We start from the raw sequence: 72,089 nt of genomic DNA, 5'->3' as shown, positions 1-72,089 counted from the left end.
GAATGGCCTGCTGACGTTTACCCCGTGCTGTGCTGAAGTTGGTGGTGAAGGTGTGTGGCTGACTGGATGAGCAGGTGGAAGAAGAGGAGGAGGAAGCTGAGTAGGAGGAGGAGGAGACAGGAGGCAAAGAATGTTGCCCTGCGATCCTTGGCGGCGGAAGGACGTGCGCCAAACAGCTCTCCGCCTGGGGCCCAGCCGCCACTACATTTACCCAGTGTGCAGTTAGGGAGATATAGCATCCCTGGCCGTGCTTACTGGTCCACGTATCTGTGGTTAGGTGGACCTTGCCACAGATGGCGTTGCGCAGTGCACACTTGATTTTATCGGACACTTGTTTGTGCAGGGAAGGCACGGCTCTCTTAGAGAAGTAGTGGCGGCTGGGAACAACATACTGTGGGACAGCAAGTGACATGAGCTGTTTGAAGCTGTGTGTGTCCACCAGCCTAAATGACAGCATTTCATAGGCCAGTAGTTTAGAAATGCTGGCATTCAGGGCCAGGGATCGAGGGTGGCTAGGTGGGAATTTACGCTTTCTCTCAAATGTTTGTGAGATGGAGAGCTGAACGCTGCCGTGTGACATGGTTGAGATGCTTGGTGACGCAGGTGGTGGTGTTGGTGGTACATCCCATGTTTGCTGGGCGGCAGGTGCCAACGTTCCTCCAGAGGCAGAGGAAGAGGCCGAGGCGGCGGCAGCAGCAGCAGAAGAGGCCGAGGCGGCGGCAGCAGCAGAAGAGGCCGAGGCGGCAGCAGCAGAAGAGGTAGCAGGGGGAGCCTGAGTGACTTCCTTGTTTTTAAGGTGTTTACTCCACTGCAGTTCATGCTTTGCATGCAGGTGCCTGGTCATGCAGGTTGTGCTAAGGTTCAGAACGTTAATGCCTCGCTTCAGGCTCTGATGGCACAGCGTGCAAACCACTCGGGTCTTGTCGTCAGCACATTGTTTGAAGAAGTGCCATGCCAGGGAACTCCTTGAAGCTGCCTTTGGGGTGCTCGGTCCTAGATGGCGGCGGTCAGTAGCAGGCGGAGTCTCTTGGTGGCGGGTGTTCTGATTTTGCCCACTGCTCCCTCTTTTGCTACGCTGTTGGCTCGGTCTCACCACTGCCTCTTCCTCCGAACCCAGAAAGTCAGTGGCACGACCTTCATTCCATGTGGGGTCTAGGACCTCATCGTCCCCTGCATCGTCTTCCACCCAGTCTTGACCCCTGACCTCCTGTTCAGTCTGCACACTGCAGAAAGACGCAGCAGTTGGCACCTGTGTTTCGTCATCATCAGAGACGTGCTGAGGTGGTATTCCCATGTCCTCATCAACAGGAAACATAAGTGGTTGTGCGTTAGTGCATTCTATCTCTTCCCCCCTGGTGAAGGGCTAGGTGGATGCCCTTGGAAAACCCTGGCAGCAGAGTCTTCAAACAGCATAAGAGACTGCTGCATAACTTGAGGCTCAGACAGTTTCCCTGATATGCATGGGGGTGATGTGCCATCTGTGCGCTTTCTGCAGAAGACTGGGTGGGAGATAATGTGAACGTGCTGGATGCACTGTCGGCCACCCAATTGACTAATGCCTGTACCTGCTCAGGCCTTACCATCCTTAGAACGGCATTGGGCCCCACCAAATATCCCTGTAAATTCTGGCGGCTACTGGGACCTGAGGTAGTTGGTTCACTAGGACGTGTGGCTGTGGCAGAACGGCCACGTCCTCTCCCAGCACCAGAGGGTCCACTAACACCACCACGACCATGTCCACATCCGCGTCCGCGTCCCTTATTAGATGTTTTCCTCATTGTTCCCGTTCACCACAATTTTGAGAATGGCAAATTTGGGAATGCTTTTTCAACCCAGAACAAAAAGTCTGCTTTGACGGTCACTACAAATAACTTGACCAGCTAAAACTGTGCAGATTTGGTTGAATAGAGATGTGAGACCTGTTTTTTTTTGCGCTGTGTGACAGTAATAGGTTTAATCACAGAATGACACTTCTATCAGCACGCTAGCGTGTGTCTTAGGTTTTTCTGAATGATACTATCAATAACTTTAATGGAAGATTTTCTTTTTGGGATAGATTTCAAGTAGGCCTGAAATACCACAAACTAGTTATTTTCAGAATGGCAAATTTGGGAATGCTTTTTCAACCCAGAACAAAAAGTCTGCTTTGACGGTCACTACAAATAACTTGACCAGCTAAAACTGTGCAGATTTGGTTGAATAGAGATGTGAGACCTGTTTTTTTTTTGCGCTGTGTGACAGTTATAGCTTTAATCACAGAATGACACTTCTATCAGCACGCTAGCGTGTGTCTTAGGTTTTTCTGAATGATACTATCAATAACTTTAATGGAAGATTTTCTTTTTGGGATAGATTTCAAGTAGGCCTGAAATACCACAAACTAGTTATTTTCAGAATGGCAAATTTGGGAATGCTTTTTCAACCCAGAACAAAAAGTCTGCTTTGACGGTCACTACAAATAACTTGACAAGCTAAAACTGTGCAGATTTGGTTGAATAGAGATGTGAGACCTGTTTTTTTTTGCGCTGTGTGACAGTTATAGGTTTAATCACAGAATGACACTTCTATCAGCACGCTAGCGTGTGTCTTAGGTTTTTCTGAATGATACTATCAATAACTTTAATGGAAGATTTTCTTTTTGGGATAGATTTCAAGTAGGCCTGAAATACCACAAACTAGTTATTTTCAGAATGGCAAATTTGGGAATGCTTTTTCAACCCAGAACAAAAAGTCTGCTTTGACGGTCACTACAAATAACTTGACCAGCTAAAACTGTGCAGATTTGGTTGAATAGAGATGTGAGACCTGTTTTTTTTTGCGCTGTGTGACAGTTATAGCTTTAATCACAGAATGACACTTCTATCAGCACGCTAGCGTGTGTCTTAGGTTTTTCTGAATGATACTATCAATAACTTTAATGGAAGATTTTCTTTTTGGGATAGATTTCAAGTAGGCCTGAAATACCACAAACTAGTTATTTTCAGAATGGCAAATTTGGGAATGCTTTTTCAACCCAGAACAAAAAGTCTGCTTTGACGGTCACTACAAATAACTTGACCAGCTAAAACTGTGCAGATTTGGTTGAATAGAAATGTCAGGTCTATTTTTTAGGCGCTGGGTGACAGGCTCAACTTGCCCCTGATGTAATATATGGCCAAAAAATAACCAGACTGTTGATGGTTAAATGCACTTCGGTGGCACAGGCTCAGCCTGCAGCTGATGTAGTATATGGCCAAAAAATAATCAGACTGTTGATGGTTAAATGCACTTGGGTGAAACAGGCTCAGCCTGCAGCTGATGTAGTATATGGCCAAATAATAACCAGACTGTTGATGGTTAAATGCACTTCGGTGACACAGGCTCAGCCTGCAGCTGATGTAGGATATAGCACAAAATAACCACACTATCGATGGTTAAATACACTTGGTGATAGCTCGTGCTGGCGCACCACAAGTCACAAAATGGCCGCCGATCACCCCAGAAAAAAAGTGATCTAAAAACGCTCTGGGCAGCCTCAAAAAAGTGAGCAAGTCAATAATAGCACTTCAATGATCCACAGCTGCAGATCGATCACAGAATGAAGTCTTTTGGAGGAGTTAATCTGCCTAATCTCGCCCTAACGTCGCAGCTGCAACCTCTCCCTATACTGATCATAGCAGAGTGACGTGCGGCGCTACGTGACTCCAGCTTAAATAGAGGCTGGGTCACATGGTGCACTGGCCAATCACAGCCATGCCAATAGTAGGCAAGGCTGTGATGGCCTCTTGGGGCAAGTAGTATGACGCTTGTTGATTGGCTGCTTTGCAGCCTTTCAAAAAGCGCCAAGAAAGCGCCGAACACCGAACCCGAACCCGGACTTTTACGAAAATGTTCGGGTTCGGGTCCGTGTCACGGACACCCCAAAATTCGGTACGAACCCGAACTATACAGTTCGGGTTCGCTCATCCCTACTCATGTGGTATTTTTATAGAGAATGTTGTTACAGACGTGGCAATACCTAATATGTATACTTTTTTTATTTATTTAAGTTTTATAAACTAATATCATTTTTGAAATTAAAAAAAAATCATGTTTTAGTGTCTCCATCTTTTTTTTTCAGTTTTGGTGCGATTTTCTTAGGTAGGGTATCATTTTTGCGGGATGAGATGACGGTTTGATTGGCACTATTTTGGGGTGCATATCATTATTACAGTAGTTACTGTATATTCTTGCTTATAGCCGGCAATGTTATAGACGTTAGTAAAATAGCTATATTTTGGTTATATAAGTATGGGTAGAATGAATTATTATAGTAGTTACTGTATATTCTTGCAATTAGCGAGAAGTATTATAGACGTTTTTATAATAGTTATATTTTGTTTATATACATGTACATAAGGATAGCATTATATTAGTTATATTTATGTATATAATGGAAAAATATTAAATTAGTTATATTCATGCATGTAGTGTTATAGTAGTTATATTCTTGTAAATAGGTGCAGTATTATAGCAGTTATTCTCTTGTGTACACAGTGGCAGTATTATAGTAGTTATATTCTTGCACATAGGAGGAATATTATAGTGGTTATATTCTTATCTATGAGGCAGTATTACATTAGTTATATTCTTGTACATATGAGCAGTATTATAGTAGGTATATTGTTGTTTATGGGGGTAGTATTATAGTAGTTATATTCTTGTACAAAAAGTGGCAGTATTATAGTGATTATATTCTTGTATATAGGGGGCAGTATTACAGTATATTCTTGCTTGAAGGCAACAGTGAGCACCAGAAACAGTTAGTTTCATTATTTTCAAAACTCTATATTTTGGAGAAGTAGGAATAGGAAGGAATAAATTCCTAAAACTACATGGAGTTATCCGCCCAGCTGTGCAAACCCAGCTGAGAGTTTTTCTATCTTGGCTCTCCTTATCACTAATGACTCTTTCGTCCTCATCTCCTAGCACACTTGACATTTATGAGGCTCACCAATTTGCATCTTTTGTGAAAAAAATGAGTAACTTATATTTCCAGACACGCCGAGAAAATAATTAAGCTGCTCATAACAACCAAACAAGAAGATGTGAATTTACAATCTCCCTAGATGTAATTAGCCGGCATCAGGAACAATGTAAGATAAAATCATAAGATAAAAAACAAGTTTCTGAATTAGCAAAATGATGACTACAGCAATATGGTCAATTGTTGTTCTACTTACAATACAGCTGTTTTAACCCTTTCAAGTCTGGAAGTCATTTGCATTCCATAGAAAATGTCACTGTTAGGCCTCATGCACACGACCGTATTTTTCCATGGTCCGCAAAACGGGGTTCCGTTGGTCCGTGATCCGTGACCGTTTTTTCGTCCGTGGGTCTTCCTTGATTTTTGGAGGATCCACGGACATGAAAAAACAGTCGTTTTGGTGTCCGCCTGGCCGTGCGGAGCCAAACGGATCCGTCCTGAATTACAATGCAAGTCAATGGGGACGGATCCGTTTGACGTTGACACAATATGGTGCAATTTCAAACGGATCCGTCCCCCATTGACTTTCAATGTAAAGTCAGGAGTTAATATACCATAGGATCGGAGTTTTCTCCAATCCGATGGTATATTTTAACTTGAAGCGTCCCCATCACCATGGGAACGCCTCTATGTTAGAATATACCATCGGATTTGAGTTACATCGAAACTCAGATCCGACAGTATATTCTAACACAGAGGCGTTCCCATAGTGATGGGGACGCTTCTAGTTAGAATATACGACGAACTGTGTACATGACTGCTGCCTGGCAGCACCCGATATTTTACAGGGGGCTGTGATCAGCACAATTAACCCTTCAGGTGCCGCACCTGAAGGGGTTAATTGTGCGTATCATAGCCCCCCGTAAGAGATCAGGGGCTGCCAGGCAGCAGGGGGCAGACCCCCCTCCCTCCCCAGTTTGAATATCATTGGTGGCCAGTGTGTGACCCCCCCCGGCCCCCCCTCTATTGTAATATCATTGGTGGCCAGTGTGCGGCCTCCCCCGCCCCCCCTCCCTCTATTGTAATATCATTGGTGGCCAGTGTGCAGCCCCCCCATTGTAATATCATTGGTGGCCAGTGTGCGGCCCCCCCGGCCCCCCCTCTATTGTATTAATATCATTGGTGGCCAGTGTGCGGCCTCCCCTCTCCCCCCCCCCCCGATCATTGGTGGCAGCGGAGAGTTCCGATCGGAGTCCCAGTTTAATCGCTCTGGGGCTCCGATCGGTAACCATGGCAACCAGGACGCTACTACAGGCCTGGTTGCCATGGTTACTTAGCAATATTACAATATTAGAAGCATCATACTTACCTGCTGGCTGCTGCGCTGTCTGTGACCGGCCGGGAGCTCCTCCTACTGGTAAGTGACAGGTCTGTGCGGCGCATTGCTTAATGATCTGTCACTTACCAGTAGGAGGAGCTCCCGGCCGGTCACAGACAGCGCAGCAGCCAGCAGGTAAGTATAATGCTTCTAATATTGTAATATTGCTAAGTAACCATGGCAACCAGGTTGCCATGCAGTAGCATCCTGGTTGCCATGGTTACCGATCGGAGCCCCAGAGCGATTAAACTGGGACTCCGATCAGAACTCTCCGCTGCCACCAATGATCGGGGGGGGAGGAGAGGGGAGGCCGCACACTGGCCACCAATGATATTAATACAATAGAGGGGGGGCCGGGGGGGGCCGCACACTGGCCACCAATGATATTACAATAGAGGGAGGAGGGGGGCGGGGGAGGCCGCACACTGGCCACCAATAATATTACAATAGAGGGGGGGGCGGGGGAGGCCGCACACTGGCCACCAATGATATTACAATAGGGGGGGGGGCAGTTGGGCCGCACACTGGCCACCAATGATATTCAAACTGGGGAGGGAGGGGGGTCTGCCCCCTGCTGCCTGGCAGCCCCTGATCTCTTATAGGGGGCTATGATATGCACAATTAACCCCTCAGGTCATATTTTTTTGACGGACAGGAAACACGGATCACGGATGCGGCTGCAAAACGGTGCATTTTCAGATTTTTCCATGGGTCCGCGAAAAAAAAACCGGAAAACAGCACAACGGCCACGGATGCACACAACGGTCGTGTGCATGAGGCCTTAGAGCTGATGCATTCTAAAGCTTCCTGCACAACAAAACCTTACAGTGGCACATATAGTCTTTAGACTTGCATACTACAGGGGCACATGGCATTGTAACTATTAGGCCCCTTTCACACGGGCGAGATATCCGCGCGGGTGCAATGCGTGAGGTGAACGCATTGCACCCGCACTGAATCCGGACCCATTCATTTCTATGGGGCTGTGCACATGAGCGGTGATTTTCACGCATCACTTTTGCGCTGCGTGAAAATCGCAGCATGCTCCTCTTTGTGCGTTTTTCACGAAATGCAGGCCACATAGAAATGAATAGGGTTGCGTGAAAATCGCAAGCATCCGGAAGCAAGTGCGGATGCGGTGCGATTTTCACGCACGGTTCGGGATGGGGACCCGTTCATTATTATTTTCCCTGGTTATAAGGGAAAATAATAGCATTCTGAATACAGAATGCATAGTAAAATAGGGCTGGAGGGGTTAAAAAAATAAAATAAATTTTTTTAACTCACTTTAATCCACTTGTTCGCACAGCCGGCATCTCTTCTGTCTTCTTTCTTCAGGACCTGGTAAAGGACCTGTGGTGATGTCACTGCGCTCATCACATGGTCCATCACCATGGTGATGGATCATGTGAATGACCATGTGATGAGCGTAGTGACGTCATCAAAGGTCCTTTTCCTCACAGATAAAGACAGAAGAGATGCCAGCTGCGCGAACAAGTGGATTAAATATATATATATTTTTTTAACCCCTCCAGCCCTATTTTACTTAGCATTCTGTATTCAGAATGCTATTATTTTCTCTTATAACCATGTTATAAGGGAAAATAATACAATCTACACAACCTTGAACCCGAACCTGAACTTCTGTGAATAAGTTTGGGTCTGGGTACCACAGTCGGTTTTTTAGCATGCGCGTGCAAAACACATTGCACCCGCGCGATAAAAACTGAACAACGTAACGCAATTGCAGTCAAAACTGACTGCAATTGCGTACCTACTCGCGCAAGTTTGCCTCAATGCACCAGGACGCATCCGGACCTAATCCAGACACGCTCGTGAAAGAGGCCTTAGCCAATGTTGAGTTATTACAGAGAATTACCTTATTCAGGACCTTCATGCATTAACATTTCTCCATATGGAGAATTGTCCTATGCGGCCCTGCAAGGAAATTGAAACCTTCTGGACATTATAGCTGATCACAGTTGATCCAAGCTGCAAGATGATTGTTGATCAACTTGATCGGGAAACCGTTCAAATCTGGATCCATTCAGGACTCTCAGGCTTTGTTCATACTTATTCATGGTTCATGATTATGTTCTGTCAACTTTATTTCCTAAATGGGCATTGCTAATAAAGGGAAAACGCTAATGTGCCAAGCCAATTAATAGTCAATCGGATCTATCACAGATCCAGTAATGGAGCCTACAGTATGAGGTTAGTATTAACCACCTCCGGACCGCTGTACGCAGATTCGCGTTCCGGAGGTGGCAGCGCTGCGCACAATCACGCATATACGCGTCATCTCGCGAGACGCGAGATTTCGCTCAAAGCCGGCCCGCGCATGCGCATCGCGGGCCGGCAAAATTCAAAGAACAAGTTCGGCACCAGCCTGCCAGCAACGATCATTGGCTGGCAGGCTGGCGATTTTCAAAAAATCCAATCAAAAGTCATATAACAGATCATATTAGTAAATATGATCTGTTATATGGCTTGTCTGCTCCTGTGCTGGTCCTTTTCGTCGGTTGGATCCAGCACAGGAGCAGACTGAACTGTGAGTACACCAAACACTACACCTTAGCCCCAGATCACCCCCCTGCACCCCAATTAACCCTTTGATCACCCCTTTGATCGCCCCTGTCAATCACTAGTGAAAGGAAAAAAAGTGATCAGTGTAAACTGTCACTTTTTTTTTTTCACTGGTATTGGCTGTTAGGTTTTAGGGATAGTTTAGGCCCCTTGGTTAGGTAGTTAGCGTCAGTTAGCGCCCACCCCACCGCACCGCAGTCACTTTTATTCGCTGAATAGCGTATCGCTAATCAGCATTTGTACTTTTATAGTATCTGTAAGTGATCAAAACTGATCACGGTCAGATCTATAATAGTATTAGTGTCACTTTAGTTCGCCCTCCACCCAAAACGCAGTGTTTGCCCGATCAGGCCTGATCGGTCGCCCACACGTGCGTTCACCCACGCCCGCCCCACCGCAGTGACAAAAAAAATATATTTTTTGATCACTGCACATTCATTTTACACGCACTGCGGCGATAAAAAAATCAGTTTTGATATTTTTTATCAACCGCAGCGGCCTCCGGTACTTCGCTAGCCTCCCCTTTGTAAGACAGGCTTGCTTTTTTTCTTGGGTAGTCTCAGGGAATACCCCTAAATTTAGTAGTCCAAATGTCAAACAGGGGGTATTCTTCTGAAGAGGCCTACAGGATTCTGACCCAGTCGGATGAGGAGTGGGAACCCTCATCTGACGAATCTAGCGGGTCAGAATATGAACCTGTAGAAAGCAGTGGCTCTCTGACCCAAAGTTCGGACGAGGAGGTTGAGGTCCCTGGCAGCACCAGGCGTACCCGGCCCCGTGTCGCTAGACCACAGGTTATGCAGGATCCGCTTCAAGAGCAGCAGAGTGGGGCTGTCGCTGCCGGATCACGTGGTGAGGCATAAACAAGCAGCGCAGCCCTCCCTGGACCTAGTACCCACACTGCCGTACAACATGGTGACGTGGCGAGCACCAGAAGGGCAGTTGAAGCTGGTACGGTGGCACGTGCACTAGTTACCCCGTCGCAGCCACCGCACAGACAGGCCCGTAGAGCCCCTAGAATCCCTGAGGTGCTGGCAAACCCTGATTGGCAGTCACCAACTTCAGCCGCACCTGTAGTTCCCCCTTTCACCGCCCAGTCTGGAGTTCGGGTTATGACAGCTCAAATCGGTTCGGCCCTGGGATTTTTTGAGCTGTTCTTGACTGCGGAGCTCTTGGACTTAGTCGTGGCAGAGACAAACCGGTATGCCACACAATTTATATCCGCCAACCCGGGAAGCTTTTATGCCCAGCCTTTCCGGTGGAAACCAGTCCAAGTTTCCGAACTTAAATTTTTTTTGGGCCTTCTCCTCAACATGGGCCTGACAAAAAAGCATGAATTGCGGTCATATTGGTCCACGCACCCGATTCATCACATGCCCATGTACTCTGCTGCTATGTCCAGGGCACGATTTGAGGCCATCCTCCGTTTCCTGCATTTTAGCGACAACACCACCTCCCGTCCCAGAGGCCACCCAGCTTTTGACCGGCTCCACAAAATTCGGCCCCTCATAGACCATTTCAACCAGAAATTTGCAGATTTGTATACCCCCGAGCAAAACATCTGCGTAGACGAGTCCCTAATACATTTTACCGGGCGCCTTGGCTTCAAACAGTACATCCCAAGCAAGCGTGCCCGGTATGGGGTCAAATTGTATAAGCTCTGTGAAAGGGCCACAGGCTATACCCACAAATTTCGGATCTATGAGGGAAAAGATCAGACCCTGGAGCCGGTCGGTTGCCCTGACTACCTGGGGAGCAGTGGGAAGACAGTCTGGGACTTGGTGTCACCCTTATTCGGCAAGGGGTACCATCTTTATGTGGACAATTTTTACACAAGTGTGGCCCTAGAACGGATTTGCGCCTGTGGCACCGCGCAAACTAGTCGCGTGGGCTTCCCCCAACGGCTTGTAACCACCCGTCTTGCAAGGGGGGAGAGGGCTGCCTTGTGTAACGAAGAACTGCTCGCGGTGAAATGGAGAGACAAGCGTGACGTTTACATGCTCTCCTCCATTCACGCAGACACGACAATCCAAATTGAGCGAGCAACCCGTGTCATTGAAAAGCCCCTCTGTGTCCACGACTATAATGTATAATGCGCTCATGGGAGGGGTGGACTTCAATGACCAGATGTTGTCTCCGTATTTAGTTTCCCGCAGAACCAGACGCTGGTATAAGAAGGTGTCTGTATATTTAATTCAATTGGCGCTGTACAATAGTTTTGTTCTCTACAGTAAGGCTGGGAGAACACGATCTTTCCTCAAATTCCAGGAAGAGATCATCGAGAACCTCCTTTACCCAGGAGGTTCCGTGGCCCCATCCACCAGTGTAGTTAGCCGTCTACACGAGCGACATTTCCCCAGTGTCGTTCCTGGTACCTCAACCCAACCGTCACCCCGAAAAAGATGTCGTGTCTGTAGCAGGAGTGGAATAAGGCGTGACACCCGCTATTTCTGTCCTGACTGTCCTGACCACCCTGCCCTATGCTTTGGTGAGTGTTTCCGGAAGTACCACACACAGGTACACCTAGCATAGGGATTGCATCTCACAGGACAGGCACACAGGGCTATTAGGGCCCTTTTACTCTCAGCTGCTGCAAACCTCTCCTTTCACCTGGGATAAAGTGCATAACGTACTTCACCACATCTTTGGGCGATTTGCGCTTTGCACATTGTCCCATGGGGAAGGAGAGGTTTGTTCTATAAAGGTAAAAAAAACTAAACAAAAAAAAAATTACCGGTAAGTAAAAAAGTTTAAAAAGTTAAAAAAAAGTTAATATGTTCTGTTCTAAAGTTAATAAAGTTATTGCTTTGCGGCCTGGTTTTTTCTTTTTTGTTTTGTTTTTTTTACCTTCCAGGTAGACCAACCGATCGACCAGCTGCAGCACTGATGTGCATTCGGACAGAAGCATTGCGCTGCTGTCAGATTACACGCAAGTCGGTGTATGCGGCGCTGCAAGACGAGATTTCTCCTCTGCAGTAAAAGATATGTTTGCCGAGGCATATGAGCTGAGGAGGTGGCGGTGTTCATATACTTTGGCAAACACTTTGTATATATAAAAAAAAAAATCCCGGCAATGATTTATTCATCCACATCGATTGATGTGAATGGAGAAATCTGGTTTGCCAGGGCATACGAGCTGAAGTGGGTATGGATGTTGGGCGGAGCTCCTATGTCCTGGCAGACGCCTTTCCCCTCCTTTTTCTTTTTTTGGCAGAGATTTTTTCATCCACATTGATCGATGCGAATGAAGAAATCTGTGCCGTTCATTTTTTTTCTTTCAGCCCAGAGGCTGAACGGAAAAAAAAAATCTCATTACCCGTATGCTCAATTTAAGGAGAATAGCAGAAACTCCTAATGCTGGGCATACATGTAATGATTGCGGAGACCCTCAAATGCCAGGGCAGTACAAACACCCCACAAATAACACCATTTTGGAAAGAAGACACCCCAAGGTATTCGCTGAGGGGCATATTGAGTCCATGAAAGATTGAAATTTTTGTCCCAAGTTAGCGGAAAGGGAGACTTTGTGAGAACAAAATCAAAAAAATCAATTTCCGCTAACTTGTGCCAAAATTTTTTTTTCAATGAACTCGCCATGCCCCTCATTGAATACCTTGGGGTGTCTTCTTTCCAAAATGGGGTCACATGTGGGGTATTTATACTGCCCTGGCATTTTAGGGGCCCCAAAGCGTGAGAAGAAGTCTGGTATCCAAATGTCTAAAAATGCCCTCCTAAAAGGAATTTGGGCCCCTTTGCCCACCTAGGCTGCAAAAAAGTGTCACACATCTGGTATCTCTGTATTCAGGAGAAGTTGAGGAATGTGTTTTGGGGTGTCTTTTTACATATACCCATGCTGGGTGAGATAAATATCTTGGTCAAATGCCAACTTTGTATAAAAAAATGGGAAAAGTTGTCTTTTGCCAAGATATTTCTCTCACCCACCATGGGTATATGTAAAATGACACCCCAAAACACATTCCCCACCTTCTCCTGAGTACGGAGATACCAGATGTGTGACACTTTTTTGCAGCCTAGGTGGGCAAAGGGGCCCACATTCCAAAGAGCACCTTTCGGATTTCACAGGTCATTTACCTACTTACCACACATTAGGGCCCCTGGAAAATGCCAGGGCAGTATAACTACCCCACAAGTGACCCCATTTTGGAAAGAAGACACCCCAAGGTATTCCGTGAGGGGCATGGCAAGTTCCTAGAATTTTTTATTTTTTGTCACAAGTTAGTGGAAAATGATGATTTTTTTTTTTTTTTTTTTCATACAAAGTCTCATATTCCACTAACTTGTGACAAAAAATAAAAACTTCCATGAACTCACTATGCCCATCAGCGAATACCTTGGGGTCTCTTCTTTCCAAAATGGGGTCACTTGTGGGGTAGTTATACTGCCCTGGCATTCTAGGGGCCCAAATGTGTGGTAAGGAGTTTGAAATCAAATTCTGTAAAAAATGACCTGTGAAATCCGAAAGGTGCTCTTTGGAATATGGGCCCCTTTGCCCACCTAGGCTGCAAAAAAGTGTCACACATCTGGTATCTCTGTACTCAGGAGAAGGTGGGGAATGTGTTTTGGGGTGTCATTTTACATATACCCATGCTGGGTGAGAGAAATATCTTGGCAAAAGACAACTTTTCCCATTTTTTTATACAAAGTTGGCATTTGACCAAGATATTTATCTCACCCAGCATGGGTATATGTAAAAAGACACCCCAAAACACATTCCTCAACTTATCCTGAATACAGAGATACCAGATGTGTGACACTTTTTTGCAGCCTAGGTGGGCAAAGGGGCCCACATTCCAAAGAGCACCTTTCGGATTTCACAGGTCATTTTTTACTGAATTTGATTTCAAACTCCTTACCACACATTTGGGCCCCTAGAATGCCAGGGCAGTATAACTACCCCACAAGTGACCCCATTTTGGAAAGAAGAGACCCCAAGGTATTCGCTGATGGGCATAGTGAGTTCATGGAAGTTTTTATTTTTTGTCACAAGTTAGTGGAATATGAGACTTTGTATGAAAAAAAAAAAAAAAACATCATTTTCCACTAACTTGTGACAAAAAAAAAAAAATTCGAGGAACTCGCCATGCCCCTCACGGAATACCTTGGGGTGTCTTCTTTCCAAAATGGGGTCACTTGTGGGGTAGTTATACTGCCCTGGCATTCTAGGGGCCCAAATGTGTGGTAAGGAGTTTGAAATCAAATTCTGTAAAAAATGACCTGTGAAATCCGAAAGGTGCTCTTTGGAATATGGGCCCCTTTGCCCACCTAGGCTGCAAAAAAGTGTCACACATCTGGTATCTCTGTATTCAAGAGAAGTTGAGGAATGTGTTTTGGGGTGTCTTTTTACATATACCCATGCTGGGTGAGATAAATATCTTCGTCAAATGCCAACTTTGTATAAAAAAATGGGAAAAGTTGTCTTTTGCCAAGATATTTCTCTCACCCAGCATGGGTATATGTAAAATGACACCCCAAAACACATTCCGCACCTTCTCCTGAGTACGGAGATACCAGATGTGTGACACTTTTTTGCAGCCTAGGTGGGCAAAGGGGCCCATATTCCAAAGAGCACCTTTCGGATTTCACAGGTCATTTTTTACAGAATTTGATTTCAAACTCCTTACCACACATTTGGGCCCCTAGAATGCCAGGGCAGTATAACTACCCCACAAGTGACCCCATTTTGGAAAGAAGACACCCCAAGGTATTCCGTGAGGGGCATGGCGAGTTCCTAGAATTTTTTATTTTTTGTCACAAGTTAGCGGAAAATGATGATTTTTTTTTTTTTTTTTTCATACAAAGTCTCATATTCCACTAACTTGTGACAAAAAATAAAAACTTCAATGAACTCACTATGCCCATCAGCGAATACCTTGGGGTCTCTTCTTTCCAAAATGGGGTCACTTGTGGGGTAGTTATACTGCCCTGGCATTCTAGGGGCCCAAATGTGTGGTAAGGAGTTTGAAATCAAATTCTGTAAAAAATGACCTGTGAAATCCGAAAGGTGCTCTTTGGAATATGGGCCCCTTTGCCCACCTAGGCTGCAAAAAAGTGTCACACATCTGGTATCTCTGTATTCAGGAGAAGTTGAGGAATGTGTTTTGGGGTGTCATTTTACATATACCCATGCTGGGTGAGATAAATATCTTGGTCAAATGCCAACTTTGTATAAAAAAATGGGAAAAGTTGTCTTTTGCCAAGATATTTCTCTCACCCAGCATGGGTATATATAAAATGACACCCCAAAACACATTCCCCACCTTCTCCTGAGTACGGAGATACCAGATGTGTGACACTTTTTTGCAGCCTAGGTGGGCAAAGGGGCCCATATTCCAAAGAGCACCTTTCGGATTTCACAGGTCATTTTTTACAGAATTTGATTTCAAACTCCTTACCACACATTTGGGCCCCTAGAATGCCAGGGCAGTATAACTACCCCACAAGTGACCCCATTTTGGAAAGAAGAGACCCCAAGGTATTCGCTGATGGGCATAGTGAGTTCATAGAACTTTTTATTTTTTGTCACAAGTTAGTGGAATATGAGACTTTGTAAGAAAAAAAAAAAAAAAACATCATTTTCCGCTAACTTGTGACAAAAAATAAAAAGTTCTATGAACTCACTATGCCCATCAGCGAATACCTTAGGGTGTGTACTTTCCGAAATGGGGTCATTTGTGGGGTGTTTGTACTGTCTGGGCATTGTAGAACCTCAGGAAACATGACAGGTGCTCAGAAAGTCAGAGCTGCTTCAAAAAGCGGAAATTCACATTTTTGTACCATAGTTTGTAAACGCTATAACTTTTACCCAAACCATTTTTTTTTTACCCAAACATTTTTTTTTTATCAAAGACATGTAGAACAATAATTTTAGAGCAAAATTTATATATGGATCTCGTTTTTTTTGCAAAATTTTACAACTGAAAGTGAAAAATGTCATTTTTTTGCAAAAAAATCGTTAAATTTCGATTAATAACAAAAAAAGTAAAAATGTCAGCAGCAAAGAAATACCACCAAATGAAAGCTCTATTAGTGAGAAGAAAAGGAGGTAAAATTCATTTGGGTGGTAAGTTGCATGACCGAGCAATAAACGGTGAAAGTAGTGTAGGTCAGAAGTGTAAAAAGTGGCCTGGTCTTTCAGGGTGTTTAAGCACTGGGGGCTGAGGTAGTTAAACATTGCTTATACAAGTTGTGGCACTCCATCTGCCATGCTGGAACTGTGGTGTCCCATTGCCGAAGATACAATATGGCTCCCTGCTATGCACTGAAAAGGAGTTTTCTTGCATTCCTCCTTATTATGTCCTCCAGATTTTCTGTGTTTTCTCTTGTCAAATATGTACACCCCATGGACTCTTCCTCCTCCAAGAAGGTTCAGATAACACACCGTACAGAAGCCCCAACTCTTAAAGGGTTATCCCATGACTGATGCATCATATAGTACATGAAAATCTCTTTCTAACAAAGCTAGAACCAGCTCTGTACCTCACATGGACCCAGAGATCTCTCCATTCATTTATCTACTAGATTTATATCAACCGGGCAGCTAAGGGGGTGTGTCCATGTTCTCCCTATCACAAGTCAGGAGGCATTTGAAGGATAAACTGAGCATGTGTGTCCATTTCAGTAAGCCGGACAAAGAAATATATAAAAAAAGAAAACAGCAGGTGTCGCTATACAGATATATTTTATTGAATAACTCAGTGACTATGCTAAATGTTTAATTGCATGCATGGTGGCTCAGTGGTTCAAATCCAACCAAGGACAACATCTGCATGGAGTTTGTATGTTCTCCCCGTGTTTGCGTGGGTCTCCTCCGGGTACTCCGGTTTACTCCCACTCTCCAAAGACATACTGATAGGGACCTTAGATTGTGAGCCCCATTGGGGACAGTTGGGTGATAATGTCTGTAAAGCACTGCGGAATATAGTAGCGCTATATAAGTGCATAAAATAAATTATAAACGCATCCAGGTGCTGGTTTGAAAACTTTAGAATATTTTTTGTTGGACAAGCCCTTTAAGTAGTGGGAAAGGCCCTCCTTCTAAGGAGTCGCAGAGAGACTTTCTTCTTCATGCATTTTGGGGGTATTTAGTGGATGCACTGATAGGACATCTTACATATATCTTATTCTAAAGAGGTTTGTTCTGGTGAAAGGTTAATGGCTGCCTCCATGGTTTTATTGAGAAAATTATCTACAGTAATTGACTTTAAAGACATTTTACATGGACACCCCTTTGCTGTGGGTGTATCTTGTTAATGGAGCAATGCCCCAGCTAATTATGGCAAGTGGAGATAACCTTTAAAAAAGCAGCAAAATAATTAATCATGAGGAGCCATATGCCTGCCATAGGTGGTTACCAACGAACTCTGTTTTACAAACATTTAACACCTTGATGAGGTGTTAGGTGCTAACTGGTGGAAAATCATTAACAAGATGATTCTGTCATAGAAAAAAGCTAGTATTAATAGAAGGATTATGTAGCCATTCATAACAGTGTAGATGGTTATAGTTAGCTATAATTTTAGTAAAATATGCTTGCATAGATTACATTTCCCACAATTCTTTGTGCATAATCCATGTAGAAATCTGTGTGAAAACTGTGGCAAATCCACATTTAGTGTTGGGCCCAAGTATTCGAATAGCAAATATTATTTGCGAATATACTTAGAGAATTCGCGAATATTTAGAATATAGTGATATATATTCGTAATTTCGAATATTCTAGATTTTTTTTCATCAGTAACCTCCCTTCTTGCTTGTGGGCCAATGAGAAGGCTGCAATATCTTTCTCTGAGCTAAGCAACATCCCTAGCAACCAATAGGAAAGTTGCCTACCCCTTACTATATAAGAACCTCCCCAGCAGCCCTTGTATGCAGTATTTTGCAGATCTGAAAGAGATAGCAGTGTTATTACTGTGCTCTGTGCTTTCCTGTGTCATTACATTAGATAGATAGTTAGTTAGTTAGTTAGCTAATATATATTATACAGATAGTTAGTGGGAGATAGTCAGTGTAGGTTAGATAGTGATATAGTGTAGCTGATAGTGTCTGCTGTCCATACATACATGCTACAGACATAGTGCTGTGATGTCACAAGTTCACGACAATATTTTGTGCACCAATCAATAATAAGTAGTCAGACCTGTTAAAATGTGAAGTTGCACGTATTGCGACAAAATTTGCATCATTGGTGCCGATTTCGCAATCGCGAATATATTGGAGCACTCTATCTGCTTATAAACCTATTGTAATGTTCTGCCGTGCCAACCATATTCTACAGTCTAAGGAAACTTCTGGCAGCTTGAAAATTGTTGCTATAGTGACCCATGCCTGTATTTCAAGCGCATTACATGAATATTACATTGCCGATTTTTCGAGATTTTTTTGCGAATATAGGACGAATATTCTACCAAATATTTGCGAAATATCGCAAATTCGAATATTGCCCCTGCCGCTCATCACTAATCCACACCCCATTCTTTCCAATGAGAATCCACTTTGCCATTCACACAGATTTGAAATTATGACCTTTCTTGGCATAGTACGGTACATGGAAACGAGGACAAAATGTGTAGAAACCACGGCTGGTGTCCAGAATGAGGATCTGCCCTATTGAATGGGGTTAAACTGTAGACAGTTCTGAAGAACTGCATCAGGAATTCAAATGCTATCCTTGGATTTCTGCCATGGATTCTGCAGCAAATACACAATGGATTTTTTAATCATGTATTTAAGCCATGTGAGAATACCTTTACTATTCCCATTACGTTTAAGTGCCATCAAGGTCTATGGACCTTACAAATAATAAGCCTCCCGTTTCATCTCTTCTTCAGGTCTTCATGCTTCTCAATGACGTGATGAAGATTCTTCACCTCCATTCATCTTGTTTTAAGATCATCCTCACCTCCTTCAAACAAAGTGGCCCTTTCCAAGTTCTCTTGATATTTCCGATCTGAGACTTCTCATTCAGCCAGCCTGTACCCCGCTTTGTACAGAGCAAAACTCTGAATCAATGCTGTCTACAGAGTACACTGGTTTCGCTCATTAGCGAAAATGATGTAGGGGGTTCAAATGGTACCTGCTCTTTTAATGTGCTAGCAGCCATGTTCTCCCTTCCCTGAGATATATCTGCAATAAAGCTTCAGCCTGGTCAAATGTGCTTCAAGTTGAAGTTTTGACTGGGTCTGGTCAAGTATTTACTTATTTTACTTGCCATCCTATATCGCAAAGAAGAACCACAGAAGTACCATAACTTGGACACTTGCAGATCCTTTATGGTCTTTCAACTTAAACAGTACCACTTATATTGTTAACTGCATCTTTCATGTAACAACATGACAGGGGTATTGGTTACTTTCTGTTCGCCCCCTCTCAATTTTAACCCCCTTTATCTCCAACCCCATCCCCCCAATAAACTCCAACCCAATGATCCATACCCTGGCAAACCTTAATAAAGACTAGGACACCAGGCTGGATTAAATTGGCCACAGCAGCCGTTTATTAACATAAATTATATATATATATATATATATATATACAATATACAAAATACTGTCCCCCATTTCCGCCGTCCCTACCCACTTCCAAAAACCAACCGCCCCAAAAAGACACCCTAAAACTCCCCGATAACCAAAACACTCAAAATAACTATGATATTTAACTAGAAACAAAATGGCACCCTTCTTCTCCCTGCACTCCTTTTCAACCCCTTATTCCACACCCCTAAACTCAACTGACCAATCCCTACTCCCCGGGGTCTCCCTGAACTAAATCCCCCGTCATGTGGGCCTCCCCTAAAGGCTCTGCCCCCCAGTCCGGCCAATACTGCAGATGCAGATCATACTGTAGTACCAAGCACGGTGCAGGCAGTAGTACCAGGCAGCTGAATGCCCAAAGCCTCTCCTGCATAGAAGGGGCTTTGAGTGTCCTATTTTTTTCTGAACACCAATAACTCCTGGTATCTTCTGCCATCTGACTTTCACTCCTAGTAGGAGTCATACATTTAAGCAACACTATGGTCATCTAGGCCTAAAGAGCCATTGGGACATTTTAATCATCAAATAATAAGCCACCACATACAGTCACGGGTAAATTAATGATTGTTTTATCCCCACCACTGACACCTCTGCATCCTCCACTTTATTCCAGCTATTGAAGACATTGCCATTTATAGCCCTATACATACAGTAGCCTTGTAGTTTACATTGCATGCCATCATGACTATTCTATATCATATCTAAGATACTCACCAGTAGGTTTTATTAACTAGACAAAGACAGCTGAAAGAAGGGGGTTGCATATCTCTGCTCTTGGTAGTTGTTTCCATTTTTTGCTCCAGCTGAATTTTTTTCCACCTCTTTTCTATTTCTGTCTTCCCATTCTTATCTTTCCTGTTCTCCAATGTTTAAATAAAAGGTCACCGATACATTGAACAATAGAAACATAATGGAATCTGTACAGAGACTGGTGTAATAGAATCCAAAGATTGTCAAAGTGATCCCAGGGAACAGCAGGCTGGTTGTAGCAAGCGATATACTTTAGTGTTCAACATAATAGTTTCCTGTAAGAAAGGAAAGACGGCTTTTGAAAACCATGTAGATTGTGTATTGAGTGCTTTCGAAGAATAGAGGCCATGATAAGTTTGAAATAAAAATGTGAAGCTCTCAGCCCTCTTTATTTAATATTTAAATTATGGTCAGGGCTAGGACAACGTCGGCGTACGCAGAGAAACCTGCCCTGAACATAGTGGCTGAATTGTGCCGGAAGCCACGGGCGCGGGTACACCAGTGAGGAAAAGGGGGCATACCTGATGGAAGCCTGAGAAAAAGGGCGGGAGGGAGGGGCGTGAGGCTCGGGCGCCTGGCTGAACGGAGGGAAGGTGACTAAATAGCCAGACGCCCCTCCCACAAATGCAGGCTGGTAACAGCCTTACAATTTATGGTCAGGGCTAGGACAACGTCGGCGTACGCAGAGAAACCTGCCCTGAACATAGTGGCTGAATTGTGCCGGAAGCCACGGGCGCGGGTACACCAGTGAGGAAAAGGGGGCAAAAAACAACAGGTAGGTACAACACTTTTATTTACAAATTACAAAGCCAGAGAACGAAAGGCATGAGATATCTCGGTTTGAGGATTGGGTATATACCTGGTAAAGCAGGAGGATCGCCACCGCCCCATGGACCGGATGACGTGAGCCGGCACCTGATGACGGGAAGCAGCGGAGGCTGCCCCTATACGAAATGAGTGCCCTGAAATTACCTTGGGGTCATAGCCTAAACCATGGGCGAGGGCACGGATATAAGTGATGAATTGCGAGGTGCTGAGAGGCTTGCCTGCATGCGGCAAGAGTGGACTGTCGGGCAATGAACCTTGGATGAGTGCTGTCAGTTGATGCAGCACTTGAACTGGGCACCAATTGTTCAAGGTCGGGTAGAGCTTGATTTCAGAGGGAGGACCCGTCTGATTGGTTTTGGTGGAGGGTAGAAGCAGAGTGTAATGGCCCTGGCCCCATGACAGATGTTGCTTCAGAGGATGGTTTTTTCGATTTGGACCAGCCAGAACCTCTCCGGGCCGGAGGAACCCATAAAAAGCGAGATACATAGCCGCTTTCAGAATCAGGCTAGTGGAGGGCCCAAAAGGATTACCATCCAATGACGAGGAGAGATCCCTGAACAACTGGCCGGATACTGGCTGCCTATGGCTCACGGATCCCTTCCCTTCCTTTTGAATGCCCCGAAGAGTGGCTTTAATAGCTTGGATGGAAAAATAGGACCTGTGACGAAGGATTGGCCAGCATAGCGTGATGTTGAAGTCCGGCCAAATAAAGTCTGATGGTACCATACGACAGAGAGAGATGCGAGTGACAATAGGCCAGGAAGGCCATGATGTAGGAGATCTCGGAGTGTTGACCCCTCGGATGATTCCTAGAGAATTTATCAAACGCCCTTAGGCCAGCCTGATAATTCCTCGCCGTATTACGTGACAACGATTTGGCGACCAGGCCCTTGGCCTCCTCTAAGAGCGAATCTAAACCAGAATGAGGGTGCTGAATTGGGGCACTGGGGTGCCTGACCGATCCGCGTCGGGTATTTCCTGAAAGAAAATTGGAAAGTTAGCATGGGAAAGCGCGTCCGCAGCCCTATTCTGCTCGCCTGAGATGTGTACGCAGCGCATGTGAAAATTATGGTGGAGGGATAACCACACTAACTTGCGTAATAACGCCATGATCCTGAGGGACTGGGCTCTGCCCTTGTTGACGATGTCCACCAAGGTCTGGCTATCCGTAACGAACGTCACGGAAGAGTTAGACCAGAGGTGACCCCAGGCCTGAGCAGCCGCCACTATGGGATATAGTTCCAAAAGGGGGGAAGATTTTAGAGCTGCAGAGTCCGAGGCTAATTCTGGCGGCCATCCGGCAGCCAGCCAATGAGATCTGAAAATGGCAGCGAACTCGGAGGAACCGGCGGCGTCGGAGAAAACCATGGGGGAAGAGGAATCCCACTGCGGAACGAACAAGGAAATGCCGTTCCAGTTAGCGAGAAAACTGCTCCACATGTCGAGATCTGCAATGGCCTGGCTGTCCAAATGGACGACAGAATCTTGTTCCGGGGCCGAGGGCAGGAGACATAGCAACCTGGAAAGGAAGGCCCTGCCTTGAGGCATAATTCTGGTGGCGAAATTAAGCATCCCCAGCAAGGATTGGAGCTCCGCCCTGGTCAGCGAGTGAGACTGGACTGCCCGGGAGATGGCTGAGCGGATCCTGAGCAACTTCTCGCTGGGGAGGCTAGCTTCCATTCTAACGGTATCTAGAATAATGCCCAGGAAGGTGACTGTAGTGGCCGGACCCTCAGTCTTGGCCGTGGCCACGGGGACCTGGAGTCGGCAAAAAATATCCAGAAGTGAATGGGGAATGGAAGGGACCTGACTGGGCCTTTCAATGAGGAGAAAATCGTCCAAGTAGTGAACGACCATGGAGAAGCCACCGTGATGGTTGAGAATCCAGTGCAGGGCTTTAGCAAGCTGTTCAAAAAGCCAAGGGCTGCTCTTGGAGCCAAAAGTAAGCCGGTTGGCAAAATAAAATTTATCTGCCCACTGGATGCCGTAGTACTTCCAAAGCTGCGGGTGTATTGGAAGCAGCTTAAAAGCGTCGGCAATATCTACCTTGGCCAACCAAGCCCCGACACCTGCTTGAAGAATGTACTGGATGGCCTCGTCAATTGAGGAATATTGCATGGAATATTCCTCAGACGGAATGAGTGAATTAAGACTGGGGATGGAGGACATATGAGGCGCGGAGAGATCATAAATGAGACGTATGAAACCCCTCTCTGCACCCATCCAATAAGAAGGCGACAAAGGAACGATCTGGGTGGTCCTGCAGGAGTGCAGCCAGTAACTCCAAGTTGAGGTCGGCTAGTCAGGAGTCCCTGGCTGACTTCCTGGGACAGGAAGGACGAGGGTGGGCCCGAAAACAAAGGGAGCAGATGTGCAGTGCTCGGCACGCATTGAAAGCACAGCCCTTGGCATTAAAATTATTGCACACCTGGCTACTACCAAGGTACACAATGGGCCTACCCAATTTATCTAATGATGAGGAAGACCTGGAGGACCCGGACGGACCTGGAGTGGGCGCTGACTGAGGATCTTGCACCGGATTAGGGCACCATTCCATGGAATGAAAGATGGACTGGCAGATGGCACACAGGGGAGCCTTCAGACCTGCGAAGTGCCGGCAGAATAACTCCATGTCCAAGTCTGCCCAGTTGGACATGAACTGAAATTGATTCAGGGCTGCGGCGGCTTTGGCAGAAAACGAACGATGATAATCGTAAAATGCCGTACTTGTGCCCCAAATCCGTAATCCGGTACAAGTAAGTATCTAATTCTTCCCTGCGATTGGGATGGGCGGAGCATATTACATCCCTGTAGAGGCTGAAGGCCAGGACGAACTCGGAAACCGACAGCTTCCTATTTAACCGAGCATCCTTGGCCTTCAACACCACGGAAACCTCTCCGCAATTAATCACCTGGTTCTCGGAGATATCCTGGGAGGCAATCAAAATGGATGCTAAATTAACGTCCTTGCCTGCCAAGATATCCTTCTTAATATGCTCCGGAACGAAGTGGGAAGGAGCAATTTGGGGGGTGGCAGAAGGCCTACCTGCAACGTCCGGAGGAATGGCAGGAATGACTGCCGAACCTGGAGATTGCGGTGAGGCTGCTGGCCTGGATTCTAAAACTGCGACCCTATTCTGAATGTCCGTGACTGAGCTAACGAGTCCGGTGATGGATGACTGGATCTGGGCTAGAGCCAGCCGGATGGAGTCGCTATTGGACTGCTCAGCTGTCGGACCCGGAGTGGTCATCAGGAGCCGGTATAATTCGGCCTTGCGGGCCGTCGCGGGATGCCGAATCCCCCTGCGATTGAGTTCGGCGATTAACTTTGGCACAGTCCAACTCCTTAGAGATGTGTTGCTAAAATGCCCCGAGACGGATGATCCTGGCATGGAGAGGTTGTCCTCCATATCGGACATGTGAGACATGATGACCTGACGGAAATGTGAACGGATTTAGAAAGATGATTTCCAAAAACCCCAATCGATTAAGTGGAAACTAATAAAAAGAACGGACTTGAGTATCAAACTGAGAGCTAACCCTACCCCAGTGACCGTCTCTGAGCCGACTTACCTGGAATTACCTCGAAATTCCTAGATGAAACGAAGGAGAGGAAGGAAAAATAACAACTGCCCAATCTAAAGGAAGGAACAACCGACATCAGCATAGATGTAAAACCCTAAGAAAATGCAGACAAAACCTGGGCGATCCAGGAACATTGACAACCTGGGCGATCCAGGAACATTGACAACCTGGGCGATCCAGGAACATTGACAACCTGGGCGATCCAGGAACATTGACAACCTGGGCGATCCAGGAACATTGACAACCTGGGCGATCCAGGAACATTGACAACCTGGGCGATCCAGGAACATTGACAACCTGGGCGATCCAGGAACATTGACAACCTGGGCGATCCAGGAACATTGACAACCTGGGCGATCCAGGAACATTGACAACCTGGGCGATCCAGGAACATTGACAACCTGGGCGATCCAGGAACATTGACAACCTGGGCGATCCAGGAACACTGACAACCTGGGCGATCCAGGAACATTGACAACCTGGGCGATCCAGGAACACTGACAACCTGGGCGATCCAGGAACATTGACAACCTGGGCGATCCAGGAATGTTGACCACCTGGGCGATCCAGACAATTGACAACCTGGGCGGAACCAGTGACGTGACACCCTGGGAAAACCGCAAGGCACGGGAAGACCCCGGATGATCCACCGGACCCTGAAAAGTGGAAGGATCCGGAGACGGAAGCAACGTGACGTAGCAGAACCGTAGAATTGGACAGTAATGTATCACCAACTTCACGGCGCAAATTCTGGCAATGTGATGCTGAGGCAGTGACGAGGACGGACTGACTGTAGGGAAACGTTCCCCCCCTGATAAATGGCATTTATAAAGATTCCTTTTTTTTTTTTTTTTGCTCCCTTCTTCTGCTGTCTTTTTTTTTTTTTTTTTCGTGCCCTGCCTAATAGAGGGCATATGGTTGAAAACTGGGTCTCCCCCCCCCCAGAATGAGAACGCTGCCTGCATCACATAGCCAGAAATGCCCGAATCACTTGTGCTAACCATTGCTGAAAAAAAATAAAAAATTTAGGAGAGTGCATAGGTGGCGAAAAGAGGGAACAAAACTGACAGCCCAAGTGAAAACTACTTAGTACCCCCAGTAGCGCGGCACGTGATCGGCAAGATAGTGAACCAGGACGCCGATTGCCGGCGCTGCAGCCGTAATCAGTGATCGGAACTAGGCAGGGGGAGAGGACCAGTACCACCAGGGGGGGCGAGCCCCGACGTGAGGCTCAGCTGGTGCGGCGCGAACTGCACCTCGATTACCTGGAGAGGAGGGCGATGGAGAGGATGCCGGCGGTGCCTGTATGCTGGAACCGGAAGGAGGTCACGAAAAAGAGAGAGGAAGGAGCGCGATACCACGGAATGCGTGAGGCTCGGGCGCCTGGCTGAACGGAGGGAAGGTGACTAAATAGCCAGACGCCCCTCCCACAAATGCAGGCTGGTAACAGCCTTACAATTAGTATTTTCCCCAGTAAACCTAAAATACTTATAAAATGAGTTACAACTTTTTTGTACTATATACTACATTTAGTTCTGATGTTGTATCAGATCCAAGTTTAACACAGATATACAGCGCCAGAAACAGTATCACTACATACCATAAGTCCAACACTGGAACTAAACTGAACATAAACTAAACTACATATAAGGTATACAGAAACAGAACAAAGCTCATATCACAAATACAGCACCAGAACCAATATTATTACAGAAATATAGCACCAACACCTAATAAAAACTAATAACATAAATATAGCACTCCAACCAAGCTCCCAAGCTCAGTACATAAATACAGGACCAGAACCAAGCTTATAATATAAATCCAGCACCAGAAACAAATTCATAACTCGAATACAGCAACAGAATCAAGCTTATAATATAAATACAGCTCCAGAGCCAAGTTTATAACTAACATATTACCAGAACCAATGTTCTAACATAAACACAGCACCAAAGGCAAGTTTATAACATAAATACAACACCAGAGCCAAGCTGAGTAAATAACAAAGCACAGAGCTAATCTTATAATATAAAAACAGCACAAGAGCCAAGCTTTTAACCTTTATAAACTATCGTAGCACAATAAGAAAAAAGAACACCTGGAAAATTTAAAGGGGTTGTCCATTTTCTGTTTACAGTTGACCAATTTGTTTCTAAGATGATTATATGGCACTTACTTATATAGCTTTTATTGAAATGTTACATATTTCCAAGCTCTTTCAACCTGGACCTATAGTTCAGTCAATGTGGTTGTTTACTGCTGCACATGGGAGATCTGTCATCCATCCAGTCCCAGGAATTCTCACCGGAAAAAGGATATGGTGATCGAGCTGGCCGAGTTGCTGAATACCCTAAAGAGCATGTTGTGTTGTACGGGCAGTGTGTGAGTGGGCATAATCTTGTTGGAATCCTATGACTCCTAACTATAGAAATGCAGTAGAACTAGTTCCATGATGTACTGAACATTCCAATGGCTAGTCAATGTTTCCTCCATAAATACCAGATGGCCATGGTGGCTAATGGCGGCTCACACCATGACATTTGGTTTTAGTCTTGTGTGTCTCCACACTATGCATAATGATAGTAGGTGCTCTCCAGCCCTCCTTCGAACTCTGATAAGGCCATCATTACTATCAAGGAATAACCTACTTTCATTATTGGAAACTACTCTTTGCCACTGATAGCTACATCCGTGTTCTTAGATGAATAAAAAGGTAATCATATCTGCTCTGAAGCGGGTGAAGTGGAATTCGATCCGAATTTCAGGAAAAATTTTATTCGCACTGAAGCCGAATTTCCTCACTCTTTGTGGTAACGAATCGCATTTTTTCCTAAAATGGCTGCTGCACATGTTAGGGCATGGAGCAAAGAACTCTGGGAACGAGGGATCACCCACAATGCCATGCATGCAACCAATCAGCCAGCCAGCCCCTTTGATGTCCCAGCCCTATAAATAGCCTCAGCCATTTTGAATTCTGCCATTTTCCGTCAGCAGGCTCTAGGGACAGTGGTAGGAAAGACTTCATTGTGCTGTAAAATCGATTTAGAAGTTCAGGGAAAGATTATTCAAGGTGTTGGGAAAGGATAGGGAGGCATTATCTACACTACAGTATAAAATGAGAACAGGGTGCAATAGGGGAGTGTACAGTCTGGGTAATAGGAGCGATTCTATTATACCTTGCTGCACTAATTGGAGATCCAAATTGCAGTTATACTGCTGCTTTTAGGTTGTTTGCACTACATGATACATCAGTAATTCCAGCAAATCTTGTTTGCAAATGGGGTGCAAGTTCTGTGTGATACAGCTTCTTACGGGGTGTATTAATAGGAAAGATATGTACGTCCTATTAGCCATTATCCAGTAAATTTTATTTGCTATACTTTTTTGGGGAGGCTCATTAATAGTAAAAAGAATACGTCTTAATTGCCGTTCTGCGGTGAAGTTACATTGTACTACATTGTACTATGGAACTCTCTGCCTGAGGAGGTGGTGATGGTGAGTACAATAAAAGAATTCAAGAGGGGCTTGGATGAATTTCTGGAGTGTAATAATATTACAGGTTATAGCTACTAGAGAGGGGTCGTTGATCCAGGGAGTTATTCCATTAAGTGGGGATAATTGGCTTGTACCTCACATTTTTTTTTTACCTTCCTCTGGATCAACTTGCAGGATAACAGGCCGAACTTGATGTACACATGTCTTTTTTTGGCCTTATATACTATGTTACTATGTTACAGTTATTTATGGGGCGTATTAATAGGAAATATACCTCCGTTCTAGTAGCTGTTCTGCGGTGATTTTTTTTTTTTTTGGGGGGGTGTATTAATAGGGAAAAAAAAGGAAAAGGTATATGTCATAATTGCCGTTCAGCAGTGAAGTTACATTGTGCTACAGCCATTTATGGGGTGTATTAAAAGGAAATATACGTACGTCCTATTAGCCGTTCTGCAGTTAATTGTGATTGTTGTACTTTTTTGGGGGGGTTTAATAATAGGAAAAATATACGTCTTAATTGCAGTTCTGCGGTGAAGTTACATTGTACTACAGCCATTTATGGTGTGAATTAAAAGGAAATATACGGATGTCCTATTAGCCATTCTGCAGTGAATTGTGATTGTTATACTTTTTTAGGGGGGTTCATTAATAGGAAAAAATATATGTCTTAATTTCCATTCTGCAGTGAAGTTACATTGTACTACAGCCATTTCTGGGGTGTATTAAAAGGAAATATACGTACGTCCTATTAGCCGTTCTGCGGTGAATTGTAATTGTTACATTTTTGGGGGAGGGGTTTATTAATAGAAAAAATATATGTCTTAATTGCCGTTCTGCGGTGAAGTTACAATATACTACTGCCATTTATGTGGTGTATTAAAAGGAAATAAACATATGTCCTATTAGCCATTTTCAATTGAATTGTGATTGTTATATTTTTTTAGGGGAAATATAATAGTAGAAAAAATATATGTCCTAATTGCCGTTCTGCGGTGAAGTTACATTGTAGTACAGCCATTTACGAGGTGTATTAAAAGGAAATATACGTACGTCCTATTAGCTATTCTGCAGTGAATTGTGATTGTTATATTTCTTTTTTTTGGGGTGTATTAATAGGAAAAAGAATACGTCTTAATGGCCATCCTTCGGTGAAGTTACATTGTGCTACAGCCTTTTTTGGGGTGTATTATTTTAATTTTAATTTAATTCTTTTTATTATCAGACAGACAGGTGACAGGCCCTTCAAAGGGAACTGGCAGTGGCCAAAATGTTTCTGTCGCAGGCAGAAGTAGCAGCAGAAGAAGGGGGGTGGCAGCAGGAGTCGCAGCGAGACACCTAAGTTCCCAGTGTCATCTAGCGGTCGTGTCTTGACCAGCAACCCAGCGGTGCTTAAATGGTTGATTCGGTCTTCGACTTTGTTGCAAGTGTCATCAGACACCCCCAGCCAAGAGTCGGTGGGCTACTCTGACACGACACTTAGTTGACATCGCCCCGGAAGCAGGCCCTTTGCCCCCAAATGTCCTCAACCTGCCTCTGTCATTTTCTGTTCCCTCAGTGCGAGAAGTATTACTGTCAGGTCCAAAAATATTGGGACATCAACACAATTCTAACATTTTTGGCTCTATACACCACCACAATGGATTTGAAATGAAACGAACAAGATGTGCTTTAACTGCAGACTGTCAGCTTTAATTTGAGGGTATTTACATCCAAATCAGGTGAATGGTGTAGGAATTACAACAGTTTGCATATGTGCCTCCCATTTGTTAAGGAACCAAAAGTAATGGGACATAATAATAATCATAAATCAAACATTCACTTTTTAATACTTGGTTGCAAATCCTTTGCAGTCAATTACAGCCTGAAGTCTGGAACGCATAGACATCACCAGATGCTGGGTTTCATCCCTGGTGATGCTCTGCCAGGCCTCTACTGCAACTGTCTTCAGTTCTTGCTTGTTCTTGGGGCATTTTCCCTTCAGTTTTGTCTTCAGCAAGTGAAATGCATGCTCAATCGGATTCAAGTCAGGTGATTGACTTGGCCATTGCATAACATTCCACTTCTTTCCCTTAAAAAACTCTTTGGTTGCTATTTCAGTATGCTTTGGGTCATTGTCCATCTGCACAGTGAAGCGCCGTCCAATGAGTGCTCAAGCATTTGGCTGAATATGAGCAGATAATATTGCCCGAAACACTTCAGAATACTTCCTGCTGCTTTCGTCAGCAGTCACATCATCAATAAATACAAGAGAACCAGTTCCATTGGCAGCCATACATGCCCACGCCATGACACTACCACCACCATGCTTCACTGATGAGGTGGTAAGCTTAGGATCATGAGCAGTTCCTTTCTTTCTCCATATTCTACTCTTCTCTTCCCATCACTCTGGTACAAGTTGATCTTTGTCTCATCTGTCCATAGGATGTTGTTCCAGAACTGTGAAGGATTTTTTAGATGTCGTTTGGCAAACTCTAATCTGGCCTTCCTGTTTTTGAGGCTCACCAATGGTTTACATCTTGTGGTGAACCCTCTGTATTCACTCTGGTGAAGTCTTCTCTTGATTGTTTACTTTGACACACATACACCTACCTCCTGGAGAGTGTTCTTGATCTGGCCAACTGTTGTGAAGGGTGTTTTCTTCACCAGGGAAAGAATTCTTCGGTCATCCACCACAGTTGTTTTCCGTGTTCTTCCAGGTCTTTAGGTGTTGCTGAGCTCACCGGTGCGTTCCTTCTTTTTAAAAATGTTCCAAACAGTTGTTTTGGCCACGCCTAATGTTTTTGCTATCTCTCTGATAGGTTTGTTTTGTTTTTTTCAGCCTAATGATGGCTTACTTCATTGATAGCGACAGCTCTTTGGATCTCATTTTGAGAGTTGACAGCAACAGATTCCAAATGCCAATAGCACACTTGAAATGAACTCTGGACCTTTTATCTGCTCATTGTAATTGGGATAATGAAGGAAAAACACACACCTGGCCATGGAACAGCTGAGAAGCCAATTGTCCCATTACTTTTGGTTCCTTAACAAGTGGGAGGCACATATGCAAACTGTTTTAATTCCTATACCGTTCACCTGATTTGGATGTAAATCAAAATTAAAGCTGACAGTCTGCAGTTAACGCACATCTTGTTTGTTTCATTTCAAATCCATTGTGGTGGTGTATAGAGCCAAAAATGTTAGAATTGTGTCAATGTCCCAATATTTATGGACCTAATTGTATATTATATTATAGTATTCTTATATAATATATTATTATTATTAGTATTATATACCGTAGCCTCGGCTCCACTTTTCAGCGAGGACGAGCTACTAGAGGACAGTCAGTAGCTACTGCCCAGGAAAGATCTGGAGGAGACATCCGTCGCTTCCTCCTGTAGGCGGGCAAGTAGTGATGATGAGAGTCGCGTGGAAGGAGGTGTTGTGAGTGGTCAGGCTCCTGGCCCTGAGACCGTTGAGGGGGACATTAGTGACGTGCAGACAGTAGTGGATGATGATGATGTAGCCGATTGTACTTGGGAGCTGGGTGAAGAAGGGGCTTCATTATCATCATCAGAAGAAGAGGGTGGCAGCTTCCGTGTGAGGCAGCGGCTGAGCCAGCAGGGTGGTAGCGTGGCCGTTAGTCAGCAGGGTGGCAGCAGTGGGAGTTCGGGAGCCAAACTTGCCCGGGGTGGACCACCAGATTCGTAGGAGTCTACCTGCCCGGAAAGTAGCAGTGCAGGGGTTCACGGAGGCAGCGGTAGCAGGCAGTCAGCACGGAGTGTTGGAGGGGAAATGCGATACTCAGCAGTGTAAGATATCCTGAAAATGGCCAGTAAACTTTGCATGCTCTTCAGTCACTGTTACACCGCAAAGCACACCCTCCTTGAGCTGCAGCGGCAGAACAGCATCCCCCAACATAGGTTGATATGCAATGTTTCCACCTGTTGGAATTCCACCCTCCATAAGTTGGACCGATTATATGAACAGAGAAAGGCCATAAACGATTTCTTGATGATACAGGCTGACAGAGGTACTTCCATGTGTAACTTCGATGTTAGACAGTAGCAGCTCATGCGTGACACCTGCCGTTTGCTCGGGTCCTTTGAGGAGTCCACTTTTTTTGTCAGTCGCTAGGACTATGGGATGAACAACTTCATTCCACTGATTCATGTCCTGGAACAGAAGCTGCTAAAGCTGGCTGGCCAGGGGACAGGAGACGTGGCGACTACATCTCACGGCCACATGAGCCCTGTGGGGGCAGAACTAGAGGAGGAGGAGGAAATTCGAGCACAAGCAATGCGTAGGGAAATGGCTGGTTTTTCTACACAGTTGACAGGAGAGGAGGAGCAGGAGCAGCTGGAAGAGCTAAAGGGCCATGAGGAAGATGAGGCAGATGACCCAGACACACCGTGACAGTATGCAGTGGAGATGGAGGCAGGTGGTCCCTCCGAGTCACTTGCGCAAATGGCCTGATGCATGCTCAGTTGCTTGCGTAGTGACAGATAAATTATCAGCATTCGGCAGAGGGATGACAAATGGCTGTCCACCATGTTAGACCCTCGCTACAACCGCTGAGAAGGAGGACAAACTGAACTACTAGCGAGACATACCATGTAGTCAGTTGGCCGCTGCCTATGCGTGCCATCGCCCATCCTCACGCTCTGCGCTCACGTCCCACTGCCATGGCTGCTGGGGGGGGGGGGGGGTCAGGAGCAGTACCATCTTCATCATCAGCAACTTAAGTCTAGAGTCGCTGATGAGCAGTTTTCTTCACCCGCCTACTGAAGAAACTACTCACCAGCAGCAGCAGCTAAACATAGGGCAGCAACTGAACCAGCAGGTTGTGGCATACTTGGAGTGCACCCTGCCACCCCACATCGAAGATTCCCTGGACTACTGGGCAGACAAACTCGATTTGTGGCCGCAACTGGCTGAGTTTGCCCTGGACAAGCTATCCTGCCTGGCCAGCAATGTGGCATTAGAGCGGGTAATAAGTGTCCCTATGCGTGTATTTCTGAAAGGCACAGTGTTCTACACCACTATACAGGCTCTCTGCAGCCAGGAAATAGCTGTTTGTTAACGCGATTCACCACAAATAAATTCAGATCGAATCGAATCTTTTTGGAAAATTCGACGAACCGACCAAATCGATTTTTTTTAGAAATTCGCTCATCTCTAGCCATAAACCAATTCCCAAGTCCCAGGCTATCATAAACTTAAATATACAATGACCATACCCAGTAAAGCTCAAGTTCAGTGCTTGCAATCCCTATATTCTTATATACAGTGGGGGAAATAATTATTTGACCCCTCACTGATTTTGTAAGTTTGTCCAATGACAAAGAAATGAAAAGTCTCAGAACAGTATCATTTCAATGGTAGGTTTATTGTAACAGTGGCAGATAGCACATCAAAAGGAAAATCGAAAAAAAAACTTTAAATAAAAGATAGCAACTGATTTGCATTTCATTGAGTGAAATAAGTATTTGAACCCCTACCAACCATTAAGAGTTCTGGCTCCCACAGAGTGGTTAGACACTTCTACTCAATTAGTCACCCTCATTAAGGACACCTGTCTTAACTAGTCACCTGTATAAAAGACACCTGTCCACAGAATCAATCAATCAACCAGACCCCAAACTCTCCAACATGGGAAAGACCAAAGAGCTGTCCAAGGATGTCAGAGACAAAATTGTAGACCTGCACAAGGCTGGAATGGGCTACAAAACCATTAGCTGGGAGAGAAGGTGACAACTGTTGGTGCGATTGTTCGAAAATGGAAGGAGCACAAAATGACCATCAATCGACCTCGCTCTGGGGCTCCACGCAAGATCTCACCTCGTGGGGTGTCAATGGTTCTGAGAAAGGTGAAAAAGCATCCTAGAACTACACGGGAGGAGTTAGTTAATGACCTCAAATTAGCAGGGACCACAGTCACCAAGAAAACCATTGGAAACACATTACACCGCAATGGATTAAAATCCTGCAGGGCTCGCAAGGTCCCCCTGCTCAGGAAGGCACATGTGCAGGCCCGTCTGAAGTTTGCCAATGAACACCTGAATGATTCAGAGAGTGACTGGGAGAAGGTGCTGTGGTCTGATGAGACCAAAATAGAGCTCTTTGGCATTAACTCAACTCGCTGTGTTTGGAGGAAGAAAAATGCTGCCTATGACCCCCAAAACACCGTCCCCACCGTCAAGCATGGGGGTGGAAACATTTTGCTTTGGGGGTGTTTTTCTGCTAAGGGCACAGGACAACTTATTCGCATAAACGGGAAAATGGACGGAGCCATGTATCGTGAAATCCTGAGCGACAACCTCCTTCCCTCTGCCAGGAAACTGAAAATGGGTCGTGGATGGGTGTTCCAGCACGACAATGACCCAAAACATACAGCAAAGGCAACAAAGGAGTGGCTCAAGAAGAAGCACATTAAGGTCATGGAGTGGCCTAGTCAGTCTCCGGACCTTAATCCAATCGAAAACCTATGGAGGGAGCTCAAGCTCAGAGTTGCACAGAGACAGCCTCGAAACCTTAGGGATTTAGAGATGATCTGCAAAGAGGAGTGGACCAACATTCCTCCTAAAATGTGCGCAAACTTGGTCATCAATTACAAGAAACGTTTGACCTCTGTGCTTGCAAACAAGGGTTTTTCCACCAAGTATTAAGTCTTTTTTTGTTAGAGGGTTCAAATACTTATTTCACTCAATGAAATGCAAATCAGTTGCTATCTTTTATTTAAAGTTATTTTTTCGATTTTCCTTTTGATGTGCTATCTGCCACTGTTACAATAAACCTACCATTGAAATGATACTGTTCTGAGACTTTTCATTTCTTTGTCATTGGACAAACTTACAAAATCAGTGAGGGGTCAAATAATTATTTCCCCCACTGTACTTACCAATACAAAAATCTACAGTGTCAGTAACAGCCCAATGATAGGCTAAGGCACACAAAAAGAAAAGCCCCTCCAAAGGAGAGAGAGCCTACCTGTGCCCTGCCTCTCATACAACAGAAGGCGTGCCTTTACCAGGTCACCTAGTATGATTATAACCACCTCATCCATTTGAAGAATTATTCACTGCATCAATACTAAGCACCATGCATTGCATGTGTATTACGTAACTACTAAGCTGAATAGAAATAAAGTTCATCAGTCCCTACCACTTAGGATTCTGAATACTCCATCGGCCCATTTTGCACAAAATAGTTTGGCCAGCCAATGCAAGCACCCAACCTTTCTGTGCACCTCCATGCTTTACAGCAAGCCACCACACTCCATCCAGGGCCAGACAATTTCCTTGGTGTTCAGGTTGTTTTTCACACACAGCTTACCATGGAAACAGTGCCAAGTCAGGTCCCAGAACTTCTATGGATTCTGATAAAATTCAAAATCCATATCCCAACCCTAGATCCTGACTTGGGAGGGCCAGAGGACTCTGGAAATGCATTGACAGAACCCTTTTGTCAAGGAATTTCCTCAACAGAGTCTCAGACCGCATCCGTGAATTACTTTCAGAACCAGAGCAGTAAGCCAGAACCTGCCAATGCAGTGTGTCAAGAACCTTCACTTGACTTTTCATCTCCCCCCCCCCCCACAGGAGAATACCCAGGGAGGAGCCTTCTCTTTCCAGAGGCTTAACAGGTTCATATTAATAAAGGTATTCACTAGGAATACCACTGGATTGATCATATCCAACCCTCCTAAGTCTCCTAGTATGGTAAATAATCTCACCTGACTTGGTTCAGCCTATTCCCCCATAACAGTTGAAAGAACAAAAGCTGTACTGTCCTCCACTGGGACTGCAAGAGTTTCCACGAGGTTCCTATGAAAATGGTTAAAGGATAACTGTCACCTTTGGACACTAATTTCAATTTTCATATATGTAGTTACTATTACCGTGATATTCCAAAATCACTAACTATTAGACTTACTTACCCCATATTTCATAAGATCCAGCCCCTAGCAACCATTCTGCACAAAACTGCAATTTCCTTATTCAGTTAAGATGGCCCCTGATGACTCATCCTGAAGCTAATCCAGCCTGCTCTCACTACCCACAATGCATTGAGCTCCTTGTGCACTAGCTTCTGCACCTCAACCAATAGGTGCTCTCCACACTTAAACACGCCCCCCTCCTGCTATCACATACACTTTAGGAACATCCCCCTCCCCTAAACAGTGCCATCCACAGATCCCACCCTAAAAAGTGCCATCCACAGATCCCCCCCTAAACAGTGCCATCCACAGATCCTCCCCTAAAAAGTAACATCCACAGATCCCCCCCCTAAAAAGTGCCATCCACAGAACCCCCTCCCCGACACTCACAGGAGTACATTTATTAACTGTAATCTGTAACTTTAACTTTAATCATCGCTCATCTCTTTACTTTGATACCTTACTCTCAGCTCCGGTAACAGCAGGCAGTGTGGGCGGCGCTCACTCACTGACGTCACGCGCCTGCTCCTCCCACTAGGCGGCGCAGGCGCGTGACATCAGTGAGTGAGCGCCGCCCGCACTGCCTGCTGTTAACGGAGCTGAGAGTAAGGTATCAAAGTAAAGAGATGAGCGATGATTAAAGTTAAAGTTACAGACTCAGCTCACCAGCTGTCACAGCAGGTTTGGCAGCGGCGGAGAATGGGAGAAATCGAGATCGGACAGGGTTAGGCCGAGGGGGCGATCATGGTGGGCTTTGGAGCCCCGCGGCGTACAGGCCGGCTGCCCCCCTTTGTGTTGGTGGCGTTGTTAATGGTGATCGCCCTCCTGGCCTTTAACTACTGGAGTGTGTCTGCCCGCCAGGCCGCCTTGCAGGGGGATCTGGTGGCTCTTCAGGAACTTGTTCAGCGCACGAAGCCTGCCCGCAGCCGGCTGGAGAAGCACCATTCTAAGCTGATCATGCAGTCGGAGGGCAACCGGCGGCAGCTGGAGCAACAGCTGGGCGAATTTCAGAACATAGGGAATCGACTGCAGGCCCGGGACCTGGAGGCCCAGCGCTGCGAGGCGGACAGGGAGAAGCTGCTGGCCAACGTGTCACTCCAGATGGTAGACATCACTCATCTAAAGGAACAGTTGCATTCTTCATCAAGAATTTTTGTGACAGGAGAATCAGCTACTTGAGTACAAGAAAAATAATACCCTGCTGCAGAAAGAACTGAAGGAAGAGAGTATACAATGCCCTGTATATTCTAACCCCCAGGCGTTCCCATGGTGACGGGGATGCTGGCCTGGGGGTTAGAATATACCATCGGATCTGAGTTTTCACGATCTCAGTGAGATCGTGAAAACTCAGATCCGATTGTATATTCTAACCCCCAGGCGTTCCCATCACCTTTATCAAAATATGGAAACAAATATATATGACAGTTATACTGTACTTTAAAAGTTGATGAATACCATGATTAGTAGTAATGATTACTTTCCAGGTACAGCAGAGCTGAAGACTCTGTAGGCGCTATGTGCATAATGGGAAATCAATCAATATAGACTGCAGCATAGAGACCGTTGTACCTAGAGGGAACACAAATCAGACAATTAAGATTGTAACATGAGAATTCATTTACTGAAAGACTTTACTGAAACTTTGCATAAACGTTCTCCAAAACGGTTTACAAGCTTTGTCTTGGTTCCAGCAGGCTTTAGCATGAATCTGGCAGGCAAACTCCACTCTGCTATATCTGTTTCTCTCTGACTCTGCTGTACTGACAGGCTTGCTGTATAACTCAGCTTCTTTTGTATGCTGCACTTCACTTTGTAGTCTGACTGTTAAGTTATGCCAGAGAACTTTCCTCCTGGCTCCTGAGGCTTCAAGCTTTGGCCTCCATGGCCAGCAGAGCTGAGGGTGCTCTGGCTGGCACGCCCCTGCACACCCTTCCCCTAGCAGGGGATAAACTAGACTGAAGCTAACTGGTCCCCACCCTTCCTGCAGGAAGTAGGACTCGCCCACTTCTCTCCAGAGGGGGGTTAGAACGGAATGGTAAGTTAGTTCCATTCTATCTACATACAGCTCTGCTGTGTTTGCTGCCCCCTACTGGTGAACCAGGCACATTACATGTGAACATAACAGTTGCATAACAAAATAGGAATGCACATTGTGGAGGACCTGGAAAAAATGCACAAAATGACATGAGGTTAGAACAATAAAGACAGTAGCAGGGGGCAGAAGTGGTAACACCACTCTAGGGTGTTACATATGCAAATTATGGTTAATTTCATATTGTAACAATGTAACAATGTTCTTTTTGTTCGTCATCAGTAGATTGTCTTGTGAGAGATAACAGCTCATTTTAACTGTCGGACATCCGTGAATGATAGTTTTCATTACAATACATAAAAACCTCCAGAGACAGAAATAACATCAGTTTTTCCCGCAATATTTTGATCACCGCCTTGGAATGTCAGAAATATGCTCAGATAAGTAGATTCCCATGTCTACATGAAACACAGAATCAGTTCAGATGAAATGGGTTTTAATTAATTCTACCTAGGATACAATTAATCTGTCATTTTACAGGGTGGAAATCTGCAAAATTACAATTAATAGGCAAGGGAATTGTGGAAGAAATGTGTGCATGATGTGGATCAGATGAAATTCTCACAAGGCAAAGGGGGAACAAAAGGTAGCAGTGGGAGTGATGCCTGAAGATGCCAACAGGCTCCCATGCAACACCAGTATTCAAAATGGCACATGGTAGGTGGAGGTCCTGCTAAAGACTTTTACTTGGTCACAGGAGCGTCAAGTTGGCATCTCAGCAGCTCCAACAAACTGCTGTTAAGGGATCTGGTATTATTGCTATACAGTACGTCTGAGTTTTATATTATAAAGTAACTGTCCAGTTGGATGGTGATTTTGGAGATGAAGTCAGAGCTGAGCATTTAAATTGAGCCCCGACACCCTTTTCCCTGCAGGATTGTGCAGGAGGCTAAAAGCTAACTCTGCCATCCTAACAGTACCAATGGGGATGTGTCCGAATTTTCAGTTCCCCTCCAATGAGAGAGAAAAATTACAAGATATTGATGATGGAAGACAGATAAAAAGAGATAGATAGATAGATAGATAGATAGATAGATAGATAGATAGATAGATAGATAGATAGATAGATAGATAGATAGATACAGAGGTGGACTGGGAACTTAAAGTGGCCCTGGAAAAAATACTAAAAGTGGCCCAGTAGTCGGGTCCAAATTGATGGAAGGCAGGGCCAGCATAACCATATTGTGGTACATTATATACCACCCCAACAGAGCCAAATACCACCATCCATCACAAAATACTGCCAGCAGCACAAAATACATCCCCAAAAACTTCCACTGACCGGCTGTGCGGAGGGCCCCAGGTAGCCCCCGGGCATCGGCCCACCGGAAAATTTCCCTGTCATTTCTATGGCCAATCTGCCCCTGGATAGATAGATAGATAGATAGATAGATAGATAGATAGATAGATAGATAGATAGATTCAAAAGATGAGGCAGCACTTTAAATAACATGAAAAGGTGTTGACCCGTTAATTCCCAAAGCAACGTTTCAGCCCAGCACAATGAGACCTTTTTAGCTTTTATATAGATACAGTAGATATGAGGTACATAGATAGAAAGCTAGATAGACAGATAATAGATAGATAGCTAGGTAGTTAGATAGATAGATAATAGATAGATAGCTAGATAGATAATAAATAAAGATATAGTCCACTGTCATTGAACCCTTAGGTGCTGCTTTGCTGATTACGCCATCTTATGTAACAATTGTGTACTTTCAGGCGTTAATCCGGTAAAAAAAAAAAAAGCAAAAAAATACATACTCATATTATCCATTTGGCCATATTAATTGAAGACACCACACAAAATCTCTGATGACGTCAGCGTGCTGGCATGATGACATCACACGTGAGATTTTGCGTGGTATCTCCAATCAAGATGGCTGCCACAGACTCTCAGCAAGCAAATGGATGAGGTGAGTATGTTTTTTTTGTTTTTCACCATTCCAGAAAAAATAGATTTGTTACCACGGAGCGCGACTTCACGTCGAATCAAATTTTTCCTGAAATTCGGATCGAAGTTAATTCATGTGGTTTCGATTTGCTCAATACTATAAAGAGATAGATATGAGAGAGATAGATAGATAGATAGATAGATAGATAGATAGATAGATAGATAGATAGATAGATAGATAGACAGCGACCGGGCAGCAGGGGCAATATGTGAGTGTTGGTGGGCCGATGGGAGTAGTAGTTGTTTACTCACTGTTCTGTAGAGCTCCCTGGGCCGGTATGCAGCAAATGGAAGGGCAGCACCAGTTCCTTAGGGGCACACTCTGTTGTTCAGGCACTCCTGCCAGATGATGGTTGAGGTGCCCTTGGTGGAATGGTTTAAGGTGCCGTGGAGGCAGGGTCCCTGGTGTTCATGATGCCAGCACCCAGTGGTGGACTCTAATACGGACTCTCGTGTCAGCATCCCCGGGCCCGGCATCGCTGGGGCGTCCAACGCCCACATACTACGGCGGGGCACGGGAACACATAGTGGGGGAAAAATACTTAATGGGGGCAGTGTGGGGGCAAATTACTTACTGGGGCAGTGTGGGGGCAAATTACTTAATGGGGGCAGAGTGGGGGCAAATTAATTAATGGGGACAGTGTGGGGGCAAATTACTTAATGGGGACAGTGTGGGGGCAAATTACTTAATGGGGGCAGTGTGGGGGCAAATTACTTAATGGGGACAGTGTGGGGGCAAATTACTCAATGGGGCAGTGTGGGGGAAAATCACTTAATGGGGACAGTGTGGGGGGAAACTACCACATGGGGGGCAGTGTGGGGGAAATTGCTATATGAGGCAGTGTGGTGGAAATTACTATGTGGGGGCAGTGTAAGAGAAATTACTATATGGGGGCAGTGTGAGGGAAAACTACCACATGGGGGCAGTGTGGGGGAAATTGCCATATGGGGCAGTGTGGGGGAAATTACTATATGGGGCAGTGTGGGGGAAATTACTATATGGGGCAGTGTGAGGGAAATTACTATATAGGGGCAGTGGGAGGGAAATTACTATATGGGGGCAGTGGGAGGGAAATTACTATATGGGGGTAGTGTGGGGGAAATTACTATATGGGGGGAGTGTGGGGGAAATTACTATATGGGACCAGTGTGGGAAAAAATTACTATGTGGTTTGGGGGATGTTGCTATTGGGGAGGCACTGTAGGGGCCTTTCTATTACAGGACATATTAGGGGACATTATTTTTTGGGACACTATTCAGGCATTATTACCTGGAGCACAATATAGGGTGTTATTATTATTAGGGGCACTCTAGGGGACATAATAATTGCTGTAGACACTATAGGGACCTTTGGGATGGTTTATCAAACTAGTGTAAAATAGAACTAGGTTAGTTGCCCATAGCAACCAATTTTTGACAGCTTCTTTGAAAAATGAAAGGTGGAATCTGATTGGCTGCTATGGGTAACTAAGCCAGTTTTACTTTACACCAGTTTGATAAATGACCCCATTATGTCTATTAGGGTCACTATTTTTTCAGCAGTATAGTACCTGGGACATTGGGGAGCACAACGGGCACAGTATTGGGAATGGCAGCAGGATGACATTGTTGGGACACTAGGATGGAGGATGGGGAGGTTGATGGAAAAATTGAGAAATCTAATGCGTCTGTGTAACAAACTCTGTAGAGACGAGGTGCGGCTGAAATAATTTGTCATGGTGGTCTGGGTCAGATGCAGGAGAAGAGGAAAGAGAAGGTCTACATGATAGGAGAGGTCCCTGGATGTAAGAGGTATGTGGTGCTGTATTCTCCTCCAAGTCTTTTTATTATAATTATATGTATTTTAAATTTGGCAAATTTGTAACAGCCCAGATAACAGTGATTGTTATCTGTGTACAGATAACTTAGTAGATGTCCCCTGCAGTCTTATGTAGCACCCCACATAACACAATAGTTCACTGTGTTATGTGGGGTGTTACATAGGACTGCAGTTAACATCTATGAAATCTGTACTCAGAGAGTTATGAGATGGTGGGGGTATGATTCCTGGCACCCCCGCCAATCCGCTGTTTGAGGAGACCGCAAGGTTCTAGTGAGTGCCATAGCCTGTTTGCTCCTTACCATGTAAAGCGCTGTCCATGTGATAGCACTGTGTTTGGCAGTGGCGTAACTAGAGTGTTATGGGCCCCAGTGCAAACTTTGGATTGGGCCCCGCCCCCATCCAATTTATACAAAGAGGCGGCAATTTTTTTTTAAACTAAGACCAAGGCATGGCTACACTCACCCAGTCCTAACTAAAAAATCTGACTGGTCCTATCTCATCCATAGTGTCACTGGCATTGGCGTGATGTCCACTAAATCCGGAATAAGGTCCCTGTAGTGATAGAGAAAAAAAGAATAATCACATAAGGAAAGGATGGTGACTGCCCCTGTGAAATCACCAGCAGGGGGCGCTGTGCTCGTCCTGTAAAACTGAGCCATGCCAATGTATAGCAGGGTAATATAGGACATTTCCCTTAAGTGCTACCACACAGTACTAATGCCCACATTGTGGCCCCTCACAGTAATTAAGCCCACCTTGTGGCCCCTTCACAAAAGTTATGTCCTCCTTGTGGCCCCTCACAGCAGCTATACCCACCTTTATTCCTGTCACAGTAGTTATGTCCACTTTTGTGCCCCCTCACAGTAGTTATACAAGATATGTTCACCCCTCACAGTAGTTATGCCCACATATGTGACCCCTCAAAGTAGTTATGCCCACATATGTGCCTCCTCAAAGTAGTTATGGCAGATTAGGTGCCTCCTCACAGTAGTTATTCTAGATTAGGTGCCCCCTCAGTAAAAATGCCCACTTTTGTGCCCCCTCATTTTAGTTGTGGCCCCCCTTTTGCCTCCAGTCTGCAGCTTTATGAGGGGAAAAAAACCACATACTTACCTTCTTCCCTGATGACGTGCTCCCACACTTACATTGCGCTGCTGGCTGTGCTGGAAGCTGATTCCCAGGCTTTCAGCACTCCTCCCACAGTCAGCAGCGCCATGTGCGGCCTGCAGGGGGAGCACCGGAGCTCAGAAGAAAAGTGAAGCAGGGAGAGGGGAGGGCTCCCTGCTTCACTTCTCGAGACAACAGCCCGGCAGTGACAAGAACTGCCGAGTGAGTGCGCACCCCCCCCCCCCCCCCTTGCCTCTGCGCCGTCCCCACTTGCCTTTGCGCCCGGGGCGCATATTATACATGTTTTAAGAGTGCTCTGACGGGGCCGGCATAGAGGTATGTGGTAATGTGGTAATGGATAACGTTGTGCCCAGTGGCGTAACTAGTAGTGTCCCCCACTGCCCACAGTAATATCCCCAGTAGTGCCCCCCACTGCTCAGTAATTTATCCAGTAGTGCCTCACACAGCCCATTGTAGTGTCCCCCACTGCCCCCAGTAATGTCCACAGTAGTGTCCCCCACTGCCCCAGTAATGTCCCCAGTAGTGTCCCCCACTGCCCCCAGTAATGTCCCCAGTAGTGTCCCCCACTGCCCCCAGTAATGTCCACAGTAGTGTCCCCCACTGCCCCAGTAATGTCCCCAGTAGTGCCTCCCACTGCCCCAGTAGTGTCCCCCACTGCCCCAGTAATGTCCCCAGTAGTGCCTCCCACAGCCCCTTGTAGTGTCCCCGACTGCCCACAGTCTTCATGTAATGGGGCCCAGCATTTTCACTGTACTTAATGTCAGGCCCCGCCAGAGAGCTCATCTCACCTGCATGATATGCACTTCTCCAGTCTCTAGGCCTCCAGCATCAGGCCCCGACACTGCCACACTAAAACTAGTCACAAATTAAGCAGGTGTGCGGAGCCTGACTAACATAGGTTAGGCTCCACCCACCTGCTTAATGTGTGACCAGTTTTAGTGTGGCAGTGCCGGGGCCTGATACTAGAGGCCTAGAGACTGGAGAAGTGCATATCATGCAGGTGAGTTGAGCGCTCTGACGAGGCTCGGCATTAAGTACAGTGAAAATGCCGGGCCGCGTTACATGTGAGTAGTGTTAAGCGCGAATATTCAAATAGCGAATTTTTTTAGCGAATCTCGGCACTTCGCTAATTCGCGAATATATTTAGAATATAGCACTATAAATTTGCTATTTCGAATATTGTTTTTTTTTTGTTGTTATTGTTATATTTTTTTCTTTCCCACTTCCCAAAAGTAGCTCTTACCTGTCCTGAGGATTCCTGGCTGCTCCAGTCAGTGCCCGTTGCCGCTTCTGCTGACTTCTGTGCTCATGGAGCATCCCCATCACCATGGGAACGCCTCCATACTAGAATGTACTGTCGGATGTGAGAATTAAGTTGAAATCGCAATGCGATTACCGGTACTTCAAGTTATATTAATCGAATTGCGATTTCAACTTAGCACTGCTATATTCCATATTTGTTAACTTCGTTACTTCTAGCAAGCTGACCCATTAGAAACACAGCTCTAAGTTGAAATCGCAATTCGATTAATATAACTTGAAGTAATCGCATTGCGATTTCAACTTAGACCTGATTTACTATGGTTGGCTTGGTAGAATTAGCGAAGATGACGAATATGATGAATGTATTCGTCATATTCCGTCAAAACGAAGATAACGAAGTATTCTCCATCTTCGTTTTAGCTCCATATTCGTCAACTTTGCTAATTCTAGCAATCAAATAGGAAAGTTGACTATAGAGACAGCTGTGTTTAATTCGCTATGCGATTATATTACTGTGCATTTTTTTTTATAAATAGAATAATTATAATAATTATCAAGTATTATAATTATTTTATTTATTTTTAAAAAAAGCAAAGTAATATTATCGCATAGCGAATTAAAAACTTAGCTGTCTCTAGTCAACTTTCCTATTTGATTGCTAGAATTAGCCAAGTTGACGAATATGGAGCTAAAACGAAGATGGAGAATACTTTGTTATCTTCGTTTTGAGGAATATGACGAATACATTCGTCATATTCGTCATCTACGCTAATTCTAGATATCAAACTAATAGAAAAGTTACCTTAAGTTAAAATCGCAATACGTGATTATTTAAATCGCATATTAATCGCGATAACTAGAATAATGACGAATATTAGTTTTCGACGAATATGAGACGAATATTCAAGCGAATATTCGCGAATTTCGTCGAAATCGAATATGGCACCTCCCGCTCATCACTACATGTGAGCGCAGCGGGCCCCCCCCCCCCCCCCCCCCCCCCCCCCCCCCCCCGCCTGGCTCGGTTGCGGTCGCACCCTCTGCGACCACACTCGTTATGCCCAAGCTTGCGCCTAGTCGTCTGGCTGTGTCCAGGTGCTTTTAAGCTTCTCCCGGTCACTGGTGCTGTGAAGTTCATAAACTAATGCTGCTTCTACCTCCACTAGACTTTCTCTATATCCACAGTTTACTCTGGTCTGTGCTAGGTAGCTGTAAGGATGTTCTCCCTACTCCCTCAGCTTGGCCAAGGCCAAGGGGCTAAGATAGCAGCTACATATTGGACTTTGCTTCTCCTGCTCCTCACAAATCACTACCTCTCTCCTTACTCCGAAGCTAACTTCCTTCCTTCTACACAGAACTGAGATGCCCTAAGGTATATATATATATATATATATATATATATATATATACAGTACAGACCAAAAGTTTGGACACACCTTCTCATTCAAAGAGTTTTCTTTATTTTCATGACTATGAAAATTGTAGATTCACACTGAAGGCCTCAAAACTATGAATTAACACTTGTAGAATTATATACATAACAAACAAGTGTGAAACAACTGAAAATCTGTCATATTCTAGGTTCTTCAAAGTAGCCACCTTTTGCTTTGATTACTGCTTTGCACACTCTTGGCATTCTCTTCATGATCTTCAAGAGGTAGTCCCCTGAAATGGTTTTCACTTCACAGGTGTGCCCTTTCAGGTTTAATAAGTGGGATTTCTTGCCTTATAAATGGGGTTGGGACCATCAGTTGCGTTGAGGAGAAGTCAGGTGGATACACAGCTGATAGTCCTACTGAATAGACTGTTAGAATTTGTATTATGGCAAGAAAAAAGCAGCTAAGTAAAGAAAAACGAGTGGCCATCATTACTTTAAGAAATGAAGGTCAGTCAGTCAGCCGAAAAATTGGGAAAACTTTGAAAGTAAGGGCTATTTGACCATGAAGGAGAGTGACGGGGTGCTGCGCCAGATGACCTGGCCTCCACAGTCACCGGACCTGAACCCAATCGAGATGGTTTGGGGTGAGCTGGACCACAGAGTGAAGGCAAAAGGGCCAACAAGTGCTAAGCATCTCTGGGAACTCCTTCAAGACTGTTGGAAGACCATTTCAGGGGACTACCTCTTGAAGCTCATCAAGAGAATGCCAAGAGTGTGCAAAGCAGTAATCAAAGCAAAAGGTGGCTACTTTGAAGAACCTAGAATATGACATATTTTCAGTTGTTTCACACTTGTTTGTTATGTATATAATTCCACATGTGTTAATTCATAGTTTTGATGCCTTCATACTCATTAAAAATAAAGAAAACTCTTTGAATGAGAAGGTGTGTCCAAACTTTTGGTCTGTATATACAGTACAGACCAAATGTTTGGACACACCTTCTCATTCAAAGAGTTTTCTTTATTTTCATGAGTATGAAGGCATCAAAACTATGAATTAACACATGTGGAATTATATACATAACAAACAAGTGTGAAACAACTGAAAATATGTCATATTCTAGGTTCTTCAAAGTAGCCACCTTTTGCTTTGATTACTGCTTTGCACACTTTTGGCATTCTCTTGATGAGCTTCAAGAGGTAGTCCCCTGAAATGGTTTTCACTTCACAGGTGTGCCCTGTCAGGTTTAATAAGTGGGATTTCTTGCCTTATAAATGGGGTTGGGACCATCAGTTGCATTGAGGAGAAGTCAGGTGGATACACAGCTGATAGTCCTACTGAATAGACTGTTAGAATTTGTATTATGGCAAGAAAAAAGCAGCTAAGTAAAGAAAAACGAGTGGCCATCATTACTTTAAGAAATGAAGGTCAGTCAGTCAGCCGAAAAATTGGGAAAACTTTGAAAGTAAGGGCTATTTGACCATGAAGGAGAGTGATGGGGTGCTGCGCCAGAATACCTGGCCTCCACTGTTACCGGACCTGAACCCAATCGAGATGGTTTGGGGTGAGCTGGACCGCAGAGTGAAGGCAAAAGGGCCAACAAGTGCTAAGCATCTCTGGGAACTCCTTCAAGACTGTTGGAAGACCATTTCAGGGGACTACCTCTTGAAGCTCATCAAGAGAATGCCAAGAGTGTGCAAAGCAGTAATCAAAGCAAAAGGTGGCTACTTTGAAGAACCTAGAATATTACATATTTCACACTTGTTTGTTATGTATATAATTCCTCATGAAAATAAAGAAAACTCTTTGAATGAGAAGGTGTGTCCAAACTTTTAGTCTGTACTGTATATATATATATATATATATATATATATATATATATATATAGTGCCAGCACCACCTAGGGGTGAATGGATGTAATGCAACTACCAGCCTGTTGTGGGGAATTTACAGCTTAATACATAGAAAATACAATGGCATAAAATGACATACATGAGATTTAAGGGGCCCACTTCCAACAGGGAGTGGGACACTGTAGATAGATAGATAGATAGATAGATAGATAGATAGATTGATAGATTGATAGATAGATAGATAGATAGATAGATAGATAGATATGGGATAGATAGATCACAAGAGTTGGTTTATAAAACCCATCGTCACTACTCACTAAAATGGTGGCTCGGGGAATAATGAGAGATTTGTGAAGTCATTAGAACATAACTAATTGCTCATCAGTTAGGCCCCTCCATCCCAAACCTAAAGCACATATACTATAATGAGACTTTTCATCAAGCAGTTAATTATAGCAGCGCAAGAAGATGCATCCACGCTGACACTTTTGCAAATGCAAAAAAAAAGTAATCGAGTTACTGAATTATCTGATGTGGTTATTAGCCTTCATCAAATTACATCTGCTTTATTACACATTGCAACACCTCAACAATGGAACAGCACAACAATTATACTTAAAGACATAGGTGCCTGAAATGTATGTAGATAGATACTTGATCGATAAAATAGATAAATAGTTTGATAGACAGACACAGATAGATAGATAGATAGATAGATAGATCGATAGATAGATACTGTAGATATATATATATATATATATATGAGATAGATATGAGATAGATAGATAGATAGATAGTTAGATATGAGATAGATAGATATGAGATAGATAGATAGATAGATAGATAGATAGATAGATAGATAGATAGATAGATAGATAGATAGATAAAATGTATTCACCCATGTGTCTGTCTTGAGAAAGGCCCAGATTTTTCCTAGATTAATAGATACAATGAATGCTCAAAAATAAATGGATACCTGGCCTATATCACACCTATATGAGCCTGTTGGACATCCTGTTCGGACGCTCACATATGGTGTTAGGCCCCCTTTGTGCGTATAACTGCCTCTGCTCGTTTGGGTAGGTGTTCCAAGATTTTGAAGTGGAAATTTGTGTCCTTTCAGCCAAAAAAGCATTTTTGACATAAGGCACTGCCAGGGATGGACTGGGAATTTAAAGTGGCCCTGGAAAAATCTAAAATTGACCCCATGTTATAGTCAGCCCAAGATTTACAGAAGGTGGGCACAACACAAGCATGAAGGGTCAAATAAAGTGTGCAGTGCGAACATAACTAGTGTATTGTCGAGTGGTTCTCCCTACCCGTCTCCCTCATTCCATCCCCAATAAAAACACAACACTGCAAATGGATTTTATTGGCCACAGCAGCCATTTTATTAGAATAATAATATTAAATATTATATTAAAATAAATAACATAAATAACAACCTATCCACCTGAAGGCCCTCCCCAAAACCTTACCAAAACCCCTGAAAACCCTAAGTAACTGCACGGGAGGGTTCTTGGAGCCCCATAAACCTGGGGGATAACTGCCACGCCCAGAACGCCCCCTCCCCCGCTTCAAGCTCCCTATGATGCACTGCAATACTGCTATTCCGCACTACGAAACGACCCACCACCCTATTAACCTTAATCCTCGCCTTATTCACCCTCTCCACTGACCTGGCGTCCCTCCACAGCTTCCGCGGCACAATATCGGACCAAACTGCTACCACCCTCGGAAACTGGGCCCAAAGACGTAGCAAGTCAAACTTAATATCCTTTGTGAGCTCCCGAAAGGGACGCACTCCAAAATCATTACCTCCCACATGTGTAACGCCCCACTAGGGGGCATTACCACTCTTTTTGCCCCATCACTATCTCTTATGGTTGATCTAATGCCATCATGTGTATTTATTCCAGATCCTGCACAATGTGTATTGCAATTCTAGGTAAATGCTATGTTCATGTGTAATGTGTCTGGTTCACCAGCAGATGGCGGCAACAATGGCAGAGCTAGTTTGCCTGGATTGGAACCTGCTTTCCATTCTGGCCCTCTCCAGAGAGGGAGGAGTTTGGGGAGTGTAAGTCAGTCTAGCTTACCCCCTTCAAGGGGAAGGTTGTGTTCCAGCCAGCAGTGAGGCCTAAGCTGAATGTCTCCAGAGTCAAGTATAAAGATTCCCTGAATAAAGACAGGAATAAAGAGACGGAGACAAAGAGAAAGATAAAGCTGAAGATACCAAGACAGAGCTAAAGAGATAAAGACCGAGTCAGACTACAGAAAACTAAGTTCAGCAGAAAGAAAGGAAAAGTTTCTAATTAATCTGATAGCACAGCATTGCTAAAGAAAGTGACAGATGTAGTAGGGCCGAATGTGTTTGCCTGGTAACCAAGATAAAGTTGGAAGATTGTTTCCTGATACAAGTTAATTCAAGTAAAGCTGTTATCAACGTTAATAAAAGTCTGGACTCAATTCATTCCACAAATCCCTCAACTGCTAACCACCCTTCATTTTCACTGCTGCGGACGACCACGCTTGGGGTTCCCGGATATCCAGGTAGGAGCACCGTGACAAGTGCAAAGCTGCACCTAAAGGGACACCATAGGCAACCCTTACACCACTCTGGCATTCCTACACCTGGGTCCCACCATCACCTTCTACATAGGGTGACTTAGTCCCTCGTTGCTGAAATGCAACTGGCGTCACAACAAAAACATGTGCCCGCTGCACATGCAACACCAAGATCCCAGGGGGTGTATCCAACCTTACAAACTCAGGCAGCACCCGACTCCACAACATTCCTCTAATCCCTAACCACCGAATCATCGCCACACCTCTCGGAAAACCCAACTGCCTTCCGTCCGGCCTGACCTCTGCTCGCAACGCTCCCCAGAAAATGAAAGAGTGGCCCATAATCCACACCAGGCAAGAAGCACCACCTGCAAAGAACACAAACATAACAAATCAACAAAAGAGGCCCCTAACATACCCCCCCAACCAAAATTCACCCTTATAGCAACGCTAGCCTAACATATGACCGAAAACCGATGGACTCCTATCACCCAATGCGACGAATAACCTCGTCCCCCAGCCCTCTCTGAGCCGCCTCAACGGCCACGCCAATACGAAAAGCATGACCTCCAAACAACGAGGAGACCCTACCCAACCCCTTCAGACAAACTCGCAGAACAGCTATAAACTGAAAGCGAGATAGAAACGACCCATCTTCATGGACAAACAACGGCCCGGCCACACAAACATCTCACACCCCAAACTCCCTAAGACACCGCACTGGGCACGCAGCCGACCCATCCTGTCACCTTTACCCAGTCCCCTGCCCCCCTTAATCATACCCAGTGTCAACCAAAGCCAGTCCCCTGCCCCTTAATCATACCCAGTGTCACCCTTATCCAGTCCCCTGCCCCCTTAATCATACCCAGTGTCTGTCACCCTTAATTTACAGGGGGCAGGGTCTAATTGAGGGGGCAGGGAACTGGGTAAGGGTGACACTGGGTATGATTAAGAAGGGAAGGGGACTGGGTAAAGGTGACAGGGTATGATTAAGGGGGGCAGGGGACTGGCTCTGGGTGACACTGGGTATGATTAAGGGGGGCAGGGGACTGGGCAAAGGTGACAGGGTATGATTAAGGGGGGCAGGTTATGGGTGACACTGGGTATGATTGTACTTGTTTGCACTTGCACTTAAATTATCTGTAATAAAAAAAACTGTTTGTTACAAAGATTGTTTTCCTCTTTGTGTATGTTTAGGTGTACCGAGTGGGGGTGGGTGGGGGGGTACAAGATTAGCTCGCACAGGGCGCCTGAACACCTAAGGCCAGCCCTGATTGAGCCTATAGTGCCCCCTAACAATCCTGTTGATGGTAAGAAATATACCGTACAATTAATCAATATATTAATTGTCAAATGACTGGAGTCGTCTACATAGTGAGATGTACTTGTCCGAAAGTTTAAGAACTCAGAGGACACATAAGAAAACACCTGAGCAGCATCAATACAAAAGCAGACACCCAGATTTCCAGGCATATCAGACAGGTGCATCAGGGAAAACCCAAGAATTTGCAATTTTGGGGGGTTAGCCATGTACAGCTGGGTCCCAGACATGGTAACATTGATAGAAGACTACTACAAGGAGAAACCAAATGGATCTACCACCTGCAGAGTCTAAATCTGTCAATAGTCCGTCCGTCAATTAGTCAATAATAGAAAGTATTCTAAATATTCGATTCATTACAAATTACTTTGTAACGGATTGCATTCCATTTTATAGAGCGGGTGCAATTGCGGTATGCCAGACCTTGCAGGAGAATTATGTGTGAGGCCACGGTGTGAGCAATAGGTGGGCCGAGGTAAATACAGTTCTGGTTACTCACGGTTATGTCGTCCCTGGGCAGGCTCGCATAAGTGAAAAGGAGAATGGCACAAGGATTCTCTGGGGCACACTCTGGTGTAAGGGACACACTGGCCAGATGGTGGTTTGAGGTGCCCTTGGTGGTCTGTATTAATGTGCCAGTGGCAAGGTCCCTTGTAGTCGTGACGCCAGTACCTTTTGTATGGAGGTACAACCATTTACTGTTGTATTAATAGAGGAATTGAGTCTGAGGCAAGCAGGGTGAAACTCCAAATGGCGCTTTACTGATGATGACACTTGATTACAATACATCCATTAGCAATAAAACAGTCTCTTGATACAATCCGGCATTAAGCACAATCTCCCATGCATATGGGGAAAGGGAAAGGCAAATCCTGAATGAAGTACAGGCTCTTGTAATACATAAGAAAGCTACTGCTCAGACTAGGCTGGTAATAATGAAAGTCTTACACTGGTCACAACTCCGGCCTGATCCTAATCTTTGTTTAAAGGTGCTTTTCTGAATCCTGAAACTTCTATTCCAATGTTGTTCTGACAGTTGGCCTGGAGATGTAGATGCTTCAAGCTATCTCCTACACCTACTACAAAGGTGCCTAATAAGTCCTCAGGTAATGACTATCTTGCTAATCCTTTGTCTTGTATAAACATGATAATTCCTTAAATACTCGGCTGCATACAGTCTAGACATTGGTCACCCTGGAAGAGTGATCTATAGTAGTGGATTGCTCACCTCTAGGTAGAATACTTGTAGGCCTTAACCCTGGGCTATGGAACTGACAGGGACAGAGTAGAGAGGCTAGGAAGTGGCCTCCCTCCAGACATTCAGCTACATGGCTGTTGCTTTCTTGTAGGCTCATGAGAGAGCTGCATTAAACTGAACTCTCACTTGTATTTACCTGAGCTCATCTGCACTGGTTTGGATTGACCTCAACCAGGAACTGAACTGAACTGCACAGCCAAAGAACTGCACAGCCTAACTTAGGTCTGAGCTAAGCTATATATACACACTGACACTGTACCATCCTGTGGAGAAACAAGTGTAGTGCACCCTGACTAGGCCTGTGTAAAGGATATTTGCATATGGAATCACATTGTGACATGGAGAATATGACAGGAGATAAAATACAAAATACAGGCATATCACATGACATTAATACATAATTAAAATACGTTTGCGGGGCCCACAGTCACGTGAGTGGGACACTGCACAATGACAGGGAATGGCAATTGTGTGGCCCCCTTTATTTAACCCCTCAGATGCCGCATTCAATGCTGATCGCGGCTTCTAAGAGTCAGGAGCATGATTCCCGCAATGGACTCACTCGTATGAAACAGCCCTAGTTGTAAAGAAATTGCAACGCAACTAAAACACATTTAGCCTAAGGTCAACTGTGGTTGATAAACCAGGAGTAGTAATGACCCCATAGTGCTCCCTAAAGTGCCTAGAACAATAATGCCCTTTATAGTGCCTCTGGTAATAATAATCCCCCCACAGTGCCCCCAATAATGTACATCCACACTGCTTCCACTAATGTCCCCCCTGCCCCCAGTAATAGCCCCCCGCTGCCCCAGTGCCACCATAAATTTCCACTCCCACTGCCCCAGTAATGTCCATCCCCACTGTCCGCAAAAATGTCCATCCCCACTGCCCCTAAAAATGTCCATCTACACTGCCCCAGTAATGTCCATCCTCACTGTCCCCAAAAGTGTCCATCCCCACTGCCCCCAGTAATGTCCACCTCCACTGCCCCCAGTAGTGTCCATCCCCACTGCCCCACTAATGTCCATCCCTACTGCTCCACTAATGTCCATCCCCACTGTCCCAGTAAGTTCCATCCTCCCTGCCTTTGTAATGTCCCTCCCCACTGCCGCCAAAAATGTCCATCCCTACTGCCCCCAGTAATATCCATCCCCACTGCCCTCAGTAATGTCCATCCCCACTGACCCATTAATTTCCATCCCCACTGCCCTAGTAAGGTCCATCCTCACTTCCCCAGTAATATCCATCCCCACTGCCTTCAGTAATGCCCATCCCCACTGGCTTCAGTAATGTGCATCCCCACTCCCTTCAGTAATTTGCATCCCCACTGTTCTTAGTAATGCCCATCCCCACAGCCCCCAGTAATGTCCATCCCCACTGCCCCACAAAATGTCCACCCCCACTACTTCCAGTAATGTCCATCCCCACTGCCCCCAAAAATGTACATCTCCACTGCTCCACTAATGTCCATCCCCACTGCCCCATTAAGCTTCATCCTCACTGCCCCCAATAATGTCTCTCCCACTGCCCCAAAAAATGTCCATCCCACTGCCCCCAGTAATATCCATCCCCACTGCCACCAGTAATGTCCATCCCCACTGCCACCAGTAATGTCCATCCCCACTGACCCACTAATGTCCATCCCCACTGACCCTAGTAAGGTCCATCCTCACTTCCCCAGTAATGTCCATCCCCACTGCCCCCAGTAATTCCCATCCCCGCTGCCTTCAGTAATTTTTATCCCTACTGCCTTCAGTAATGCCCATCTACACTGCCTTCAGTAATGTCCATCCCCACTGCCCCCCCAAAATTTCCATCCCCACTACTTCCAGTAATGTCCATCCCCACTGCCCCCAGTAATGTCCATCCCCACTGCCCCCAGTAATGTCCATCCCCACTGCCCCCAAAAATGTCCATCCCACTGCCCCCCAGTAATGTTCATCCCACTGCCGTCAGTAATGTCCATCCCCACTGCCTTCAGTAATGTGCATGCCCACTATCCCCACTGCCCTCAGTAATGTCCAACCCCACTGCCCTCAGTAATGCCAAGGGAAAAAATACTTACCTAAGTCGCATTTCCCACACTCTGCAATGTAGGCAGCAAGCCTCTTCTGGCCTACAACCTGTGTACCGGCACAGGAGGAGGTATGGAGCACAGCATCAGAGGCGTGCTGATGCTGGGAGTGGGAGGAGCCTCAAGTCCTTTGACAACTGGAGGATGGAATAGTAAGAAAGTCCATTATGACTTCTATCCAACCACTGGGTGTCAAAGGACTTGACAGCAGGAGGGACTGGATGAGGCATCATGTTAACCTCTTCTGCCCCGGGCCAGTTTTCGTCCTCCTGTCCCGGCAATTTTTTGCAAATCTGACATGTGACACTTTATGTGGTAATAACTTTGGAACACTTTCACTTATCCAAGCCATTCTGAGATTGTTTTCTCGTGACACATTGTACTACCAAATTTACCAAAAATGTTGAAAAATTTGCGATTTTCAAAATTTCTATTTCTCTGCTTTTAAAACAGAAAGTGGTGCAGTTGCAAGAAAAAGTATGTGAACCCTTTGGAATAATATGGATTTCTGCACAAATTGGTCATATAATGTGATCTGATCTTCATCTAAGTCACAACAATAGACAATCACAGTCAGCTTAAACTAATAACACACAAAGAATTAAATGTTACCATGTTTTTATTGAACACACCATGTGAACATTCACAGTGCAAGTGGAAAAAGTATGTGAACCCCTAGACTAATGACATCTCCAAGAACTAATTGGAGCGAGGTGTCAGCCAACTGGAGTCCAATCAATGAGATAAGATTGGAGGTATTGGTTACAGCTGCCCTGCCCTATAAAAAAAAAAACACCAGTTCCGGGTTTGCTTTTCACAAGAAGCATTGCCTGATGTGAATGATGCCTCGCACAAAAGAGCTCTCAGAAGACCTACGATTAAGAATTGTTGACTTGCATAAAGCTGGAAAGGGTTATAAAAGTATCTCCAAAAGCCTTGCTGTTCATCAGTCCACGGTAAGACAAATTTTCTATAAATGGAGAAAGTTCAGCACTGCTGCTACTTCCCTAGGAGTGGCCGTCCTGTAAAGATGACTGCAAGAGCACAGCGCAGACTGCTCAATGAGGTAAAGAAGAATCCTAGAGTGTCAGCTAAAGACTTATAAAAGTCTCTGGCATATGCTAACATCCCTGTAAGCGAATCTACGATACGTAAAACACTAAACAAGAATGGATTTCATGGGAGGATACCACAGAGGAAGCCACTGCTGTCCAAAAAAACATTGCTGCACGTTTACAGTTTGCACAAGAGCACCTGGATGTTCCACAGCAGTACTGGCAAAATATTCTGTGGACAGATGAAACCAAAGTTTAGTTGTTTGGAAGAAACAAACAACACTATGTGTGGAGAAAAAGAGGCACAGCACACCAATCTCAAAACCTTATCCCAACTGTGAAGTATGGTGGTGGGGGCATCATGGTTTGGGGCTGCTTTGCTGCGTAAGGGCCTGGACGGATTGATATCATCGAAGGAAAAATGAATTCCCAAGTTTATCAAGACATTTTGCAGGAGAACTTAAGGCCACCTGTCCACCAGCTGAAGCTCAACATAAGATGGATGTTGCAACAGGACAACGACCCAAAGCATAGAAGTAAATCAACAACAGAATGGCTTAAACAGAAGAAAATACGCCTTCTAGAGTGGCCCAGTCATAGTCCTGACCTCAACCCGATTGAGATGCTGTGGCATGACCTCAAGAAAGCGATTCACACCAGACATCCTAAGAATATTGCTGAACTGAAACCGTTCTGTAAAGAGGAATGGTCAAGAATTACTCCTGACCGTTGTGCACGTCTGATCTGCAACTACAGGAAACGTTTGGTTGAAGGTATTGCTGCCAAAGGAGGTTCAACCAAGTTTTAAATCCAAGGGTTCACATACTTTTTCCATTTGCTTTGTGAATGTTTACAGGGTGTGTTCAATAAAAACATGGTAACATTTAATTATTTGTGTGTTATTAGTTTAAGCAGACTGTAATTGTCTATTGTTGTGACTTAGATGAAGATCAGATCACATTTTATAACCAATTTGTGCAGAAATCCATATAATTCCAAAGGGTTCACATACTTTTTCTTGCAACTGTACCTCATAAAAATATTTATTACTTAACATTCCCCATATGTCTACTTTATGTTGACATCATTTTGTAAATGTCATTTTAATTTTTTAGGACGTTAGAAGGTTTAGAATTTTAGAAGCAATTCTTAAAATGTTTAAGAAAATCTCCAAAACCCACTTTTTAAGGACCAGTTCAGGTCTAAAATCACTTTGTGGGGCTTACGTGGTGGAAACCCCCCATAAATAACCCCATTGTAGAAACTACACCCCTCAAGTTACTCAAAACTGTTTTTACAAACTTTGTTAACCCTTTAGGTGTTCCACAAGAATCAAAGGAAAATGGAGATTAAATTTCTAAATTTCACTTTTTTGGCAGATTTTCCATTTTAATCCATTTTTTTCTTTAACACATGGAGGGTTAACAGCCAAACAAAGCTCAATATTTATTACCCTGATTCTGCGGTTTACAGAAACACCCAACATGTGGTTGTAAACTGATGTAAGGGCATAAGGCAAAGCGCAGAAGAAAAGGAGCGCAATATGGTTTTTGAAAGGCAGATTTTGCTGGACTGGTTTTTAGATGCCATGTCTAGAGTTGAGCGAACACCTAGATGTTCGGGTTCGGGGAGTTCGGCCGAACTTTAAAAAAAAGTTTGGGTTCGGGACCCGAACTTGATCTGGACTTGGACCAGAACCCTATTGAAGTCAATAGGGACCCGAACTTCACTTTATTATTTTCCGTTATAACATGGTTAAAACGGAAAATAATAGTATTAGCTTTTTCAGATCTGAGTTTTCACGATCGTGAAAACTCAGATCCGACAGTATATTCTAACACAGATGCGTTCCCATGGTGATGGGGACGCTTCAAGTTAGAATATACTAAAAACTGTGTACATAACTGCCCCCTGCTGCCTGGCAGCATCCGATCTCTTACAGGGGGCTGTGATCCACACAATTAACCCCTCGAGTGCCGCACCTGAGGGGTTAATTGTGCGGATCTCAGCCCCCTATAAAAGATCAGGTGCTGCCAGGCAGCAGGGGAAGACCCTCCCCAGTATTAAAATCATTGGTGGCCAGTGCGGCCCCCTCCACCCCCACCCCCCCAATTAAAATCATTGGTGGTTAGTGCGGGCCCCCCCCCCATTAAAATCATTGGTGTCCAGTACGGCCTCCCCTCTCCCCCCCACCCCTAATTAAAGTCATTGGTGGCAGTGGCCACAGGCTAACAACCCCCCTCCCCCCCATCATTGGTGGCAGCGGAGCGGCAGTTCCGAACGGAGTCCCAGTTTAATCGCTGGGGCTCCGATCGGTTACCATGGCAGCCAGGATGCTACTGCAGTTCTGGCTGCCATGGTTACTTAGCACTTTTAGCAGCATTATACTTACGTGCGCTGTCTGTGGCCGGCCAGGAGCTCCTCCTACTGGTAAGTGACAGGTCTGTGCTATAAACAATGCGCTGCACAGACCTTTCACTTACCAGTAGGAGGAGCGCCGGCCGGCCACAGACAACGCATGTAAGTATAATGCTGCTAAAAGTGCTAAGTAACCATGGCAACCAGGACTGCAGTAGCGTCCTGGCTGCCATGGAAACCGATCGGAGCCCCAGCGATTAAACTGGGACTCCGATCGAAACTGCCGCTCCGCTGCCACCAATGATGGGGGGGAGGGGGGTTGTTAACCAATGATTTTAATTAGGGGGGGAGAGGGGAGGCCGCACTGGACACCAATGATTTTAATAGGGGGTGGGTGGTAGTGGGGGGGCCGCACTAGCCACCAATGATTTTAAAACTGAGGAGGGAGGGGGGGCCGCACTGGCCACCAATGATTTTAATACTGAGGAGGGAGGGGGGTCTGGCCCCCTGCTGCCTGGCAGCACCTGATCTCGTATAGGGGGCTGTGATCCGCACAATTAACCCCTCAGGTGCAGCACCTGAGGGGTTAATTGTGCGGATCACAGCCCCCTGTAAGAGATCAGGTGCTGCCAGGCAGCAGCGTACTGTTATGTCCACAGTTCTTAGTATATTCTAACTTGAAGCGTCCCCATCACTATGGGAACGCCTCTGTGTTAGAATATACTGTCGGATCTGAGTTTTGATGATCTCACTCAAATCCGATGGTATATTCTAACATAGAGGCGTTCCCATGGTGATGGGGACGCTTCAAGTTAAAATATACCATCGGATTGGAGAAAACTCCAATCCTATGGTATATTAATATTACCCGAACACCGAACCCGAACTTTTACTAAAATGTTCGGGTTCGGGTGCCGAACACCGTAAAGTTCGGTACGAACCCGTACTTTACAGTTCGGGTTCGCTCAACCCTAGCCATGTCCCATTTGAAGCCCCCTGATGCACCCTTACAGTAGGAACTCCCAAAAAGTGACCCCATTTTGGAAACTAGGGGATATGGTTCCAGTTTTATTGGTACTATTTTGGGGTACATATGACTTTTAAATGCTCTATATTACATTTTGTGTGAGGCAATGTAACTAAAAAATTGCTGTTTTGGCACAGTTTTTATTTTTTACAACATTCATCTAACAGGGTAGATCATGTGCTATTTTTATAGAGCAGGTTGTTACGGACACAATGATATCAAATATGTCTACTTTCTTTGTTTGTTTGTTTCAGTTTTACATAATAAAGCATTTTTGAAAATAAATTGTTTTTGTGTCTCCATTTTCTGAACGCCATATTTTTTTTTATTTTTCTGCCGATCATCTTGTGCAGGGGGTTGTTTTTTGCAAGAGTTTACATTTTTATTGGTACCATTTTTTGGTACATATGATTTTTTGATCATTCATTATTTCACTTTTAGGTTGTTTTACACTTTATTGGTTGTTTTGGCACCGTTTTTATTTATTTATTTTTACAGTGTTCACCTGAGGGGTTAGGTCATGTGACATTTTTATAGAGCAGATTGTTATGGACATGGCAGTACACTTTTTCTTATTTATTTAAGTGTCACAGGGCGCCGACGAGGCGCTCCTTCTCCTCAGCGTCGCCAGCACCCTGCAGTGAGATCGGAGCGCGGCGTCCTCGTCTCCAGAGTAACAAGGGGCAGGGAGGACCCGGCCATGCACGTCTCTCCAGCGTGGCTGGCGTCCTCCGCTCCCATAGTAACAGAGCTGAGTCTGAGCGCCGAGCTGAGCTCTCGGCGCTCAGCTGCATGCAGGAGAGCGAGTCATGTGACGCTGGCCACATCACATGACTCCTACTCCTCACTATTTAACAGGCAGCCTGCTGGCCACAGGTTGCCTGTGATTAAGGTCCTTTATCTAGTGTAAACTTCTGCGTGATTTCCTCTGGTTCAGGAATTGATTCTCAGCTCATGTATTGACTCATCCTCGTCTGCTCCTTGTGTATTGTTTTATCTCCTGGTATTGACTCCCGGCTCGTGTTTTGACTCTTCCTTGCCCGCTCCTTGTATCTTGCTGTTATATCCTGATTTGACTCATGGCTCATGTTTTGACTCGCTTTGCCTGCTCTATGGTTCTGCTGTGACTCCCTGTTGTTGACTTCTGCTACCTGGACTTTCTGTATTGTCTGTCTTGTTTGTCCTTTCCGCACTTACGTAAGTTAGGGACCACCACCCAGTTGCACTCCGTTATCTAGGACGGGTAAGTGCAAGTAGGCAGGGACAGAGGCGTGGGTGGCAGTCAGGGGTACACTTCTCCCTACCTCCCATGCGTAACATTAAGTTTTACACAATAATAGCATTGTTGAAACAAAAAAAAATGATGTTTTAGTGTCTCCATAGTCTGAGAGCCATAGCTTTTTTTATTTTTGACCAATTGTCTTAGGTAGGGTCTCATTTTTTGCAGGATGATGTGACGGTTTGATGGGTACTATTTTGGAAAGCATACGCTGGGGGGTTAGGTCATGTGATATTTTTATAGAGCTGTTTGTTACCAATGCGGCGATACCTAATATGTATACTTTTTTTTATTTATTTCACTTTACCACATTAATAGCGTTTTTGAAACAAAAAATGATGTTTTAATGTCTCCATGTTCTGAGAGCTATAATTTTTTTTAATTTTTTGAGCGATTTTCTTATGTAGGGGCTAATTTTTTGCGGGATGAGGTTATGGTTTTACTGGTACCATTTTATGGGACATACGCCTTCTTGATCACTTGGTGTTGCACTTTTTGTGATGTAAGGCGACAAAAATGGCGCTTTTTTACACAGTTTTTATTTATTTAATTTTTTTATGATGTTTATCGGATGGGGTGGATCATGTGATATATTTATAGAGCCAGTCGTTACAGACGGGGTGATACCTACTACAGTATGTGTGTTTTTTTTTATTTTTATTTTTTTATTTTACTATAAAATCAGGGGAAAGGGGCGTTTTTATCTTTTTTTACTTGAAACTTTATTTTTTTTATTAAAAACATTTTTTTTGCTTTTTTTTAACTTTATTTCTGTCCCACTCTCGGACTTCAACTTTTGAGGGTCTGATCCCCTGTGCAATGCATTACAATTAGGGATGAGCGAACCCGAACTGTATAGTTCGGGTTCGTACCGAATTTTAGGGTGTCCGTGACACGGACCCGAACCCGAACATTTTCGTAAAAGTCCGGGTTCGGGTTCGGTGTTCGGCGCTTTCTTGGCGCTTTTTGAAAGGCTGCAAAGCAGCCAATCAACAAGCGTCATACTACTTGCCCCAAGAGGCCATCACAGCCATGACTACTATTGGCAAGGCTGTGATTGGCCAGTGCAGCATGTGACCCAGCCTCTATTTAAGCTGGAGTCACGTAGCGCCGCACGTCACTCTGCTCTGATCAGTGTAGGGATAGGATGCAGCTGCTGCTGTTAGGGCGAGATTAGGCAGTGATTTATTTACTGAAGTGATCGATATACAGCTGTGTATCATACAACCTCTGCTATTCAATTGCTCACTGTTTTAAGGCTGCCCAGAGCCATTTTTAACCATCAATAGTGTGTTGTTGTTTTTTTGCTATATCCTACATCAGGGGCTTGGCTGTGCTTGCTATTTTATTGAGGGGTAAAATACAATTGCCAAAATAGCAGTACCCTAAATCTGGTGTTTCAGCTGTGGCTAGCCAATTGTAATACTGTCTGCTGTCTGCCGAAGCACAGTTTTTGTTCAGGGTTGAATACAATTCCCAACTTAGCAATTCCCTAAATAATTGTTTTCTGCTGTATCAGGCCAAGTTTAAATCTATCCATAAAAGGGTATATTAGATTGAAGGTGCGGATAGGGTCATCCTCAATAACTTCACGCGCTACCGTGCATTTCCAAGTCTAATTCTGTCATCACTGGATACCTGTCATACAAGGGATACCTGTCATCCAAGGCCTAAATACTAGGCCTATAATTTATATTAAGCTAAATCTGTCGTCACTGCTGTGCCTGTATTAGTGTAATACGGTACCTAAATAGATAGCCAGATAGTGTTAGGTGCCTGTAAAAAAAGGCCTGAATTTGAATTCAATACATTGGGCCAAATAATTTTTTTCTTATTGTGGTGAACGGTAACAATGAGGAAAACATCTAGTAAGGGACGCGGACGCGGACATGGTCGTGGTGGTGTTAGTGGACCCTCTGGTGCTGGGAGAGGACGTGGCCGTTCTGCCACAGCCACACGTCCTAGTGAACCAACTACCTCAGGTCCCAGTAGCCGCCAGAATTTACAGCCATATTTGGTGGGGCCCAATGCCGTTCTAAGGATGGTAAGGCCTGAGCAGGTACAGGCATTAGTCAATTGGGTGGCCGACAGTGGATCCAGCACGTTCACATTATCTCCCACCCAGTCTTCTGCAGAAAGTGCACAGATGGTGCCTGAAAACCAAGCCCATCAGTCGGTCACATCACCCCCATGCATATCAGGGAAACTGTCTGAGCCTCAAGTTATGCAGCAGTCTCTTATGCTGTTTGAAGACTCTGCTGGCAGGGTTTCCCAAGGGCATCCACCTAGCCCTTCCCCAGGGGTGGAAGACATAGAATGCACTGACGCACAACCACTTATGTTTCCTGATGATGAGGACATGGGAATACCACCTTAGCACGTCTCTGATGATGACGAAACACAGGTGCCAACTGCTGCGTCTTTCTGCAGTGTGCAGACTGAACAGGAGGTCAGGGAGGAAGACTGGGTGGAAGACGATGCAGGGGACGATGAGGTCCTAGACCCCACATGGAATGAAGGTCGTGCCACTGACTTTCAGAATTCGGAGGAAGAGGCAGTGGTGAGACCGAGCCAACAGCGTAGCAAAAGAGGGAGCAGTGGGCAAAAGTAGAACACCCGCCGCCAAGAGAGTCCGTCTGCTACTGGCCACCGCCTCCTGGGACCGAGCACCCCAAAGGCAGCTTCAAGGAGTTCCCTGGCGACAAGATCCGTGCTGACGACAAGATCCGAGTGGTTTGCACGCTGTGCCATCAGAGCCTGAAGCGAGGCATTAACGTTCTGAACCTTAGCACAACCTGCATGACCAGGCACCTGCATGCAAAGCATGAACTGCAGTGGAGTAAACACCTTAAAAACAAGGAACTCACTCAGGCTCCCCCTGCTACCTCTTCTGCTGCTGCCGCCTCGGCCTCTTCCTCCGCCTTTGGAGGAACGTTGGCACCTGCCGCCCAGCAAACAGAGGATGTACCACCAACACCACCACCTCCGTCACCAAGCATCTCAACCATGTCACACGGCAGCGTTCAGCTCTCCATCTCACAAACATTTGAGAGAAAGCGTAAATTCCCACCTAGCCACCCTCGATCCCTGGCCCTGAATGCCAGCATTTCTAAACTACTGGCCTATGAAATGCTGTCATTCAGGCTGGTGGACACAGACAGCTTCAAACAGCTCATGTCGCTTGCTGTCCCACAGTATGTTGTTCCCAGCCGCCACTACTTCTCCAAGAGAGCCGTGCCTTCCCTGCACAACCAAGTATCCGATAAAATCAAGTGTGCACTGTGCAACGCCATCTGTGGCAAGGTCCACCTAACCACAGATACGTGGACCAGTAAGCACGGCCAGGGACGCTATATCTCCCTAACTGCACACTGGGTAAATGTAGTGGCGGCTGGGCCCCAGGCGAAGAGCTGTTTGGCGCACGTCCTTCCGCCGCCAAGGATCGCAGGGCAACATTCTTTGCCTCCTGTTGCCTCCTCCTCCTACTCGGCTTCCTCCTCCTCTTCTTCCACCTGTTCATCCAGTCAGCCACACACCTTCACCACCAACTTCAGCACAGCCCGGGGTAAACGTCAGCAGGCCATTCTGAAACTCATATGTTTGGGGGACAGGCCCCACACCGCACAGGAGTTGTGGCGGGGTATAGAACAACAGACCGACGAGTGGTTGCTGCCGGTGAGCCTCTAGCCCGGCCTGGTGGTGTGCGATAATGGGCGAAATCTCGTTGCAGCTCTGGGACTAGCCGGTTTGACGCACATCCCTTGCCTGGCGCATGTGCTGAATTTGGTGGTGCAGAAGTTCATTCACAACTACCCCGACATGTCAGAGCTGCTGCATAAAGTGCTGGCCGTCTGTGCGCGCTTCCGGCGTTCACATCCTGCCGCTGCTCGCCTGTCTGCGCTACAGCGTAACTTCGGCCTTCCCGCTCACCGCCTCATATGCGACGTGCCCACCAGGTGGAACTCCACCTTGCACATGCTGGACAGACTGTGCGAGCAGCAGCAGGCCATAGTGGAGTTTCAGCTGCAGCACGCACGGGTCAGTCGCACTGCGGAACAGCACCACTTTACCACCAATGACTGGGCCTCCATGCGAGAGCTGTGTGCCCTGTTGCGCTGTTTCGAGTACTCCACCAACATGGCCAGTGGCGATGACGCCGTTATCAGCGTTACAATACCACTTCTATGTCTCCTTGAGAAAACACTTAGGGCGATGATGGAAGAGGAGGTGGCCCAGGAGGAGGAGGAGGAGGAAGAGGGGTCATTTTTAGCACTTTCAGGCCAGTCTCTTCGAAGTGACTCAGAGGGAGGTTTTTTGCAACAGCAGAGGCCAGGTACAAATGTGGCCAGCCAGGGCCCACTACTGGTGGACGATGAGGACGAGGAGGAGGTGGAGGAGGATGAGGATGAAGCATGTTCACAGCGGGGTGGCACCCAACGCAGCTCGGGCCCATCACTGGTGCGTGGCTGGGGGGAAACGCAGGACGATGACGATACGCCTCCCACAGGGGACAGCTTGTCCTTACCTCTGGGCAGCCTGGCACACATGAGCGACTACATGCTGCAGTGCCTGCGCAACGACAGCAGAGTTGCCCACATTTTAACGTGTGCGGACTACTAGGTTGCCATCCTGCTGGATCCCCGGTACAAAGACAATGTGCCCACCTTACTTCCTGCACTGGAGCGTGATAGGAAGATGCGCGAGTACAAGCGCACGTTGGTAGACGCTCTACTGAGAGCATTCCCAAATGTCACAGGGGAACAAGTGGAAGCCCAAGGCGAAGGCAGAGGAGGAGCAAGAGGTCGCCAACGCAGCTGTGTCACGGCCAGCTCCTCTGAGGGCAGGGTTAGCATGGCAGAGATGTGGAAAAGTTTTGTCACCACGCCACAGCTAACTGCACCACCACCTGATACGGAACGTTTTAGCAGGAGGCAACATTTCACTAACATGGTGGAACAGTACGTGTACACACCCCTCCACGTACTGACTGATGGTTCGGCCCCATTCAACTTCTCGGTCTCCAAATTGTCCACGTGGCCAGAGCTAGCCTTTTATGCCTTGGAGGTGCTGGCCTGCCCGGCGGCCAGCGTTTTGTCTGAACGTGTATTCAGCACGGCAGGGGGCGTCATTACAGACAAACGCAGCCGCCTGTCTACAGCCAATGTGGACAAGCTGACGTTCATAAAAATGAACCAAGCATGGATCCCACAGGACCTGTCCATCCCTTGTGCAGATTAGACATTTATAACTACCTCCCCTTAACCATATATTATTGTACTCCAGGGCACTTCCTCATTCAATCCTTTTTTTATTTTCATTTTACCATTATATTGCGGGGCAACCCAAAGTTGAATGAACCTCTCCTCTGTCTGGGTGCCGGGGCCTAAAAATATCTGACAGTGGCCTGTTCCAGTGTTGGGTGACATGAAGCCTGATTCTCTGCTATGACATGAAGCCTGAATCTCTGCTATGGGACCTCTCTCCTCTGTCTGGGTGTCGGGGCCTAAAAATATCTGACAATGGCCTGTTCCAGTGTTGGGTGACATGAAGCCTGATTCTCTGCTATGACTTGAAGCCTGATTCTCTGCTATGGGACCTCTCTCCTCTGTCTGGGTTACGGGGCCTAAATATCTGACAATGGCCTGTTCCAGTGGTGGGTGACGTGAAGCCTGATTCTCTGCTATGACATGAAGCCTGATTCTCTGCTATGACATGAAGCCTGAATCTCTGCTATGGGAACTCTCTCCTCTGTCTGTGTGCCGGGGCCTAAAAATATCTGACAGTGGCCTGTTCCAGTGGTGGGTGACGTGAAGCCTGATTCTCTGCTATGACATGAAGCCTGATTCTCTGCTATGACTTGAAGCCTGATTCTCTGCTATGACATGAATCCTGATTCTCTGCTATGGGAACTCTCTCCTCTGTCTGTGTGCCGGGGCCTAAATGTGTGACAGTGGCCTGTTCCAGTGGTGGGTGACGTGAAGCCTGATTCTCTGCTATGACATGAAGCCTGAATCTCTGCTATGGGAACTCTCTCCTCTGTCTGGGTGCCGGGGCCTAAATATCTGACAATGCCCTGTTCCAGTGGTGGGTGACGTGAAGCCTGATTCTCTGCTATGACATGAAGCCTGATTCTCTGCCATGAGACCTCTCTCCAATTGATATTGGTTAATTTAATTTATTTTATTTTTATTTTAATTCATTTCCCTATCCACATTTGTTTGCAGGGGATTTACCTACATTTCGCTGCCTTCTGCAGCCCTCTAGCCCTTTCCTGGGCTATTTTACAGCCTTTTTAGTGCCGAAAAGTTCGGGTCCCCATTGACTTCAATGGGGTTTGGGTTCGGGGCGAAGTTCGGGTCGAGTTCGGATCCCGATCCTGGGGTTGGATCTCCTCGGCCCCCGTAGAAGGCAGGTCCCCATGTCGTGCAAGGCATTGGGCAGCCTGTGCATGGCATCGGGCTGCCTTGTCAACCATCGGGTCCCAGCCACAGCAGCCCTCACCCGCCGCATGCAGCTTCTATGCTGCTGTCAGCGTTGAAAGCGGCATAGAAGGGGTTAATCCGCCAGCATCGCTGTAAAAGGTGCCCGCCCGATCGTAATGACGTAATAGTACTTTAAAATGCGGCAAGTCACTTGTCGCCATGACGTACTATTACGTCATATGTCGGGAAGGGGTTAATATGATTGCAGCTGGACCACAGGAAGTGATGCAGATCCACATCATCAGCTCAAAGAGTGTTAAGAATCTGAATTTCCTGACGCTTCGTGGTAACTAATAAATTTTTCCTGAAATGGCAGTATAAAAAAAATACATACTCACCTCATTCATTTGAGTGCGGAGAGGCCGTTGCGGCCATCTTGATTGAAGAAAACGTGCCAATTCTTGTGCAAGCTGATGTGTGATGTCACCACGTCATCAAGCTGGGCAGGTGTGGTGACGTCATCATGTCAGTGCGCGCTAGAATTGGCGCATTTTCTTTAATCAAGATGGCCGCGACGGTCTCTCCGCAATCAAATGGATGAGAAGGATGTTTTAACCCCTGGTAGGCTAAACGCCATGATCAGAGTTAAACGCAGCATCTGAGGTGTTAAATGACGAGGACTGCGTGATCGTGATGAATGCGATTCGTTACTGAGTAATTTGTAACAAATCGAGTTTCTTAACAAAATTTGGCAAAGCAGCTGAATATAATGATAACTAGAGATGAGTGAAGTATTGGAAAATTCGATTCGGCTGCTTCACCAAATTTTTTACAAAAATTTGCTTTGTGACAAATTACTTAGTCACGAAGTGCATGACAAGCGATTGAGCCACTCCCCATCATTGTGCCCCTCAGATGCCGCTTTAATACATAATCGCGGCATCTGATATACATAAAAAATAAATAAATCATATTTACCTGATACATTTGCTTGCGACGAGACGGCTGCCACCATCTTGCTGGAAGGTCCCGCGCAAAATCTTGAGCAGGCCGAGATGACGTCATCACACAGGGCGGCATGGTGACTAGTGTTGATTGAGCACCATAGTGCTCGGGTGCTCTGGTGCTCGAGTACAACACATCGGGATGCTCGGGTGCTCTACAGAACACTCGAGCACAATGGAAGTCAATGGGAGAACATAGTAACATAGTAACATAGTACATAAGGCCGAAAAAAGACATTTGTCCATCCAGTTCGGCCTGTCATCCTACAAGTTGATCCAGAGGAAGGCAAAAAAACCCTGTGAGGTAGAAGCCAATTTTCCTCACTTTAGGGGAATAAAAAATTCCTTCCCGACTCCAATCAGGCAATCAGAATAACTCCCTGGATCAACGACCCCTCTCTAGTAGCTATAGCCTGTAATATTATTACACTCCAGAAATACATCCAGGCCCCTCTTGAATTCCTTTATTGTACTCACCATCACCACCTCCTCAGGCAGAGAGTTCCATAGTCTCACTGCTCTTACCGTAAAGAACCCTTTTCTATGTTTGTGTACAAACCTTCTTTCCTCCAAACGCAGAGGATGTCCCCTCGTCACAGTCACAGTCCTGGGGATAAATAGATGATGGGATAGATCTCTGTACTGCCCCCTGATATATTTATACATAGTAATTAGATCTCCCCTCAGTCGTCTTTTTTCTAACGTGAATAACCCTAATTTTGATAATCTTTCAGGGTACTGTAGTTGCCCCATTCCAGTTATTACTTTAGTTGCCCTCCTCTGGACCCTCTCCAGCTCTGCTATGTCTGCCTTGTTTACAGGAGCCCAGAACTGTACACAGTACTCCATGTGTGGTCTGACCAGTGATTTGTAAAGTAGTAGGAATATGTTCTCATCACGGGCATCTATGCCCCTTTTGATGCAACCCATTATCTTATTGGCCTTGGCAGCCGCTGCCTGACACTGTTTTTTGCAGCTTAGTTTGCTGTTTATTAAAATTCCTAGATCCTTTTCCATGTCAGTGTTACCGAGTGTTTTACCATTTAGTATGTACGGGTGACTTGCATTATTCCTTCCCATGTGCATAACTTTACATTTCTCAGTGTTAAACCTCATCTGCCACTTATCTGCCCAAGCCTCCAATCTATCCAGATCCCTCTGTAGTAGTATACTGTCCTCTTCAGTGTTAATTACTTTACACAGTTTAGTGTCATCTGCGAAAATTGATATTTTACTATGCAAGCCTTCTACAAGATCATTAATAAATATATTGAAGAGAATAGGGCCCAATACTGACCCCTGAGGTACTCCACTAGTGACAGTGACCCAATCTGAGTATGTACCGTTAATAACCATCCTCTGTTTTCTATCATTGAGCCAGTTACTTACCCACTTACAGACGTTTTCTCCAAGTCCGTGCATTCTCATTTTATATACTAACCTTTTATGAGGTACAGTGTCAAATGCTTTGGAGAAGTCCAGATACACGACATCCATTGATTCGCCGCTGTCAAGTCTAGTACTTACCTCCTCATAGAAACTGATTAAATTAGTTTGACATGACCGATCCCTCACGAAGCCATGCTGATATGGCGTTATTTGCTTATTTCCCATAAGATGCTCTAACATAGCATCTCTCAGAAAACCTTCAAACAGTTTACCCACAACAGATGTTAAACTTACCGGCCTATAGTTTCCAGGCTCTGTTTTTGGACCCTTTTTGAATATTGGCACCACATTTGCCATGCGCCAATCCTGTGGGACATTCCCTGTCAGTACAGAGTCCGCAAATATCAGAAATAAGGGTCTGGCTATGACATTACTTAATTCCCTTAGGATACGGGGGTGTATGCCATCCGGTCCTGGCGATTTGTCTATTTTGATTTTTTTAAGTCGCTGTTGTACTTCTTCCTGGGTCAGACAGGACACTTTTAATGGCGAATTTATTTCAGCATTCAGCATTTCATCTGACAGTTTATTTTCCTCAGTGAATACATTGGAGAAAAAAATATTTAACAGCTTTGCTTTCTCCTCGTCGCTCTCTGCGACTCCCCCCTCATTACTCTTTAAAGGGCCGACACCTTCAGATTTATACTTTTTAACATTTATATAATTGAAGAACATTTTAGGGTTAGTTTTACTCTGTTTGGCAATTAATCTCTCGGTCTCTAGTTTGGCCGCTTTTATTTGTTTTTTACATGTTCTGTTTTTTTCCTTATAGTTTTTCAGTGCTTCCGTGCTACCCTCCTGTTTTAGGGTTTTATATGCTTTCTTTTTGTCATTTATTGCTTTCTTTACAGTTCTGTTTATCCACATTGGTTTCTTTTTGTTCCTTAACCTTTTATTCCCATACGGTATGTACCTCTCACAATGAGATTTTAGGATGTTTTTAAAGATATCCCATTTTTTGGCTGTATTTTTATTTTTGAGGACTTTGTCCCAGTTAGTTAGGCCTATGGCCTCTCTTAGTTGGCTAAATTTAGCTTTTTTGAAGTTTGGTATTTTTGTTTCTCCCTGTAGAAACGCTCTGAAGAGCGGAGGGTTTCTGGTTCAAAGAAAAAGGTCAGAAATTGATGGAAACACCACTAAAATGGTTTGGAAACAGCATGGGGAGGATGTCTGGATGCCTCTTGGACTCCCAGGTCACTGCTGGGAACGATGTTGTCCGAGTAGTACGCCACTTTTACAGACTGACAATAATACGCACAAAACCGAAGATAAAATCGATTTTAGAGGAAAAATTGTTAGGAGACATTCTTTCCTGTATATTTACTTGTATATAAAGTGCAAGTGCTGCCAAAAATTACAATGGGGAGGCACTCCGATACAACCTGTATATCAGATAAAGGAGGGCCTCATTCACATTATGGTACAATTGTTCAGGTAGTGGGACTCTTACACTCTATGCACTAAGTGAAAGGGCTGCCAAAAATTACATGGAATCGGCACTCCAATACACCCTTTATTACACATAAAGGAGGGCATCATACACACCCTTGAAAAATTATGATTGATAGCCTGCTGGTGACCCTCAAAAACATTAGGAGCAAGGGCCTGCTGGTGACTCTCTAAAACATTAGGGGCGAGGGCCTGCTGCTGATCTGACCATCTAAAACATTAGGGGTGAGGGTCTGATGCTGAGCTGACCCTCTAAAACATTAGGGGCGAGTGCCTGCTGCTGATCTGACCATCTAAAACATTATGGGCGAGGGTCTGATGCTGAGCTGACCATCTAAAACATTAGGGGTGAGGGTCTGCTGCTGAGCTGACCATCTAAAACATTAGGGGTGAGGGTCTGATGCTGAGCTGACCATCTAAAACATTATGGGCGAGGGCCTGCTGCTGATCTGACCATCTAAAACATTATGGGCGAGGCCTGCTGGTGACCCTCTAAAACAGGGATGGCCAACCTGAGGCTCTCCAGCTGTTGCAAAACTACAACTCCCAGCAGGTTCAGACTGTCTACAGCTTTCAGCCTACAGCAGGGCATTGTAGTTTTACAACAGCTGGAGAGCCGCCGGTTTGTCATCTCTGCTCTAAAACATTAGGGGTGACATACATGCAGCACGCCAGACCTGCAGGGTATAGCTAAGCGAGGTCACGGTTATAGGCAATCGGGGGCTGCTCACTGTATTGGAGAACCCTGGGCAGGCATGCGGCAGTGAAGGAGAGTAGACACAGTTCCTCTGGGGCACACTCTGTATATAGGGACCAGGCCTGATGGTGGATGAGGTGCCCTGGATGTTACAGGTATTTTTAGTGCCTGGGGCAAGGTCCCTGTTGGATTCGTGACGCCAGTGCCTGTAATGGTGGCACACCGATTTATAGTTGGAATAACTGAGGTACACAGATGGTATAGTGAACCAAACGTTGCTTTACTGAACAGTCCAACTTTGTACATACAGATGGTAACACAGTCCTTTAGATCACAGCTTTACAAGCAGGCTTACTCCACAAGATGGCAGGTATTAATTATGCAAGATACTCAGAGGGTAATTCCACAATGCACTCAGATTCAGGTTGTACCTTTCCTCAGAAATAGTGTACACTGTTCTTTTCTAGAACTCCTGTCTGGTTTCAATCCCAAGGCCCGGATGCCTAAATGGTGGCTTAAATCCTTGGTATATATATTTCTTCCTCTCGTATTAAATTCTTGCTTTTCTTCCTATATAGCATCTGCCTATCAGGGTTAC

At 45.3% G+C, this 72,089-nt stretch overlaps 1 pseudogene; it reads left to right on the top strand.

Moving 5' to 3' along the window:
• Positions 1-36,758: 36,758 nt before the first annotated feature.
• LOC121002468 lies at positions 36,759-70,470 on the top strand (annotated as a pseudogene).
• The last annotated feature ends 1,619 nt before the right edge of the window (positions 70,471-72,089 follow it).

Source organism: Bufo bufo, chromosome 1 (genome assembly GCF_905171765.1).
Source record: "Bufo bufo chromosome 1, aBufBuf1.1, whole genome shotgun sequence".
NCBI classification, from domain to species: domain Eukaryota; kingdom Metazoa; phylum Chordata; class Amphibia; order Anura; family Bufonidae; genus Bufo; species Bufo bufo.
This window is presented reverse-complemented; position numbering and strand designations above follow the sequence as displayed.